This window comes from Halichoerus grypus, chromosome 5 (assembly GCF_964656455.1).
Source record: "Halichoerus grypus chromosome 5, mHalGry1.hap1.1, whole genome shotgun sequence".
In the NCBI taxonomy this organism is placed as follows: domain Eukaryota; kingdom Metazoa; phylum Chordata; class Mammalia; order Carnivora; family Phocidae; genus Halichoerus; species Halichoerus grypus.
The window spans coordinates 96,028,323-96,100,411 of record NC_135716.1 but is presented as its reverse complement, the minus strand read 5'-3'; the positions used below and the strand labels follow the sequence as shown (position 1 = coordinate 96,100,411).

Here is a 72,089-nt window from a genome sequence, read left to right as displayed (position 1 = left end):
GAATATTTTTTTTAAAGAAGACACAATGAGCAGTTGTAATAGTACATGTTTAAGTAATTTTATTCAAGAAGAAAAGATGAAAAGTATATTTTCTGGGCTCTTGAGTATATGAGAATATATTTTCGTTGATATCATACATCATTCAAAACTTAAGATATGCAGGGGCGCCTGGGTGGCACAGTTGGTTAAGCACCTGACTCTTGGTTTCTGCTCAGGTCAGGATCTCAGGGTCATGAGATCAAGCTCTGTGTTGGGCTCCATGCTCAGTGTGAAGTATGCTTGAGATTCTCTCTCCCTCTCCCTCTGCCCCTCCCGCTCGTGCTCTCTCTCCCTCTTTCAAATAAATAAATCTTTTTAAAAAACTTAGATATGTAGAAAATTCTTGATTTACATTTTTTTTCTCCTCAGAACTCTAAAGCTCTCTTGCTTTTTCCCCTTAGTATTTCTGAAACAAAATTAGAAATTATGAAAGTTTTGGTCTACCTTCAATAATTTTTTTGTCTGAAGAGGTTAAAGTATTTATTATTTGTCTTTATAACCTCAACTTTTTGTGAAAATGTGGTAGATATGGTTCTTGTGGTAGGCATTATCAGCAATCTACCCAGTATTCACTCTCTTTCTCCTTTACCAACAGAAGGTAAATTTTGTTTGAACAGTAATGTTCCCAACCTTCATTGCAGTTAAAGGTGGCCACATAACACAATTTGGCCAGTGATCCAATAAGAAAAGTTTTGTTTTCTTCATATTGTTTTCTTCCTTATTGCTTCTTTCTTCCCATTCTTGAAACTGGAATGAGACATTGGAGATAAAGCAGCCTCCCCTAACTTAAACTTAGGTGCAGCAGAAACTCTATTGTATGTCAACATATACTAATAGAATTAAATAAGTAAAAAAAGCAGAATATTGTTAATGATAAGGGTTATGGAAAAAATAATATCAGAATTTGGAATTGCAGGAGGCTGGTTGGTGCAAAATTAAACAGGGTGTTGGGGAATGCTTAACTGATGAGGTAATATTTGAGTAAAGACAAAAATAGTGAGGGAGCAGGCCATGCAGTTAGCTAGAGGAGGAACAACCAATGGTAGTTGGAAAAAACCATGCAAGGACTTGAGCCAGGAATGTGCCTGCTATATTTAAGGAACAGCAAGAAGCTAGTCTGGCTAAAGTTCAGTAGGGGTGGGGGCACTAGCAGGAGATGAGGTTACAGAGAAAACAGGGAGACAATTAGTTTAGGGTTATTAGGCTGTTGTGTAGAATTTGGCATCTATTTTGAGTGAGATAGAAAGCCACTAGAGGATTTTGACAAGGGAGGAAATGTTCTGATTTACATTTTTAAATGATTTTCTTTTGTTTTTAAACTTTTTGTTTTGATCTAATTTTAGACTTACAGAAAAAAGGCAAAAATAGTAAAAAAAATTTTCCCTTATATCCTTTATCCTATTTCTAAATTTAACACCCTACAACAAGAACAAGAAATTAACATTGGTGCATTATTATTAGCTAAACTACAGGCCTTATTCAAATTTTACATATTTTTTTCCACTTATGTCATCTTTCTGTTCCAGAATCTTATCCTGGGTCCCCTATTGCATGTAGTTGTTTTGGGTTTTTTTCCCTCCTTAGTCTCTTCCAGTGTGCAACAGTTCTTCACTTTTTTCCTTGTCTTTTGATCTTGACACTTTGGAAGAATACTAATCAGTAATTTTGTAGAATGCCCTACAAATTGAGTTTATCTGATAATTTCTCATGCTTGGAAAGTGTATTAGTCTGCTAAGGCTACCATAGCAAAATAGCACAGACTAGGTGGCTTAAGCAACAAAAATATCATTTCTCACAGTTCTAGAAGTCCAAGATCAAGGTTCCAGTCAGTTCAGTTTCTGGTGAGATTCCTTTTCCTGGCTTGCAGATGGCAGCATTCTCACGGTCCTCACATAACCTTTCCTCAGTTTCAGCATGCTGGCTTAGTGCATTTGTGCTAGGGTGAGGGGGTGTGGAGAGAGAGGAGGGGTGCACCCTGATGTGTGCTCTTATAAGGACACTAATCCTATTGGATTAAGGCCCTATCGTTATTATCTCATGTAACCTTAATTACTTCCTTAAAGCCCCTATCTCCAAATACAGCCACAATGGGGATTAGGGCTCCATATGTATGAATTTTAGGGGGAAAAAACAGTCATAACAGAAAGGCTTTATATTTTTGGAGAGACTACCACACACACACACACAACTTTATGCATCATATAATGGATTTGTGATATTGGTATGTCTTATTACTGGTGATATTTACCTTGATCATTTGTATGGGTTGGTGTCTGCTAGGTTTCCCCACTAAATACTATCTCTACATTTACAGTTAATAAACATCTTTGGGGAGATACTTTGAGACTGCAAATCCTATTTCTTCTCAAACTTTTGCCCACTTATTCTAGCATCCATTGGTGAATCTTGTCTACAACAGTTATTGGGGCAATTGCAATGATGATTCTGTATTTCCCCTTTCTGTCTACATCTAGTAGTTGGAATTCAATTGTAAGGAAGAACTGTTCCTTCTCCCTCATTGATGTATTTGATTTTTATATATATGATATAGACTCACTGGGTATATTTTGTTCTAGGGGTTAAAGTCAAATACCGGTTGATGAGAGAAAGATGGCGGAGGAGTAGTGGACCCTATTCAAACCAGTCCCCAGAATTGAGCTGGATATCTACCAGACCACTCTGAGCACCCACGAAAACAGCCTGAGATGTAAGAAAATAGATCTGGATCTCTACAAACAGAATATTGCGAGTGGTTGGTTTTGAGGTACAAAGCGGGGAGCCATGATTCCACAGGCAGATATCAGAGGATAAATGGCAGCGGGAGGGAGCGTGGCCGTGGGGATCCTACATTGCCAGTGAGCAACAGCCTCGCTCTCTGGGGACGGGACAGAGACTCACAGACCGGTAGTGGCAGGGAAAGGACTTTAGGGCAGCCCCCCAGACGGAAACCTGGAGCGGCAAGGTCGCGTGTGCAAACTGGGAACAGCTGGTGGTTTTAGAAGCACAAAGGGCAGACACATGCCCTGACCTGGAGGCAGGACTGGGGGCACTGCAGAAGGGCTTACAACCCAGGACACTGCAGCTTACAGCAGCATAGACAGAAATGGAGATAGTGTGGCCTGGAGAGCTCACTGAAGAACAGACTGCGATCTCTCTGCTCTGAGACAGAGGGTTGGAAACGCTCTCTTCTGCTCTGATTCTTGGAAGAGACGCAGAAAACTGCCAGGGAAAGCCGCCGGAGAACAAAAGCACCAAAAAACTGGTTCTCACTGAGCCCATCCCCCTCCACAGGGGGCAGGGCAACTCGGCCCAAACAGGGTTGCCTGAGTAACAGTGTGGCAGGCCCCTCCCCCAGAAGACAGACTGGGAGAGCAAGAGGCCTGCAACCCTAAGGTCCCTAGAAAACAGGTGCATCTTGCTTGGGTTCTGGTCAATAATTTGGACTCTATACATACCCTCAACTACCCATCAACAGAATGCCTAGAAGGAGGAACCCCCAAAATAGAAAAGACTCAGAGATTATGACTTATGCTGCAGATTTACAAATGGATGCAGATATAACTAAGATGTCAGAGGTGGAATTCAGGCTAGCAATAGTGAAGACAATAGCTAGAATGGAGAAATCAATTAATGGCAACATAGAGTCTCTAACGGCAGAAATGAAAGCTGAATTGGCAGAATTTAAAAATGCTATCAATGAGATCCAGTCTAATCTAGGCAATCTAACAGCTAGGGTAAGCAAGGCAGAAGAATGAATTTGTGACCGAAAGACCAATCAATAGACAAAAAGGGAAAAGAGGAGGCCAGCGAAAAACAACTCAGAATTCATGAAAATAGAATCAGAGAAATAAGTGACACTATGAAACATTCCAATGTCAGAATTATTGGAATCCCTGAGGGGGTGGAGAGAGAGAGAGGACTAGAAGATATATTTGAGCAAATTGTAGCTGAGAACTTCCTTAATCTGGGGAATGAAACAAACATTCGTGTCCTAGAGGCAGAGAGGACCCCTCCCAAGATCAAGGAAAACAGGCCAACACCCCGGCATGTAATAGTAAAACTCCTAAATCTTAGAAGAAAGGAAACCATTTTAAGGGCAGTTAGGGGGAAGAGATTCCTTACGTACAGAGGGAGGAACATCAGAATAATGTCAGACCTATCCACAGAGACCTGGCAAGCCAGAAAGGCCTGGCAAGACATATTCAGGATACTAAATGAAAAGAACATGCAACCAAGAATACTTTATCCGGCAAGGCTGTCATTTAGAATGGATGGAGAGATGCAGAGCTTCCAAGACCGGCAGAAACTGAAAGAATATGTGACCACTAAGCCTGCCCTGCAAGAAATATTAAGGGGAGTCCTATAAGAGGAGAAAGATCCCAAGAGTGATAAACAACAGAAATTTACAGGGACAATCTATAAAAACAACATCTTCACAGGCAAAATGATGACAATTAATTCATATCTTTCAATAATCACTCTCAACGTGAATGGCCTAAACGCTCCCATAAAACAGCACAGGGTTGCAGATTGGATAAAAAGACAGGACCCATCCAGATGCTGTCTACAAGAGACTCATTTTGAACCTAAAGATACATCCAGACTGAAAGTGAAGGGATGGAGATCCATCTTCCATGCCAACGGACCTCAAAAGAAAGCTTGGGTAGCAATTCTTTTATCAGACAAGACTGATAAACTAAAGTCTGTAGTTAGGGACACAGAAGGACACTATATCATTCTTTTTTTTTTTTTTTTTTTGACACTATATCATTCTTAAAGGGTCTATCCAACAAGAAGTTCTAACAACTGTAAATATCTATGCCCCCAACATGGGAGCATCCATCTACATAAGCCAACTGTTAACCAAAATAAAGAGTCACATTGATAACAATACGTTAATTGTTGGAGACCTCAATACTCCACTCTCAGCAATGGACAGATCATCTAAGCAGAAAATCAACAAAGAAACAAGAGCTTTGAATGACACACTGGACAAGATGGACCTCATAGATATATACAGAACATTCCACCCTAAAACAACAGAATACTCATTCTTCTCGAGCGCACATGGAACTTTCTCCAGAATAGACCACATACTGGGTCACAAATCAGGTCTCAACCGATACCAAAAGATTGAGATTATTCCCTGCATATTCTCAGACCATAATGCTTTAAAACTGGAACTCAATCACAAGAAAAAATTGGCAGAAATTCAAACACTTGGAAGCTAAAAACCACCCTGCTCAAGAATGTTTGGGTCAACCAGGAAATCAAAGAAGAACTTAATTCATGGAAATCAGTGAGAATGAAAACACATCGGTCCAAAACCTATGGGCTACTGCAAAGGCAGTCCTAAGGGGGAAATACATAGCCATCCAAGCCTCACTCAAAAAAATAGAAAAATCCCGAATTCACCAACTAACTCTACACCTTAAAGAACTAGAGAAAAAGCAACAAACGATGCCTAAGCCATGCATTAGAAGAGAAATAATTAAGATCAGAGCAGAGATCAATGAATTAGAAACCAGAAACACAGGAGATCAGATCAACGAAACTAGAAGTTGGTTCTTTGAGAGAATTAATAAGATCTATAAACCACTGGCCAGACTTATCCAAAAGAAAAGAGAAAGGACCCAAATTAATACAATTATGAATGAAAGGGGAGAGATCACGACCAACACCAAGGAAATAGAAACAATTATTAGAAATTATTATCAACAACTATATGCCAATAAACTGAGCAATCTGAATGAAATGGAGGCCTTCCTGGAAACCTATAAGCTGCCAAGACTGAAACAGGAAGAAATTGACAACCTGAATAGGCCAACAACCAGTAACGAGATTGAAGCAGTGATCAAAAACCTCCCAAAAAACAAGAGTCCAGGGCCTGATGGATTCCCTGGGGAATTCTACCAAACATTCAAAGAAGAAATAATACCTATTCTACTGAAGCTGTTTCAAAAAATAGAAACAGAAGGAAAACTTCCAAACTCATTCTATGAGGCCAGCATTACCTTAATCCCCAAACCAGGCAAAGACCCCATCAAAAAGGAGAATTTCAGACCGATATCCCTGATGAATATGGATTCCAAAATCCTCAACAAAATCCTAGCTAATAGGATCCAACAATACATTAAAAGGATCATCCACCACAACCAAGTGGGATTTATCCCCAGGATGCAAGGGTGGTTCAACATTCGCAAATCAATCAATGTGAGAGAACACATTAATAAAAGGGAAAAGAACCAATGGTCCTGTCAATTGATGCAGAAAAAGCATTTGACAAAATACAGCAGCCTTTCCTGATTAAAACTCTTCAGAGTATAGGGATAGAGGGAACATTCCTCAAGTTCATAAAATCCATCTATGAAAACCCACAGGGAATATCATCCTCAATGGGGAAAAATTGAGAGCCTTTCCCTTAAGATCAGGATCACGTCAAGGATGCCCACTCTTGCCACTATTGTTCAACATAGTACTAGAAGTCCTAGCAACAGCAATCAGACAACAAAAAGAAATATAAGGTATTCAAATTGGCAAAGAAAAAGTCAAACTCTCTCTCTTCACAGATGACATGATACTTTATGTGGAAAACCCAAAAGATTCCACCCCCAAATTACTAGAACTCATACAGCAATTCAGTAATGTGGCAGGATACAAAATCAATGCACAGAAATCAGTTGCTTTCTTATACACTAACAACGCAACTGTAGAAAGAGAAATTAGAGAAACGGTTCCTTTTACAATAGCATCAAAAACCGTAAGATACCTCAGAATAAAGCTAACCAAAGAGGTAAAGGATCTATACTCTAGGAACTACAGAACACTCATGAAAGAAATTGAAGAAGACACAAAAAGATGGAAAAACAGTCCATGCTCATGGATCGGAAGAATAAACATTGTTAAAATGTCTATGCTACCCAGAGCAGTCTATACCTTCAATGCCATCCCGATCAAAATTCCAATGACATTTTTCAAAGTGCTGGAACAAACAATCCTAAAATTTGTATGGAATCACAAAAGTCCCCGAATCGCCAAGGAAATGTTGAAAAAGAAAAACAAAGCTAGGGGCATCCCATTGCCCGATTTCAAGCTATATTACAAAGCTATGATCACCAAGACAGCATGGTACTGGCACAAAAACAGACATATAGACCAATGGAACAGAATAGAGAACCCAGATATGGACCCTCAACTCTATGGTCAAATAATCTTTGACAAAGCAGGAAAAAACATGCAATGGAAAAAAGACAGTCTCTTCAATAAATGGTGCTGGGAAAATTGGACAGCCACATGCAGAAGAATGAAACTTGACCATTCTCTAACACCATTCACAAAGATAAACTCAAAATGGATGAAAGACCTCAATGTGACACAAGAATCCATCAAAATCCTGGAGGAGAACATAGGCAGTAACCTCTTTGACATCGGCCACAACAACTTCTTTCAAGACACATCTCCAAAAGCTAGTGAAACAAAAGCAAAAATGAATTTTGGGATTTCATCAAGATAAAAAGCTTCTGCACAGCAAAGGAAACAGTCAACAAAACAAAGAGGCAACCCACAGAATGGGAGAAGATATTTGCAAATGACACTACAGATAAAGGGGCTGGTATCCAAGATCTATAAAGAACTTCTCAAACTCAACACCCAAAAAACAAATAATCAAGTCAAAAAATGGGCAGAAGATATGAAGACACTTCTCTGAAGAAGACATACAAATGGCTAACAGACACATGAAAAAATGTTCATCATCATTAGCCATCAGGGAAATCCAAATCAAAACCACATTGAGATACCACCTTACACCAGTTAGAATGGCAAAAATGGACAGGGAAAGAAACAACAAGTTGGAGAGGTTGTGGAGAAAGGGGAACCCTCTTACACTGTTGGTGGGAATGCAAGTTGGTACAGCCACTTTGGAAAACAGTGTGGAGGTGCCTCAAAAAGTTAAAAATAGAGCTACCCTCTGACCCAGCAATTGCACTCCTGGGTATTTACCCCAAAGACACAGATGTAGTGAAGAGAAGGGCCATATGCACCCCAATGTTCATAGCAGCAACGTCTGCAATAGCCAAACTGTGGAAAGAGCTGAGATGCCCTTCAACAGATGAATGGATAAAGAAGATGTGGTCCATATATACAATGGAATATTACTCAGCCATCAGAAAGGATGAATACCCAACTTTTACACCAACATGAGTGGGACGGAGGAGATTATGCTAAGTGAAATTAGTCAAGCAGAGAAAGTCAATTATCATATGGTTTCACTTATTTGTGGAACATAAGGAATAGCATGGAGGACATTAGGAGAAGGAATGGAAAAATGAAGCGGTGGGGGGGAATCAGAGGGAGAGATGAACCATGAGAGACTATGGACTCTGAGAAACAAACAGGGTTTTAGACGGGGGGGGAGGGGATGGTTAGCCCGGTGATGGGTATTAAGGAGGGCATGCACTGCATGGAGCACTGGGTGTTATACAAAAACAATGGAACGTGGATCACCACATCAAAAACTAATGATGTATTGTATGATGACTAACATAACATAATAAAATTTAGAAAAAAAAGTCAAATACCATCATTATTCATTGTTCAAGTTATTCCAGTTTTGGCCTTTAGAAGATCCTTCAAATTGGCTCATTTTCAAGTACTCCCCCATCTTTTGGGGGGCATTTCCTTACCTTCTGACATCACAAGATGTTCCAAGCTCATCTTGTATTTTTCTTGCCTGTCCTGGAATCCACTTCTACAAGGAGCCCTGGTTCTTTATTTGAAGAATGGGGTTTAGAAACCAAGATTTGGTGTTAGGTGTGCTCATTGTTCTGGAGTGTCACTGCTTCTAGGCCATCTCAGCAAACAAAGTTAGGAAGCATATGAGTGTATATATGTATGTATAACCCACACATACACCCATGTGTGTATTATCTGCCTGAATATATATTTAAAAACCTTAGTTTATACTAATGCCTCTTATTCTAATCCAATACCACAGGGTTTATTTTAGCCTTCCTCCTTTCCTTATATCTTCCAACAGTGAGAAACCAGTCTCTCATTATCTACAATATATATGTACTTATTTGTTCAATTCTAGTACACAACTAAAGGTAGTGTCAGGATTGCTAACTCATACCCCTGTGGGAAACACTTTTACCAAGTAGATTACAGCACTTAAGCCTTTGGCTTTTCAGTGCCTGGTGAAGATACCGCTTCCTAAGTCACTTAGGTTAGCTTTCTTTCCCATTCCCTTAAGTGTGCTCATGCTATTCTTTTGTAATATATGCTTTCATTTGTTAGTATTTGCATTCCCTTTTGGGTTCCCCTATTTCTTTTTCCGTTTTAATCATTTGTTTATCCGGGAGTATGTAAAGGGTATTCAAAAACACTTCTATGATTCTGAGTCAGAGCTATGGACAAAGAAATATCATCAGAGACAGGTTATTGTACTTCATCCCTGTTAACCCACTCCCCTTCTCCTCTTTCTCTTCCCTTTAGACAGTCAATAGTTTTTGGTTTACCTTTCCTATGTTTCTTTTGTACAAATGAATAAATGTCTATGTATTTTCTTCTATTTCTTTTCTTATATGAGGGGTAGGATGCTATATATATTCTTTGGTACTTTGTTTTCATTTTACAGCATGTCTTAGAAATCACTCCATATCAGTTAAGTTCTTCATTCTTTTCTTACAGCTACTTAGTAGTCCATGGTGTGGACATACTATGGTTTTTTCAACCCTTTCCTATGAATGGGCATTTGGGCTGCCTCCTATACTTTGTGATTAAAAATGCTGTAATTAAAAACTTTTGCATATGTATTTTCATATTGTTGGAGGCGTATCTTCAAGGTGGATTCTTAGAATTGCTGGCTGCATTGGTTGAAAGCTTAATACATATGAAATTTTGTTTGACATTGCCAAATTTCTCTTCAGAGTTGTACAATTTGTATTCCCATCAGCAATGTATAAGCATGTCTATTTCCTCACAGCATTGCCAACAGAATGTGTTGCCATATTCTCAGATCTTTTCCAGTCTCACCAATGAGAAATGGTTTGAGTGGTTTTAATTTGCATTTGTCCAATTTGAGTGAATGTGAACATTTTTAATGTTTCAGGTTGTTTTAAAATCTTTTATGGTGAATTGTCTGTTCATGTATTTTTCCCATTTTTCTATTGGGTTTTTGGCTCCTTCCCCCTCCTTACTGTAATATACTTTCAGCAAAATCACTCAGCTATCATTCTAAGTACAGGTTGTAGGAGGATACTTATGGAAGCAGGGAGACAGTTGGTTATTTCAATAATCCAGATGAATTAAAGCAAGGTAGTCACAGCAGAGATGGTGAGACATGGTCACACTGCAGGTATCATGGGAATGTAAACCAGAAAATTTTCCTTATGAGCAAAAGAGAGATCAAGGTGGACTCTCAAGTGTTTCCACTTGAATGAACAGAAGCCTAGATTTGTCATTAACTTACAGAAAATCTTGGTTGAGGCAAATTTGGGGTGTGGATGATAATCAGAAGCTGGGTCTGAATCATGTTAATTTTGAGATGCTAATCAAATTTCTAAGTGGTAATGTCAAGATGATTGGATATACAGTGTTGAAGTTCAAAGGAAAGTTCCTGAAGATAGTATGCAGAAGCACTGATGCTTAAGAACTAGACAAGGTCAACATGAGTATAGATGTAAAATAAAAGACATACAAGCACTGAGCCATATAAGAAATCATGGAGAAGGTGAGGAATCATCCAAAGAGACAGAAGGAGCAGCCTTAAATAAGGAAGTAGGAAAACAAGAATATGGTGCTTTGGATGCAGAGTGAAATACACATTTCACTGACAGACTGATAAGAACTGTCAAATGCTACTGACAGGTCAAGTAAGATAGAGACTAAGAACTGACATTAGATTTAGCAAATATGATAGCAAACATGATGACAGGTCAAGTAAGATAGAGACTAAGAACTGACATTAGATTTAGCAAATTTTTAACGTTGGAAACAAACAGTTTCAGTGGAGTGGTAAAGAGAAAACACTAATTTGAGTGAATTTCAGAATGAGAAAGTAAGAGTTTGAGACCATCAGCATAGACAAACTGGGGATTTTGCTGTAAAGGATTCAAGCCACATTTCAGCATAATAGTATATAATATCAGAAGAAATGTAGGTGCTTAATCATTTCATTATCAATAAAACCTTAATATAAAGCAGAAAAATCAAAGGAGAATGTAGACTAAAACAAACAGGTAAGAAAATGAAATGAAATGGAAGGTGAATGCAATATATCAGGGTGATTTTAGTTGAATTTATTTTATTTAATGAACACTGTGTGTCAGACACTATTCAAGAATTTATAAATACAATTCATTTAATATTCACTTCTTCCAATCCTCAAAATTCATGATTGTCCTTTTCCCAACCTTTAAATGTACTCAGACATGAGCCCACAATTTTACCCTCTGTTTATACCATCTTAAGTGATATTATTTGATGTGTTAAGTGATGTTACTCAGACCTATGACTTCAAATTATCTATTTACCAACAGCCTTTAATTATGTATCTCCAACCTAAAGGAGCTAGAAAAAGAACAACAAACGAAGCCTAAAGGCAGAAGGAAATAATAGAGCAGAAATAAATGATATAGAAAAAACAAAAAAACCACAAAAACAAAAACAACACATCAGTGAAACCAGGAGATGGTTCTTTAAAAAAAAAAAAAAAATTGATAAACCTCTAGCTAGACTTATCAAAAAGAAGACAGAAAGGACCCAAATAAATAAAACCACAAGTGAGAGAAGAGACATAACAACCAACACGACAGAAATACAAAAAAATTATAAGAGCATATTATGAAAAACTATATGCCAATAAATTGGACAACCTGGAAGAAATGGATAAATTCCTAGAAACATATAAACTACCAAAACTGAAATGGGAAGAAACAGAAAACTTTAACAGACCTATAACCAGCAAAGAAATTGAATCAATAATCAAAAATCTCCCAACAAATACAAGTCCAGGGCCAGATGGCTTCAAAGGAGATCCCTACCAAACATTTAAAGAAGAGTTAATACCTATTCTTCTCAAACTATTACAAAAAATAAAAAAAGGAAAAAGTCCAAATTCATTTTATGAGGCCAGCATTACCCTGGAACCAAAACCAGATAAATAAATGACAAAAAAAAAAAAAAAAAAAAAGAGTATAGGCCAATATCCTTGATGAACATGGATGTAAAAATTCTCAATAAAATACTAGCAAACAGAATCCAACAGTACATTCAAAGAATCATTCTCTGTGAAAAAGTGGGATTTATTCCTGGTTTGCAAGGGTGGTTCAATATTCACAAATCAATGTGATACACCACATTAATAAAAGAAAGGATAAAAGCCCTCAATAAAGTAGGTTTAGAGAGAACATACCTCAACATAATAAAGGCCATTTACAAAAAACTCACAGCTAATATCCTCCTCAATGGGGAAAACCTGAGCTTCTCCTCTATGGTCAGGAACAAGACAGGGATGTCCACTCTCACCACAGTTATTTAACATAGTACTGGAAGTCTTAGCCACAGCAATCAGACAACAAAATGAAATAAAAGGCATCCAAATTGTCAAGGAAGAAGTCAAACCTTCACTATTTGCAGATAACTTCATACTCTATATAGAAAACCCCAGACTCCACCAGAAAACTGCTAGAACTGATAGACAAATTCTGTAAAGTCACAGAATACAAAATCAACATACAGAAATGTGCTACATTTCTATACACCAATAATGAAGGAATAGAAAGAGAAATTAAGGAATCAACCCCATTTACAACTGCACTGAAAACCATAAGATACCTGCAAATAAACCTAATGAAAGAGGTAATTATGTATCTCCAAGCCCCAACATCAATATTTTATAGTGTGATGAGAATATGAAGCTTCAATTTTTAATACTGTAGCTTGCTGTATTTTTAAATTTTCTACAATGCACATGTACTGCTTCTTTAATAAAATGTTTTAAAATTTTTCAAAGGAGGCAATGATTCATGAACTTGTATTTCCCTTGATAGATAAATTAAGACAACTGCTAGATCTAGCAACATGGAAGTCACTGGTGTCCTTGACAAGATCCATTTTGGTGGAGGAGGGTAAGAAACACCTATGTATAGTTTGGCAGTTCCACAAAATGTTAAACAGAGTTAGGATATGACCCAACAATTACACTCCTAAGAATACACTAATATGTCCACATAAAAACTTATACCCAAACATTCATAGCAACATAATATTCTAGAAGCCAAGTGTAAACAACCCAAATGTCCATAACAGATGAATGGGAAACAAAGTGTGGTATATTCATACAATGGAATATTATTCAGCAATTTAAAAAAAGAAGTACTAATACATGCTACAGAACCGATAAGCCTTGAAAACATTAAACTAAGCGAAAGAAGCCAATCACATAAGAAAACATACTGAATAATTCCTACCATGCTTATGAATTTTTTTTTAAAGATTTTATTTATTTGACAGAGAGAGACATAGCAAGAGAGGGAACACAAGCAGGGGGAGTGGGAGAGGGAGAACCAGGCTTCCAACCAAGCAGGGAGCCCGATGCAGGGCTCGATCCCAGGACCCTGGGATCATGACCTGAGCTGAAGGCAGACGCTTAATGACTGAGCCACCCACGCGCCCCGCTTTGAATTTCCACAAGTCCCTAGAGACATAAACTATATTAATGGTTGCCTAGGGCTGGGGGGTGGAGGGTCTGGGGAGTGACTGCTAATGGGTATGAGATTCTTTGGGAAGTGATGAAAATGTCCTAAAATTAGGTCATGTTAATGGTTGCACAATTCTGTGAATAAAAACCACTGAATTGTACACTTTTAAAGGGTGAATTTATGGTAAGTGAATTATCTCAATAAAACTGTTATTACAAGAAAAAAAAATAAAAGGCACGAGAATTTAGTTGATCAGTTTGCATTTGCTCTATACTCCCTCTCAATGTGTATAGGTTTTATGTGACCTTACTTCCAGAGATTTGTCTTTTTTTCTTTTTTTGGTAAACTTTTCCTTCTTCCCATTAATCCCTACCCCCACACAACTTCCGAACTTTCTGAATCAAACATAATTAGACAGAAAAATGTTTGCCTCCACTAAGAAAAGGTATACTTTACAATTTTAAAACGTATTAAATGTGGCCATTGTTCAGATTTATTTTTCACACAGTTACATATGTACATATTCCAAAAAAGAAGGAGTATGAGAAGAAAAAGAAGAGGAGGAGGAGGATCAAGAAGAAAAAGTATTTACCTAGGAATAATAACTTAGCACTTTAAGCAACCAATACATTATATAGCCTGGATTCTAAAACCCATTTGGGATTATATAAAATTACTTTGTAAAAGCCACAAGTGTCCCTCACTCTGAGAAATGTTTGAATTTTTAAATAATACTGCTATAATACATTTTTTTCATGAAATAACAAAAATTTACAACAATGGTATCATGGATACAGACTGAGTACATATATAAGCCCATTGGCAAGGCTGTTTAGAGCTGATTTCCTCCCTTGCATTGTATAATTTCAGTAGTATACAATAATTATCTACTGTTGGAATAACACCTGAGCAGTTCAGCTAAAGATGCAAACAATAAAAAAAAAAACCTTGCACAAATACTCAAACTTTGGGAATTCTAATTAAAATAATAGAAAAATAGAAAATTTTTCCTTCCAAAAAAAGGTATCTAGACAAAGATTTAGATACCCCATGTAGATTATTCACAAGAGTCATGTGTGAAATCAACCTTTTTTGTAGTCCTTAAATAAAATTTAATCATTAACTGATGGAAAAACAAGTTTCATATTCAGACACTTTCAGAATGCATCTATAATTAACTTAATGCAAAAGTTTATGAAAAAAAACAGCTATTTCACTGCAGTCTTTAAGTATAGCAACATTTTATTATTTTTGGTGCATCTTCTTACGCATTTCTTCAAGAGCTGCTTCTTTCTCTCTCAGCACCTGCTTAAGTCTTCTTATTTTTTCATCTCGAATGGTTTCTTCTAACTCTGGTGGTGTCATGGGGAAAATATCTTCAGTATAATTTTTATTAAAAGAATGACTTTGTTCAAAAGCTGCATTTGAACTCAATGTGCCTTTTTCCTGGTTCTCAGGGGTATAGCGTTCAACCTCAGTTCTCTTTTCTTCTCTGGTTTTGTTGCGGCTTGTGAGAATGTTATGGCGTGATACATCCGAAGTTGGTAAAATAGTGTTGACGAGTTGGGAATTGTTGACATTAGTTCCTCCATTTATAGCTGTGTTATATACACTCTCAGTTTTTCTCTTCTTTGTGTGATCCATCTTCTTAACGGTTTTTGCTTTTCTTTTCTTATCAAAACCCTGTTGTTATGTTGAGTAAGATTCCAAAAGAAAAACAAATTATTGCCACGTAGACAGTGTGCTCTCAAATTTAACAGGATACTGCAGGTAACATACTTATTAAATTCAACTCAACAAAATATACTGAGAACTACAGCAAAAAATTGTTTAGCACTGTACAGTACTAAAATGAATAGCAATGTCCTAATGATATTCACAGAGAAGAAATTGCTTAATTCACATTTTCTTGCTTAAGTATTAGATGTATTGATCTATCACCAAAATATAACAGCCATTTGTAAAGAACTTGAGAAAAAGAATTGACTTAATTTTGTGCTTCCTTTCCCACAGTAAACACATATGGAAGATTTTCACTGGGAAAGGTTCACTGGTGTCTGATCTAAAGTTCAGGATATTAAGCAGTATAATGATATATTTCTAAGTAGAATAACAATATGCAAAGTTGTAGGGATGTTTTTCATCATTATCGACCAAGTAGAGTTCTTAAAATGTTTGTATTAAGGGTAATACTGTAATGAACATCTACATGCTTATATTTTCCCTACATCTGGATTATTTATTTTATTAATTTTTTTATTAAGTTCAACTAGCCAACATATAGTACATCATTAGTTTTTGATGTAGTGTTCAGTTATTCATTAGTTGTGTTTAACACCCAGTGCTCATCAGATCATGTTGGATTATTTTAGATAGGGTCTTCAAAGTAGGATAAGTAGTTTAAAAAGTTATGGGCATTGTCTCATAATTTTTTGATGAAAAAAATAAACAGGTGAATAGAAACACTTAATACAACAACTTTAACTGGGGATGTATTTTTACCTTTGTATATATGGTTCTCTTTAACACTGATTTGGTATAATATATGCAAATTTGATAACTATCATTCATATTAATGTACAGATTAAAAAAAACAAATCAAGAAAATGCATTCATGAACCTTTGGAGTAACTACAAAGGACACCAAAAATCTATTACCTGTTTTTTCTTTTCTTCCTTCACTATCAACTCAGTCTCTTTGTAAGTATCACTCTTCACCAAACTGCTAAAGGAATCAAAACCTTCTCCAGAGCCCAAATGATCAGGAATCCGAGTAAGGCACACTCTCAAATCTTTAGTGAGACCAAATATTTTTTTAAATTCTGCATCATTCTTCAGATATGATGCCTTATTGCTTCCTCCTTGGGAATGGTTCTTGTCATTTCTTTCTTGAGTAACTTTTTCTAATGTTGATGCCATCTCATTCTGGATCTGGAATTAGGAAAACAAAACACACAAACAATACTGCTAATTACTTAGGCTATTTTATCAGACTAGCAACTAAGTGTTCATCTCATCTTACTTAAAACATCATGCTCTAAAGTCCTAAATGGTTGGTTTGCATTACCCCTGCCTTACCACCCACACTTGAAAAAATGAATTTAACTGAGTACAAACTTAAAACTGTTCCTTTAAAATTTCTCATTTATTTTGCTTTCTTGCACTGGAAAGGTTAACAGATAGTTGATTCTCAAACTGAAATAAGAATACAGACTAATGACAAGTTAAAAATAATCTATAAAACATTAGTTGGAAATTGTAGTCTTCTGGAAAAGTCTTATGCCTTTAATCAATCTTATACTTCAGGATTTACCACCTTACATATCTAGAATTCAATGAATTCCATTCTGAAGGGGAGAAACACTGACATTATTAAGTAGATCTCTACATAAGGAAAGAGTGGGCACAAATACTTAGCACAGACACACATATCTTAAGTAGAACAGAAAAGTAACTATGTGGATATGCTGAATAATTGAAGAGTCAGAAAGGGTTTAAAAAAAAAGGGGGAAACTTGTCTACTAAAAAAAAAGATGTTGATAAATCCTATTTCCACAAATGACTGAAAGGTACTGATCAGCCCCATTCTACCCCTTCTACCATCTACCTAAAAAAATTGCCAGTATCTCCCTACCATCACAAAACAAACAAAAAACCCAGCTCTCCTAGATGCATAATATTGATCTTTCCATATACTAACATTAATCTAGTAAATATATGTATGTACATATGTATATATATGTGTATACATGTATATATATACACACACAGAATTTTACCAAACTGTGAATTCACATTATCTTTCACCAACTCTTCTAAACCTTGTTGCTGAGTTTTTTGTTTGATTTTGTTTTAAAGATTTGGCATGCCAAATGATTTAAGAGAAAGACTCTATTATCTTCCTCAAACATTTCCTTCAGATGAAAGCTTTGACTTAATTAAGCATTCATGTGTGTATGGTATTTGTGTGATGGAGTGGAGGATGGGAAAGGAGCGGGGAAGAGGTATCATAGGTAACTAACTTTGAGAATTAAGAAAGAAAAATTTTCTATATAGATAGATAAAAAGAACACCCTGACATGGGAAAATTACCTTTGGTTCTTGGTCTCTGAAAACACACTGTTGTGAAGTAAAAGTTGTTGCATCAACAGAGGAACTTATTTTCTCTATGCTCTGGATGATATTTCCTTTTCTGGGGGCATTTTGTACTGCACTAAATCCATCTGGAAAGTCTGGCTTTGTGAATAAAGTCTTACTCTGTTTTAAGTAGTTAATGGATTGATTCATATTATGTGGGTTTGGGGTAGAAAGAGATGGTTTCTCCACTTTTTTATTCTTCTCTGCCCTTAGATTGATCATGGAAGCAGGCTGAGTATTTGAAAGTGATTTTGTCTCCATCTGGTAAGATTTACTTTTAGCCAAAACAATATTTACAACCTCTCTGGATATTTCTGTGACTGGACTCGAACTCACTATTTGTGATGTATCTTTTCTTGGTGGAATATCAGGAGAAACAGAATTCTGTTGGTCAATTTGTGATGGCAAAACATCTGTCCCCTTTTTAGCCAATAGATAGACTTTCCCATTAAACATAACCAAGGCATTATCTTTAATAGGCATACTTTTGGATTGTGTCCCACTAGGACTGACAGTACTCAATGATGGCATATTTATAGTATTATCTCCCAAACTTTTCCTATCTACAAAAGTTTTTAAAATCTTTGAAGCCACATTATTTGAAGACTTAACAGGAACAAGAGATGGAGTGCAAGGCTGTAGATTTTCTTGAAAAATCCATTTCACAGGAGCAGCTTGAGAATGCTGACCACCTTTTAATTGTGTCTCTTTAGCAACATTCATTGGAATTTGTGTGGTATTTAGTATCACTGGCTTTGCTATTTCTGTAACAGGTTTTGGGTAAATGTTTTGAAAGTTCTTGGTAACTACATTTTTCACTGTATTTACAGGAGATACGTAAATAACGGTTGGTATTTGGGAGGCCTCAACTGTTCCTGAGGTACTTGTGGTTGCAGTTGCAAGTATCTTTTGCTGAACTGAAGGAGGCAATGAAGACGCTGGTACAGATTTCACTTCAGCATGGGCAGGAATCTGTAAATGATGCCCAGAAGGCAAAACTGGAGACTTCACAGTCATTGGAAGACTCTGAGTATTTACTAAAATATAAGGTGAATCATTTTGTGTTGAGGAGGGAGAAACAGCAAATGTTTGCATGGTGAGTCCATCAATTTTCACACCATGACTCTGAACTTTAGAAACTGATGAGGTAAAATGTTCAGTTCCCACAGAAGTAACTCTAACTTTTTCTGCTGTATCTACTGTTCTTGTAAGAAAATAGTTTGAAGAACTGGCTGGCTGAAAAATGGGCAATTGAACTGATGCACTTGTGGAAGAGCTGGAAATCTGAGTCTGAAAAGTAACTTGAACTGGGCTTCCTGTATTCCCTTTCAAAGCATCAGACATGACTGAAGATTGAACTAGCGGTATAAGATTTCCAGAAGAATTAGGAATTGGAAGTAATTGCAGAAGATTTTTTCCATCCGAGCCAATCGTCTGAACTACTTGGTACATGCAGCCTGAAACACTTAAAAGAACATTGAGTAAATCAATACAACATACTAGACGGTATATACATTTTATTTAAAAACAAGTATTTGCAAATATTATTTTAAAAAGATAAAAATTTATAAAATATGGTAAAAGTATATAATTTGTCACTTCGAGTTTTCAAAGTGAAATATTGCAAAACAAAGATTTTGAAGTAGAAGAGATAATCAAAGATACGATCAGCTTTGATTTAGAATTTCTCATATGATTAGGCAATGGGTAAATTAGACTTTTCTAAGGTTTTACCCTGTATAAAGTTATGCCTATTAGAATATTTTCCTCTTAAACTATTAGCATCCTCCCTTTTTTTTTACTTGAATTCTTTCCTGTTGTCCTCCTTCTTCACTCTGATTTGCCCAGGATTCTCATTTCATCTCCATTTATGCTTATTCTATTTCCCTCACTCTTTTCTACCCTCTTTCCAATCTGCTGTGCTCTTCCCACTGACAATGACTCGCAAGTCCTACTGTCAGCCATCCTTCTTTTACTTAAGGCATCTCTTATGGTGATAGCTTAGTGTGCCACATTTTCAGAGATTAAATGGAGTTACTCATGTAGGAACCATTTTCTTCCTTGACTTATTGTTTCAGCATATCTGAAGTTTGGTGCTAAACAGCCCTTGGTATGGGAATTATTCACATTAGTTCCAACTGCCTGTCAATCCATATACATAACAGCAACGTCATTTCAGCTAAATGGTTTCCAATGAATGTGGAACACATGGGACATTTTTTTTAACCTAGCCAATTTTGATCCTGATACTTATGAGCTATATCTTAGTACAGATTGTCTGATTTTTAAAAATCCAAAATATACCAATCTCTGTTATGTAAGCAATTATTTGTAGATTTCTTCAATGCAGATACCTCAAGTTACTTATGCCTAAAACCACCTTTCAGTTCCTGGAAAATACCAAGTTCTCATAGGACTCAGAGTAATTTACACATGCTCTCTCTCTACCTAGATACTCCTCTCCTCTCCCATCCATATAACTCAGGTCTCAGTGTAAGTAACTAACCAAGAGATACATTCTCTGACCACTTTAACTATCTTTGCCCATCTTTCATAATTAGTGTATAATATTACACCTGTTCATTTCCTTCATGGTACACATCACAAATTGTCAATATATATTAATCTATTTGTTCACTTGCTTATAGACTGTCTCTCATGCTAAATTCTAGCAACATAAATGCAGAGTTCATGTCCTACCAACAGTATGACCTTATATGACTAAGATCAAATGAAAACAAAAATTCAAGACAAATAATAATAATAATGATTAGAATTCTCAATGATGCAAAAGTGTATTTTACTGCCCACAGGTGTTTTTAAACCTACATATTAATAAAAATCAAAGCCAAAAAGTCTATGCATTCTAGGAAGCCCTGGAACTCAGTTTTACTTTTCTGCAACCCAAAATAATATAATTATATCCTTTTAAATATTTAAAACCATTTTCTGGCCACTTGATAGTGCTTCAAAATGTTAAATTTACTTTTAGCAAATTAAAAGTTAATCTCTAAAGAGATGCATGAACATAAACATATGAATTCTTGCTTTCAGGACTTAAAAGCAGAAAGCCTACCTTAATTACCTCCCTAGCCCCCAAAAAACATAGAAAAGACCTGAACTTATTCAACTTTAATTTATTCAACAAAAATTTACTTGAGTGTCTGTTATGGTTCAGGCACCAGGCTCAATTATGGGAAAAGGATCAGTAAACTACAGCGGTTGGCCAAATTCTGCTCCCTCCCTGTTTTTGTGTAGCCCACAAGCTAAGAATGTTTTTCCTATTTTAAATGGTTTTTAAAAGTCACAATAGTATTTTGTTATCTGTGAAAATTATGAGATTCAAATATCAGCATCCATAAATAAAGTTTTATTAGTACATAGTTACACTCATCTTTAACGTACTATATATGGCTGCTCTCATGCTACAATGGCAGAGTTAAGTAGTTACACCAGAAATGATCATACGACCCACAAAGCCTGAAATATTTACTATCTGGCCCTTTACAGAAAATATTTGCTTGTCTCCAAGCTAGTTCAACCCACAATCCCCAAAAGAACTTAAACTGTTGGTTATATGGACATGTAAACAGGCAATTAACATTAAGTGAGATAAATGATACACTATATTTGGATGAGAACAAAAATGCTTGCTCCTTTTCTTAAAACATTCTCTTCCCAAGGCTTCCTAGGTAGGACATTCTCCTACTTCCGTAATGAATCCTTGGTCTTCCTTGTCAACTCGTCCTACCTGAATCAACCTTCAAATGCTGGAATTCACCAAAGCTTAGACTGAATTCTCTTTCTACTCTTAAGCTTTTCCCAATTATTTCTTTTATGTTCATAACTTCAATTAAATTACCATTTATACAGCAACAATTAAAAGATTTGCATCTTAACTCTTTTGAGATTCAGGCTTATATATATATCCAACTTCCCTCATGACATTTCCATTCAGAATCTCAAATGCATTTAAAACTCAACATGGCCTTTCCATGTTTTTTTTTCTTTCTGTATGATAAATGACATATCATCCATCTTAGATGCCTAAATCAGAACAAGCAATTTCCTGCTTTCTAATCATCTACATTTAATCTATCACAAAATCCTGTTGGTATTAACTCCTAAATTTCCCGATTTTATCTTTTCAATTCTTTCCAAACCATCTCTCTCCATTTTAATTCAAGGAAACAGTATCTCTGGCTTGGACTATTATAGTAGCTTCATAACTGGTCTCTTCTTCAGCCACATCCTCTCCCTTTAAAAGCTTTCATTACATTAAAACTGACCCTTCCCTGCTTAAAATATTTCAGCAGCTTCCCATTTTCTTTGAGCAGTAGAAAGAAATCCAAGAGATTTTGATGCAATGGAAGCCAAAGGAAGAGAGTTTCAAGAAAATGGGCAAGTCTATTTAAAAGTTTCTGACAGGCCAAGTAGGATGTAGATTAAAATGTAAACCTGCATGAGGGTCACTGATGGCTTTAAAAAAACAGTTAGGTGGAGAAAAAAAGTGGCAGAGGAATTGACATGAAGAAAGGATATTAAGATAGAAGGTATGGCCAACTCTTATGAACTGGCAAGTAGATGGAGGCTAAATGGGGTCAAGATCTGTCTTCTCTTTTTTAAGGTTAGATAAACCAGAGCATATATTAATGCTCATATGAGTTATCAAGAGGAAGAGGATAAAGAGGGCTAATTAAGTGTAAGATTTGATAAGAAGATATAGGGAATGGGAACCAGCAGACAGGTAAAGGAATTGAACCTTAAAGAGAGGCGGGGAAATATCTTCTTCCATTGGCACTGGAAGAACAGGTTAGGCACATTTGCAGTTTATAGTTTTGATGCCAGAAGTTTGAGGTAATTCTGATCTAATGGCTTTAATTTTCCTGTGAAAAGGACATAACGTCATCTAAGAATAGGAGCAAAAATGGAGATTTGAGGAGAATCAAAAAGATGTGAAATAGTCTGAGAGAGAATAAGCTGACTTCAGAAAATATAAGAGTCATCAGACAACGCTGATGGCCCAACAATATAGGTAGTGATTATGAATTTATAGTGAGACCAATCTGTGCTTTTGTGAGATTTCCCTTGTTTCACTGGGTATAAGCAAAGTAAAAGTAAATCCCTGAGTTTATCCAGGGAGTGGCTTCAGAAGAATGGTGCAAAAAAATCAAAGAGGAACAAAAGAGTTTAGGATATTGGTAAAAATTATTAACTAAACAGGAGGAGAAGATAATGAGAACACAAAAGGCAAAAGTATAAGCAGAAAATAAAGTGATTATTGGACTGGAGGGCCAGATAAAGTTAAAAAACAGTCAAAGTGGGGTATTTAAACAAGTAAGCTAGAAATACTACAACTGGTGTTTAGAAAAGAGAATGCCTGAATCAAGAATTTCATAAATGCAGCAATCGCATCTGACAACAAGAACTACAGAAGTGGATGGATAGTGACAGAATGGAGATTAAGATCACCGGAGAAAAAGAACTTTGTACTGATGAAAGACTAGATGACAAAGAGATTATCCATATAGATGCTAAAGTCACATAGGATTAGAGAGATGATTATGACTTATGTTCCAAATTCAGTGACAGGAAGTTGGTAGATGATGTTCATGAACCATAATTAAGACCACCTACCAACTTCCGGTCACTGGTATGCCAAAAAGTTGTCTAGAAATTCACTCTCTTTTGCAGTCTATTTTCTTTCCCATTATTCTACTACATCTCATTCTCAAAGATTACCAAATATGTTCTCACAGTTAAATCTGTCTTTATCCTCATTGTCTAGGTGCTCCCTACTGAAACTGATATTGCTAGCTAATTGCACATTTTGAACCTCTACCTAACATAATTTCCATTGTGCACAATTCGCTTGTTTTTCTTAATGTTTCCTTTCTCATTCATTTTCTGCATTTTAAGTATCCAACTATGACTATTCCCCAAAGCACAACTCTTGACCCTGTTTCTCCTTCAAGACATTCTTCCTTAGATTGTACCAACGACTTCAACTATTGCATCAATTGCTTCAACTATTTCCTTTGCAATTAATGATTCCCACTGTTATATCCTTTATTCCTATTCCCTAATGTTGACCTCAGTTCCATATTTGTGTTGTCTTACCAAACATTTTCACTTTTAATACCATGACATTTTTTAAACCATGACTTTAAAGTTAAAATTACTCTCTACTGAAAACTAGTACTCTAATCCTACCATCCAGTAATCCAGTCATGTCAGCACTACTATTTCCCAAGTCACTTAGGTTTTAAATCACCTAGTCATCTCTGACTTACCTTTATCACCCTTCTTATTTATCTCTGATTCACCCAAAGCACCCTGTATAGATGCTTACAAAGGGTAAACATTCAATAAATGCATAGTGAATGAATCACTGAGTCTGTAAAGTTTTTTTCCTTTTTACAGCTCTTACTCATTCTTCTCTTTCACCACAGCCACTTCTACTACCTAGATCAGACCTGCATCACCTCATTATCTCACCCCTATATTTTGCTTGACTTTTAAACTAGTTTTTCTGACTTCAGCAACTATTATGATGTATCTCTGGCAGATTAAAGCATTGTTTTCATCCTGTTACCTCCTTTCTCAAAGTTCCAATGATTCATCATTGCCAATTCAGCTTGACTTGAAAATCACCTAAAATCTAGACCCGACCAATCTCTACAACAGTACCATCTTCTCAACTTAAAAATCTCTGATCTTCCCAGAGAGGTCTCTTTACTATTCTTGATTATCCCAAGTACATTATTTACTCCAAGTATTCTTCAGGTTATTTTTTTTCTTCTCCAACAATTTAAAACATAGCTATAAATTGAGGATCAACTCCATCTTCTCCATGAATATTTGCAAGTCCCTAAAACTCACATTAATTTCTTCCAACTTAAAATCCCCAAGTACTCCCCCTGGTGCCACTAATGCTAGGAGTTATATAATGCCTTCTATATAATGTCTTCTAAAAAATAAGTAAAATTTTGTTTTTCTTACAGAGACTATATCATTTACTTTGTAATTGTTCTCCCAATACCAAGTATAGTAGGCCCTCAAAAAACTTATATAAAAAAGGGAGCTTTTTCAAATCTCCACTTTAACTGAACTATCTCAATACCTTTTCTCTAGTCTCCTTTTGTTCATTTACATAGTTTTGTCAATGAATCTGTCAATAACATCTGGCTCACGGATTAGAAACTTCAACAGAGCAGAACTTTTATAATGCTTTTATAATTATTTGCATATGGGAATGTACATTTTTAACTGGTATGTTTTTTAAACAAAGGACACAGGCTTCTGATACTGCATTCCCATACTTCATTATATGGCCTCTATGTTTCTGCTGTACAGAAAACATTTATATTGCACAACATTTTTATTGCACAAACTATTTTCAAGCCTAATCATTTTTCCTCTCTTTCTTTCCCCTCCAAAAAACAAAGGAAAATACAGCTTCTTCTATGCCAGTATATCAATAGAGATTCACATAATCTACCAGAGACCATAAATTCCTTAAGGGTAGGTTATCCAATTCATGTGTATATCCTCTACACCTAATAGAGCAACTGGCACATTGTAAACAATGTTAGCTGAATTAACTCCTCCAAGTCATCATTAAAAAAAACAAAACAAAACAAAAAGACACCACTATGATTTCCTAGTAGCAAATGTAATGAGTCCTAAAAATTAAACTGGAATGTAGAATGCTAAGGAGAGAAATAATAAATCAGGATGAAATTCACACTTCTTCAATTAATATACTTTTTTTTTTCAGCTCTAGAAGAGATCTTCCATTTAAGAGAGTAACTATAACTAAAATCTTATAAAGATTCTGTTTCTTAAAAATCAAATTCTGCTACCTAATGTTAGAACTAAAATTAGCATCGGATTCTGCATCCCATGCTCTGGTTTGGTTACTTAAAAATTTAGAAAAATCATCAAAGTGCTAGTTACTTTAAACCAGTTGGTGTTTGAACTGAGAATTATACTGCAAACACAGTAACAGTCTAAGACTTTAAAAAAAAGCAAAAAGAAGAATACATTAGAAAGTTTACAGGCTTCTAATCTTGGCTCTTCCAATTGTTAGTTAATTAATTTTGGTAAATTTACTTAACTTCTTTGAATCTGTTTCTTCATTTGCAAAATGGGGACAGTAAGGCTTGCTATGAGAAGTAAATGAAATAACTGGTTGGAATTATGATAAATTCCCAATATATGCTAGTTATCATATTCCATTAAAATATACAATTGGTGTCCAAGAACAAGTAAGTGAATCCGGTAGTTTTTTGACAATATAAGAACTTGGATAAAAAGGTATGAAAATTTTCATAAAAAGTATATTAAACATACTTACATAACTTCTGACATTTTTAATTATTCTAATATTGACATAAAACATTCACATATAAGAAATGGAATGATAAAAATTTCACATGCTAATGAACATTTTGCAGATATTGTTGCAAAATATATTTTTTCAACTGCTAGACCTTTTTTCCATGATTTAACATTATGTACATACACAATATACATAATGTAATAACATACAATAATATATACTATGTAACATTATATACATAATAGATACATTATTGTAAATAGTTGTCATTAACTCTAATTCTGATAAACAGCTCAGCAATGTAGGTATTGCCATTATGATTTTATAGCTGGAGATTCAGGAATATTAAATAACTTATTCAGAATTACATGCTCTCTTCGACAATCCAATCCTCTTTCTTGAATTTACTTTAGCATAAACCAAACATAACAGGGTCCAAAAAATTCAACTGCATGAAGTGATCAATGAGAAAGAGATTTCAGTTAGCCTATAAGGTATACGTGTCAATGTCTCTTACACACCCAAACAGGAAAGATAATATAACACACTGTACAAAACTAAATGCACAATAAACTGATAATGAAACATCACGTTTCTAACCAAACCAAGCCCACTGCTGAGGACACTCATTTTAGCTCCCCATTTAAGAACAAAGGATTAAGTGCAGACAGAAGCCAGTTGCCAGTCACATCCTAATTCTCATTATTGTGAGACGTATCATCACAGGCTTTTATTATAATAACTCTAAACTGATGACTTAAGTATCTAATTTCAGCTCTGACCCTGCGTGAGTGTCAAATTCAAATACCTCTCTGATTGTTTTTTGTTTTTTGGGGTTTTTTTGGTGGGTTCTCCTCATCTCAATTTACCAATATCTATCCAGATAACTGGCATTATAATTGATCCCCTTTTCTTCATGCCAATTCACTGACAAAATCTGCCTATTTTCCCTTCTGTGTTTCTTTGAATCCAACCCTTACTCTACATCAGCTAGTTCAGGCCCTCAAAATCTCTGAAAGGACAACTTACAGAATCTTTATATGCCTGATCCCTCACCCCCAAATCCGCACTGCCATCAGTTATCTAAAATGCACACAGGAACATGACAACCTTTTCTTAAAATCCTCTGAATGACCTTCACTAGATGAAGTCTAATCTCTCTAGCAGAGCAAACCAAACCCTTAAGAGTTATGTATCTATCCTGCTTGTAGTACAGAATCAAACAAAAATACTGACTCCTGGTAATAAGTCATACCAGTGCTTTATTTACCAGTTCCCTTTTTGGGCACAGCCTGCATTCATCTTTAATTGGATAGCTGACACTTACATTCCAAAACTCAGGTGCTCCAGAAACCTTTCCTACAATTTCCTTTCTCTGTGCTCTCACAGCATCCTGTGCATAACACTATTTAAAAGTGTATTACATCACCTCCCCCCTAGACTATAAGGTTTTTCATGGGCATGGTTCATATCCTCTTCTTTAGTCAGTGTCTCCATTTAGCACAGTCTATCATGTAGGCACTCAGTGAATGTTTTTTAACCAAATGTTTGAACTATACAGATAATACTCGTAAAATAGGATAGGAACCTAGATTGCTGTAACTCCAAAGCTTACCTTCTTTCTACTATACCATTCTAACTCCGGCTTTGCTCTTTGCAAAAAAAGCCCCAATCTAAATAAACTGAATGCCTACTATCACAAATATCTTCCAGATTTTTCCTTTGCACTCTAAGATTAAGTTTTATTCTTAAAATTTATGCCTTGATGAATTAGAGATACATTAAACAGTAAACATTCTGTAAAGCAATAACGAAAAACTTTGTAAAAAGAAAGCAGCAGTAACTCAAGAAAAATCCAAGCATCTATAGAAAATAAAATCATATACTCATTTTAAGTTTATGAAATGATTTAGTATCATCAAAATTATCAGAAAAATAAGGAAACCAAGCTTCCAATAAATTAAAGAGCTGACATTAATCAAATGATTTTTAAGTTATACTTGTACGTCATGCAGATTGTTACTTACAAAACAGAATATAATCAAATATGTAAGCAATAAGCAAAATAAGAGTCCAATAGCTTCAGAAAAGCATCTGGTAAATGTTCCAAATATGTGACGTCAAACCTCAGTGATTTGAAGAAATAAATGCATTTGAAGATGATGAAAACAATGCATAAACCAATGAGTTAATGAACTTCCAATGACGTATGAATGTAAACAAAATATATTTCAATTTGTAATATTTTTAAAAATGCCAAATACAGACAGCCAAAGGCTTAGAAACTGGATAAAAGAATTAAAGTACACAATAAATAAAAACGTTAAGTTCTTATTCTACCTTATTTCTAATGTTGAAAAACAATGCAATCCTAAAGCAAACTGTGTTAAGTTAGGGTAAGTCAGATGGCATCGAATATCCAGATACCAAAACAAGAGAAAAGAAATGAACAACCATTAGAAAGTAATTCTACTTTTTCGTTATCTATACAGAGCACCATCTCTGCCTCTCCCCACCCAGCTTTCACCAAAAGTAAACCAACAAACGTTATACGTACACACAAGCTGGCTCTTTTTACGATTTGAAACGCAATGGTTCTTTCTTCGCAGTTCTTCAATATTGTTTTGGCTCACCGCATTTAGCGATCATTTCTTCCTAAAATATTGTGCGCGCTTTTTCAGTCGTTATTATAATTCCGTTTTGCATCTACTTGTAATTAAAAGAAACCTACTTCCTGGGCTAAAATTTGTACAGAAATAAACTCTTACTCTCATAGTAATAATAGCTAACATATAAGTACTGCTTTTCTTCTTTCCTATACTAAGTATTTTACATATACTCATTCTTTTAGGCCTTAAAATATTTCTAGGCACTCTTACTTACTGGAAAGGAGACTGGAGAGAAGGCACTTGGCCTCACGAACAGTAAATGTCAAAGCTAAGATTAAATGTAGGCAGCCTGATGTTCTTCAAACATAAATCTTCTTCCATGAATTTTACATCTCAATTTCCATGCTTTCTTCACACTTTCCTTCCGCAGAGACCCATTAAGTTTTTTCTCACCACTTATTATACATCCACTAACCATGGAGTCTACAACTTAAAATATTCGATCTTCTCTAACAGTTTTGTTCCCATTTTATTTCATCTTGACTAACATAACCTTTAAGAAAAAAAAACTGACTTAGTGATAAACTATTTTGTAAATGTGCAACTAAGTCTTTTTAAGAAACACCACGATCTCCCTATGTCACAGTTCCTCTACAGAGACATCCAGTTAGAGACGGCATTCTCATTACACCTGCTTCAAACACGCTGTTCCAAAGGATCGATTTCACAAGAGAATTACTCTACTTTTCTTTCTTTGCATATAAAACTATTATTTGAAATTTTAAAAAATCCATTCCCTCACTCTATCAAATTTTCAGTTTCTAAATTCATATACTCATCAACTACACAAATTTTTCTTTTCCTTTCCACTAACTCTCTTAAATGATAGCTTTTTTCACTGAAGGTCCAGCGCCACCTGGGCTGCACTTGCTATTCCGTGCTGGGCTCTGCGTGTTTTTCTGCGAGTGCGCGAGAATCTTCCAGAAGGTTTTAGTCACACAGGAGCGTCGGCCATGTTGATTTTCCTCTCCCGTGGAGATCTACTCTGTCGCCTACGAAACTTGAGACGCTGGAGTCCTGCGGAGCCAGGGCCGAGGCTGCCTGCGTCAGGCTCTGAAGAGGGTTTACGTTTCCAAGAGAGGCGCGCTCTGAGGGCTCTGAGTGGCCCAAGTGACGAGCCCTGCAGTCGCTCCCACTGCGGGGGAGCGTCCGGAAACGACGGCCGACTCGGCACCCTGCTAAGAGGCGGGCGAGGGGCAGGTGTGTCGAGGGAGATTCGAAACCGGTACTTACCACTGCGAGGCGTTGCCTGACTTTTCCTCTGCGGGTTTCAGGAAGACCCTCTGTAGATTATTGGACATTTTAGAGGGGTGGGAGGGGCCAGCACATCCAGGAAAGTGGGCAATGGGGGGCCGAGGTCCTCCAAAGGGCGAGAACCTGAGCGAGAGAATGTTGGGCTGGAGGTGTCCCGGAGCAACTCAGGTTCGATGCTGAAAGGAGGGCGACAGCAGGGTCTAGAGAGGGCGTATCCCCAGCCTTTGGAAAGAGGCGACGCAGCCACCAGAAACCGGAAGAATCAAAGCGCCTGACGACGCCAATCCGGCCCTAGCCTCAGAGAGGAGCGGCCCGAGTCTCCGCCCCCGCGGGCTACGACATCGCTCCAGAGCCATCCGGAGTCAACACGGAAGGCGTGGCCTTACTGGCACCGCCCCTAGCAGTGCCGGGTCCGTGGAGAAGACGGTGCCAGAAGGGCTCGGCCGACCCCGCCCACCGAAGCCGCCAGCCGGGCAAAGCTCAGTCAGCCGCTTCCGGGATCGTCACGTCCGGTTGCCAAGGTGACTGGCTCGCTGAAGCACCGCCCTTATGATAGGATCCAATCGCAAGTGAGGTTTGCTATCTCTTCTTCCGGATCAAGTAACGAATCACAAAAGAATATTCTCAAGATACCTACGCAAAATAAAATGTTTCCGGGGTCATTCGTAAATTTTCTGTTTCTGTGTTCGCCGCTAGTGTAAGTTTTTCTTTCCCGCCAGTGCTTTAAAAGATGTCGGAGGGCTCTTTTGGACTCGTTGTGCACTGGTGGTGTGTGAACCTTTAAAACGCCTGCGTGTAGCCAGCGCTGTATTTCTTGCTGCTTTCTGGGGTTTCTCGTTTTTTTCCTCTTTCTTGAAGCTTTGCTTATAGTCTTAACCTTTCCTCCACCCCAGGCTTATCTCATTCCTCGGTCAAAATTATTATTTATGGTCATATGGTTAATTCGTTAATTCTCCAAAAGTTTCATTCTCCATATAGATATTTTTTTTTTATCTTCATTTGGATCTCCAGAGAAATTCTTTTCAGAAGTCTTAATTTCCTGTTGTTGAATCTCTTATTTGAGAAACGGGTTAAGTCTCTGGCTTAAAGAGTAGACATTTTCGTTCAGCTGGAGCTAGAAGGAAGTTGTGGGAGTGGTTTAGAAGATCGTTTTATCAGGTATAGGCAATAAAAATGTAAGCTGGCTCATACTGACTTCAAATTTAGAGGGCTGGCATAAGGTGGCCAATTCATAAGTTTATGTTCGTCTTTTTAAAATGCTGGTTACTTATTCCTCTAACTCTTTAATGAGCCAGTACCTGATTAAAGAGCTTAATGTCCTGATACATTAACAGAAAGGTTAGTTTCAGCGATACAGAATTCTGTATGTGTAACTGGCATTTATCTTTCAGTGAGATATCTCCCATACTAAAGAAGGGGCAGGGTGGTGAGCCTTTTATACTGTCTTGGTTTTGGTCATCCTCTGATCTGTGAAAGCAAATTACTTGAATAATTTGACCTTTCTTGGCTTCTTCCATGTTTTTATCATTTATTTCTTACCTTTCGCATTCTCAGTTCTCATGTCCATCACCTCTTCCTATAAATGAAACTCATTGTCACAGATTGATTTCCCTGTGAAGCAGACTTTTTCAATGTATTTTGGTGTGAAGGAAGTTTATTAGGGATCAGTATTTGGGGAATGGAGGGAAAGGAAGTAAAATTGGGAAGAGGGAGAAGTTAAGTTGTGATGCCCAGTCTCAACAAAGGCCTTAGCCAATTCCACATAGACCTCTAAGATGCGATGTACTTTCAAAGTTTTCCCCAGTAGGAATGCAGGCTTTGCCAAGGAAAGGTGTATGACCCTAGGCAAGGAGGATCTCTTTAGCCAAGGCAATTACTCAAGGAGGTTAATAGCTGAGACATGTCTGCTGGCAGCACTCCCAGCAACTCGTGGAGTAAGACCTTTATTCCTCAAGGGAGGTCCCGGAGATACGTCACAGCATCCACAGTACTCATTAAATCCCTCATTCAACTGTTGAAATTAATGCTGTTTATCTCACATTCATTCAGATCTGTATTCAGCACTATTAATTATTCCTTCACTCTTGATGCATTTGGGAATATGCTTTCTTGGTTTTCCTCCTACTTTTTAGTCTACTCCTGTCTTTTTTGGAGGTGTATCCCTCCCTTCTCAGCCATTAAATAAAAGAGTTTCTTAAATCTTCATCATTGATCCTCTTATTTTCTCAAACTGTCATGTCTCCTCAAATGATTTATGGCATGCCCATAGCTTTAATTACCACTTCTGCTCATTGAAATACTAACTAAATGCTCATATAATACTATGTGCCAAGCACCATTCAAATATTTTACAAATATTAACTCATTTACTCTTAACAACTAGTAAAAATTACTACAGATAAAGAAACTGATGCACAGAGAATAACATAGCCAAGAATAGATAAAGGGCTGAGAGTAAGACCAAAAAGAAATTAGAGCATATTAAAATATGTATCTCAATAGCAAAAGATAGTGACAAATTTAAGGAACAACTGACAAAAATGAGTAGATTCGTAAGTCAATACATGTAGAGGATGACTTTACAAACACATCTCTGAGAAATTAATAGTTGAAGCAGGCAAAAAATTGGCATAGATATCAAATTTCTAAACAATAAATCAGATCAAGCCAGTAGATATGTAAATAACTCCATTCATTGGATAGTTCACCATTATTTTTTTTAATTAATTAATTACTTAAGTAATCTCTACACCAAACATGGGGCTCAAACCCATAACCCTGAGATCAAGAGTCACATACTCTTCTGATTGAGCCAGTAAGACACCCTAGTTCACCATTATTTTTAAGCATATGTAGAATATGTATAAAAATAAGCCATGTATTAGGTAATGAAGCCCTAATAGTTCCAAAGAATCAATACTATACAGACTATGTTTTCCAACTGCAAATTGATTAAATTAGCAGTTCAGATAATAAAGAATAGCTTTGAGACATTTAGAAACTAAATAAGCTATTGCTAAATTACCCTTGAATTAAAGATGAAATAATGGAAATTAAGTGACTTAAATACATTAGTCATAAGAATATTAAATGAGTTAAGCATTCAATTTAAGAAGTATTAGAAAAAACAAAACCAAAAGAAACAAGAATAAGTGAAGTATATAACAACAAAAAAATTTCATTAAATTAACAAGACCAGAGCTTGTTCTTTGATAAGACCAATGATAGAGATAAACTGTTATGGGGCATGTGGGTGGCTCAGTCGGTTGAGAATCTGACTTGGTTTCAGCTCAGGTCATAACCTCAGGGTCATGAGATCGAGTCCCACATCAGGCTCTGCTCAGTGCAGAGTCTGCTTGAGATTCTCTCCCTTTCCCTCTGTCCCTACCCCCGAAAATAAACAAACAAACAAACAAAATCTGTAAAAACAAGGGATACACTGTTAGCAAGATTGATCAAGCCAAAAAGAAGATACAAGTAGGCAAAATACAGAATAAAAAGGGAAAACTATAAATACAATAGAGATTTGTCTTTGTATTATGAACAGCAGTTAAAATACAACACTTGCTGAATCCTGCTACAATGACGAACTACCATTAGCTGCTGGTTCCTTTATCTAAATTATAAAAGGAAACATTTTAAGAACTAAGAGAATTTTTGAAAACTGAGGGAGCTGAATGCTGTTTTATTTTATGTATGTATGTATATATGTATGTATGTATTTAATTTTTTAATTTTTATATTAGTCACCATACAGTACCTCATTACTTTTTGATGTAGTGTTCCATGATTCATTGTTTATATAACACCCAGTGCTCCATGCAGTACCTGTCCTCCTGAAGGCTGTTTTAAAGCGACGAATGTATGTTGCAAGGGAAGAAGGTAGCTCCAGTCTGGGGTGGAGAACAATTAGCAGACACAGTGAAAGAACAGGTTAGAAAAAGGAAGTTTCAAATTATTCTGTTGTCTCCCACATTGCCTTGGGGCAATCAATGCCTGTCTACTTTCAGAAGAAATTTAAGGAAATAATCCAGATCTCTGGGTAAATCAGCAAAAGAACACTGCTGAGGTGAATCATTAATAAAATAAATTAATTTTACTGAGACTCAGGCATTCATTTCTCTATATCTCTCTCCCTCAAAATCCTAAGGAATCACAGTCTAGGGACACAGCCTCTTCCAAAATTACACCTTCTTTAAGGCCAGTAAGACCTTGCCTGGAGGAGTTGGTTTGGGGGGGCAGCAAGTGGAAATAATTAACTGATTTGGGGATCCCTGGAGTTCTGTGTCCTAGAGATCAAACCCACCCCCTCCATTTTACTAGAAAATGACATAGATAAGGGTCAGGCCTTTGGCCCTTACCCAAAACACATTACCAGGTAAAGCAGACAAAAACAACAGGAGAATAGGGCATCACAAACCAAAGTAACTAAAAACTGTACAACTGTACAACTCCCTTAGAAGAAAATGGATGGAATGATTGAAACATAATATAACCTGAAGAAGAGCTACAAAACACACCAAAATTTTAAATATGCATTATCAATCAAGTTAAGATTATAAGGTAAATTAAAATAATAGGAAACTGCATCAAGCAAAATCACAAAAAAGAATAAAATGAACATATGAGGTGTAAGATATATAAGTTAAAATAAAAAGTAAACTACATGAGATGTATAGTAGATTGCATACAGCTAAAGGAAAATGTAGGAAACAGATTAATGAAAAAGTTGAAAGGCAGTAGGAAAGGATAAAAAGAAAGCAAATATAAAAAGAAAAGTTATCATCTGTGTAAGATAAAAGTAGAAGCAGGGTGCCTGGCTGGCTCAGTTGGTAGAGCATGTGACTCTTGATCTCAGGGTTATAGGTTTGAGCCCCATGTTGGGTGTAGAGATTACTTAAAAAAATAAAATCTTTTTTAAAAAAAAGATTAAGGTAGAAGTGCCAATATCTAGATAATAGGAGTTGCAAAAGGAGAAAAAACAATTTTTTAAACTCTAAAAACTATTTTTCCAGGATTAAAGAAAGTAGAAAGATGCAGATGAAAAGAGCTATGAAGAAACGAGTACAGGAAGGATGCCTGGGTGGCTCAGTCAGCTAAGCATCTGCCCTCGACTTAGGTCATGATCCCAGGGTCCCACATCAGGCTCCTTGCTCAGCGGGGAACCTGCTTCTCCATCTGCCTGCCACTCCCCCTGCTTGTGCTCTCTCTCTCTGACAAATAAATAAATAAAATCTTTAAAAATAAAAAAAATGAGTAAGGGAGATTTAAAAAATTGCATAAAAATAATGAATATTTTTTAAAGATTTATTTATTTATTTGAGAGAGAGAGAGAGTGGCGAGGGGCAGAGGGAGAGAATCTTCAAGCAGACACTGAGCTGAGCACAAGCCTGAGACAGGCCCAATCCTGCTACCCATGAGATTATGACCTGAGCTGAAACAGAGCTGGACGCTTAACCAACTGAGCCACCCAGGTGCCCCTAAAAATAGTGAATATTAAGAACAATTAAGAATATCAAAAAGAAAGAGAAATTTTTTAAAGTTTCCAGAGGAAGAATATGTTAGTTATATAATGCTGCATAGAAAATTACTACAAATTAAGCAGCTAAAAAACTCCCACACATTTATTATCTCACAATTTTTGTGGATCAGAAGTCCAGGCACAGCTTAGCTGAGTTACTTGCCTTTAGGTCTCTCACAGATCTGCAATCAAGGTGTTGGCCAGGGCTGGGGTCTCGTGTGAAGGCTCAACTAGTCAAAAATCCAAATTCAAGCTCTTGTTGTTGGCAGAATTCAGTTCTTTGTGCTGTTGGACTAAGGGCCTCACTTTCTTGCTGGTTGTTTTGCCAGAGGTTGTTCTCAGTTCCTTGCTATGTGGGCTGTCAAAACAGATTTTATTCAGAAACTACTAACAGTAGGAGAAAGATCTGAAACCCATTCCAATTTGTGCAGAAGTAATTGGTTGTTTTAAGAGAGAGTGGGGGAAGGGTGACTGAGCGCTCAAATAGAGTCAATGAAGTGAAAAATTACAAAAGTTTGGTCAGAGTAAATGCAATTAGGCCAGCTGTATCTGCTAGCTGGCAATGATCAAAGATCAAATTCTATGCTCCCACAGAGACTGGGAGACAGGGGCCCTATGCTTCCTGATGATTATATTTCAAAGCAGTGACTTTCAGGTCCTTGAAAAAGACACATCTGAGTTGTAGGATATACATATACATCTCAAAGAGACAGAGGAAGTATTCAAAATTGTAAGCCCTTTTTAGGAAATTCTGTAAGAGGGAGGTCAGGAACCTTCAGTAGGTGTTGATTAGAACAGACAGTAAATTCTCCTGACAGTACTGAGCTTTCTCAGGCAGGCATTTTGAGGGGCAGTTAGGGTCATCCTAGGGGCACAGCTTTATGTTGCTAAAGTCATACTAGAGTTTGGTTGTCTCCTGGTGCAGAGATTTTGATGCAGTCTTTATGTGCTGAAAGCTCATCAGCACCCAGGACCTCCCAAATTGGCAGCTTGCTTTATCAAAGTCAATAAGGAAGAGTCTAGTAGCAAGACGAAGATCATAATCTTACTTAGCCTAAACAGAGAAGTGATATCCCATCACATTTGTTGAATTCTATTGGTTAGAAGAAAGTCACTAGGCCAGCCTATACTCAAAGGGAGATGATTACACGAGTGTGAATACTAGGAGGGAGGGATCATTGGAGGCCATCATGGAATCTGCCTGCCACATGAGCAAGCATTAAAAAAAATTATATTGGCATTGGATATCCCAGTAGAACATTTGATACAAAAATACAATGGAATTTTGAAATGCTAAAGGACAATTGAAAAGGTGAGGAATGGTGCAGAGGACAATAGGGGTAGGGGAGGAAACTGAATGGGAAGAAATCAGAGAGAGAGACAAACCATATGAGATTCTTGACTCTGGGAAACAAACTGAGGGTTGTGGAAAGGGAAGTGGGTGGGGGGATGGAGTAACTGGGTGATGGGCAGGCATAAGGAGGGCATGTGATGTGATGAGCAGTAAGTGTTATACTGAACTGATGAATCATTGAACATTATATCAAAAACCAATGATGTACTATACCTTGGCTAATTGAATTTAAATAAATTAAAAAAAGAAAAGAAACTATGGCTTTTATGAAAAATTAAATGAACATGTATTCATGATCTCATTTAACTTATTAATTAATAAGGGAACCATTAAGATGTTAAAATAGATCCAAAACAGAATCCCAAGAACAGACAACTATTTAGGCAATGGATAATGTTTAAATGCTAATAGATATAATTTAATAACAGATGTAAAACTGGTCAATATCCACAGGGCAATAAAATTAAATGCAATATTTGAGATCATCTCTTCCACAGAGACTTGGGAAGGAGCATGGAATCAATGCATCTCCACCATTCGTTTGCATCCTTGTGAACAGGAATGATTTGGATCATTACTACTAGCCCTCCACAAGTTAACTTATATCACTAAAGAGTTGAAAATTTGACCAAAGATAATGGAAAGTGCAAACCTTATAGAATCTGATAATCCCAAAACATCTTCTAGATAATATCCAGCATTCCACCGAAAGAACACCAGCCATCTTTTTTTTTTTTTGCATTTTAAAGTCTTTGCAAAATTTTCTGAAATAACCAAGAAATTTGTTTGTAGCAAAAATGTCATTTAATATGACATTCAAAGCTTCATAAGAATTTTTGCACTACTAGGTATTTATCCAAGTGATACAAAAATTCTGATTAGAAGGGGCACATGCACCCCAATGTTTATAGCAGCATTATCAACAATAGCCAAAATATGGAAAGAGCCTAAACGTCCATCAACAGGTGAATGGATAAAGAAAACGTGGTGTATATATATCTACAATGGAATATTACTCAGCCATCAAAAAGAATGAAATCTTGTCATTAAATAATGTGGATGGAGCTAGAGTATATTACGCTAAGGGGAATAAGTCAGTCAGAGAAAGACAAATACCATATGATTTCACTCATATGTGGAATTTAAGAAACAAAACAGACGAACATAGGGGAAAGGAAAAAAAAAGAGAGAGGGAGGCATGCCGTAAGAGACTCAGCTATAGAGAACAAACTGAGAGTTGCTGAGTGGAGTTGGGTAGGGAGATGGGTTAAATGGGTGATGGGTATTAAGGAGGGCACTTGTTGTGATGAGCATTGGGTGTTATATGTAAGTTATAAGTCACTAAATTCTACTTCCGAAACTAATATTACAGTGTATATTAATTAAAAATTAAATAAAAGACTTGAAACATAAATTTTTTTTACTCTAAGACATAAATTTAAGATTTTTTAGTCTTATTTTACTCTTAATTTTTTAATTTAAATTCAATTAGCCAACTTAGAGTACATCATTAGTTTCAGATGTAGTGTTCAATAATTTATCAGTTGCATATAACATCCAGTGCTCGTCATATCACGGTTCTCCTTAAATTTAAAATATCTTTGATTAAATACTAAAATAAGAAGAAAAATGATTCCAGAAAACCTTGAGAAAATAAGGGAAGTACAGTTAGTTCTTCTATAATGCTTATTCTGGACACATGATTTGTTCCTATTCAACTGATACATTATGGAAGAATTTGAACATGACATAAATTTTGTAATTCCTTAGGCACAGTTTCATACCTAAGAAACACTAGGTGAGTGCATAAGATTGTACCCAGCTGAACTGAGAAGTGTAAGACATAAAACATGCTCCCACATACCTCAAGGGCAATGAGTCATACACGTCCACATCTGGTATTACAACTTTCCATCTTACATCAGATAACCTTCCTTCCAGACTTCACAATGGTTCACAAGTTGCAGTCTTTCAGATGGCCATCTTGGCTGCTCAGCGCTGCACATTCTCTTTTCAGTTTTCTCCTCTTTTCCTGTCAGCCTATTTTTACTTTTTTCTCTATGTTCTCCATTATTTCTATCTCCAATTTCTTTTTTTTTCTGGATTCTCAATTCCTTTTTTTAAAATTAAGTTTTTATTGTAATTCCAGTATAGTTAGCATACAGTGTTATATTAGTTTCAGGTGTACAATATAGTGATTTCAACAATTCCATACATTACTCAGTGCTCACCATGATAAATGTATGCTTAATCCCCATCACTGAATTCCCCCCTCCTCCTGCTCCCTACCCTCTGGTAACCATTAGTTTGTTCTCTATAGTTAAGAGTCTGTTTCTTGGTTTCTCTCTCTCTCTTCCTCTTTCCCCTTTGTTCATTTGTTTTGTTTCTTAAATTCCACATATGAGTGAAATCACATGGTATTTGTCTTTCTCTGAGATATTTCACTTAACATTATACTCTCTGGTGCCAGCCATGTTGTTGCAAATGACAAGATTCCATTCTTTTCTATGGCTGAATAATATTCCATTATATATACATATATCACTTCTTTATCCATACATCAAGCATACTTGGACTGCTTCCATAATTTGATCATTGTATATAATGCTGCAATAAACATAGGGGTGCATGTATCCCTTTGAATTAGTGTTTTTGCATTTTGGGTGTAAATACCCAGTAGTGTGATTCCTGGATTATAAGGTAGTTCTATTTTTAACTTTTTGAGAAACCTCCATAGTGTTTTCCACAGTGGTTGCACCAATTTGCATTCCTGGCAGCAATGCACAAGGGTTCCTTTTTCTACAAATCCTCACCAACATTGTTGTTCCGGCATTTTTTTGGTTTACTTCATAATTTTCTTTTTTTTAAATTTGAATTAAATTAGTGAACATATGATACATCATTAGTTTTTGATGTAATGTTCAATGATTCATTAGTTGTATAACACTCAGTGCTCATCACATCACATGCCCTCCTTAATGCCCATCACCCAGTTACCCCATCCCCCCACCCCCCTCCCTTTCCACAACCCTCAGTTTGTTTCCTGGAGTGAAGAGTCTCTCACGGTTTTTCTCCCTCTCTGATTCCTTCCCATTCAGTTTTCCCTCCCTTCCCCTATAATCATCTGCACTATTTCTTATATTCCACATATGAGTGAAACCATATAATAACTGTCTTTCTCTGATTGATTTATTTCACATAATACCCTCCAGTTCCATCCATGTCAGTGTAAATAGTAGGTATTCTTCTTTCTGATGGTTGAGTAATATTCCATTAGTTGTAAGAACCACATCTTCTTTATCCACTCATCTGTTGAAGGACATCTTGGCTCCTTCCATGGTTTGTCTATAGTGGACATTGCTGCTATGAACATTGAGGTGCATGTATCCCTTCTTTTCACTATATCTGTATCTTTGGGGTAAATACCTAGTAGTGAAATTGCTGGGTTGTAGGGTAGCTCTATTTTTAACTTCTTGAGGAACCTCCATACTGTTTTCCAGAGTGGCTGCACCAGCTTGCATTCCCACCAACAGTGTAAGAGGGTTCCCCTTTCTCCACATCCTTGCCAACATTTGTTGTTCCCTGTCTTGTTAATTTTAGCCATTCTAACTGGTGTAAGGTGGTATCTCATTGTGGTTTTGATTTGTATTTCCCTGATGGCAAGTGATGTGGAGCATTTTTTCATGTGTCTGTTAGCCATTTGTATGTCTTCTTTGGAGAAGTGTCTGTTCATGTCGTCTGCCCATTTCTTGGCTGGATTATTTGATTTTTAGGTGTTGAGTTTGACAAGTTCTTTATAGATCTTGGATTTTAGCCCTTCCTCTGATACGTCATTTGCAAATCTCTTCTCCCATTCCGTGGGTTGCCTCTTAGTTTTATTGATTGTATCCTTTGCCGTGCAGAAGCTTTTTATCTTGATGAAGTCCCAAAAGTTCATTTTTGCTTTTGTTTCCCTTGCCTTTGGAGACGTGTCTAACAAGAAGTTTTTACAGCTGAGGTCAAAGGGGTTGCTGCCTGTGTTCTCCTCTAGGATTTCGATGGATTCCTTTCTCACATTGAGATCTTTCATCCATTTTGAGTTTATCTTTGTGTATGGTGTAAGAGAATGGTCCAGTTTCATTCTTCTGCATGTGGCTATCCAATTTTCCCAGCACCAGTTATTGAAGAGACTTTTTTCCATTGGATATTCTTCCCTAATTTGTCAAAGATTAGTTGACCAGAGAGTTGAGGGTCCATTTCTGGGTTCTCTATTCTGTTCCATTGGTCTGTATGTCTGTTTTTGTGCCAGTACCATGCTGTTTTGATGATCACAGCTTTGTCAAATAGCTTGAAGTCAGACATTGTGATGCCCCCAGCTTTGGTTTTCTTTTCAAACCCCTGGTGATTTGGGGTCTTTTCTGGTTCCATACAAATTTTACGATTGTTTGTTCCAGCTCTGTGAAAGATGTCAATGGTACGTTGATAGGGATTGCATTGAAAGTGTAAATTGCTCTGGGCAGCATAGACATTTTCACAATGTTTATTCTTCCAATCCATGAGCATGGAATGTTTTTCTATCTCTTTGTGTCTTCCTCAATTTCTTCCATAAGTGTTCTGTAGTTTCTAGAGTATAGATCCTTTACCTCTTTGGTAGGTTTATTCCTAGTTACCTTATGTTTTTTGGTGCAATTATAAATGGGATTGATTCCTCGATTTCTCTTTCTTCAGTCACATTGTCAGTGTATAGAAATGCAACTGATTTCTGTGCATTGATTTTGTATCCTGCCACATTGCTGAAATGCTGTATGAGTTCTAGCAATTTTGGGGTGGAGTCTTTTGGGTTTTCCACATAAAGTATCATGTCATCTGTGAAGAGACAATTTGATGTCTCCTTTGTCAATTTGAATGCCTTTTATTTCTTTTTGTTGTCTGATTGCTGAGGCTGGGACTTCTAGTACCGTGTTGAACAATAGTGGTGAGAGTGCGCATTCCTGTCATGTTCCTAACCTGAAGGGAAAAGCTCTCAGTTTTTCCCCATTGAGAATGATATTTGCTGTGGGCTATTCATAGATGGCTTTTATGATATGGAGGTATGTTCCCTCTATCCCTATATTCTGAAGGCTTTTAATCAAGAAACGATGCTGTATTTTGTCAAATGCTTTTTCTGCATCAATTAGGATCATATGATCCTTGTCTCTTCTTTGATTAATGTGATCTATCACGTTGATTGATTTGCGAATGTGGAACCACCTTTGCATCCCAGGAATAAATCCCACCTCATCGTGGTGAATAATCCTTTTAATGTACTGTTGGATCTTATTGGCTAGGATCTTGGCGAGAATTTTCGCATCCATGTTCATCAGGGATATTGGTCTGTAATTCTCCTTTTTGATGGGGTCGTTGTCTGGTTTGGGGATCAAGGTAATGCTGACCTCATAAAGCCAGTTTGGAAGTTTTCCTTCCATTTCTATTTTTTGAACCAGCTTCAGTAGAATAGGTATGATTTCTTCTTTAAATGTTTGGTAGAATTCCTCTGGGCAGTCATCTGGCCCTGGACTCTTGTTTTTTGGGAGCTTTTTGATTACTGCTTCAATTTCCTTACTGGTTATTGGTCTGTTCAGACTTTCTATCTCTTCCTGTTTCAGTCTTGATAGTTTATAAGTTTCCAGGAATGCATCCATTTCTTCCAGATTGCCTAATTTGTTGGCATATAGTTACTCATAATATGTTTCTGTGTTTTTGATTTTAGTTATTCTGAGAGGTGTGAGGTAATATCTCATTGTGGTTTTGATTTGCATTTCCCTGATGATCAATGATGTTGAGCATCTTTTCATGTGTCTGTTAGCCATCTGTCTGTCTTCTTTTGAGAATGTCTGTTCATGTCCTCTGCTCATTTTTATTTTATTTTATTTTATGAATTTAAATTCAATAGCCAACATATAGTACATCATTAGTTTTTGGTGTGGTGTTCTATGATTCATTAGTTGCGTATAACACCTAGGGCTCATCACAGCACGTGCCCTCCTTCATGCCCATCATTTTTTAATTGGATTATTTGGTTTTTGGTCTGGACTCTCAATTCTATTCCATTGGTCTCTATGTTTGTCCTTATGTCAGAACTACACAGCTTTGGTTACCTTAGCTTTTACTAAGTTTTGAAATCCAGAAGTGGGAGTCCTCCACCTTTGTTCTTCTTTTTCAAGATTGCTTTAGCAATTCATATTGAAATTTAATATGAATTTGAGGAATGGGTTTTTCTTTTCTTCAAAAAGTTTGTTGGAATTTTGATAGAGATCATATTGATATGTAGACCACTTTGGGTAGTATTAACACCTTGACAATATTTGTCTTCCTATTTAGGAACACAGGATGTCCTCTTTGGGTCCTCTTTAATTTCTTTAAGGAATGTTTTATAGATTTCAGTGTACAAGTCTTTCACCTCCTTGGTTGAATTCATTCCCAGGTATTTTATTCTTTAAATGATATCATAAATGCGATTGCTTTCTTAATTTTCTTTATGGATTGCTGTTCATTGCTGGTAAATAGAAAGAGAATTGAGTTTTGTGTGATCATCTTGTACTCTGCAACTTTGCTGAGTTCATTTGTTAGCTACTGTAGATTCTTTGGGATCATGTCATCTGTGAATAGAGATAGTATTATTTTTACCTTTCCAGTTTGGATGCCTTAGATTGATTTTTCTTGTCTAATTTCTCTGACTAGAATATTCAGTACAATGTTGAATACCATTAGTGGTGAGAAAGGCATCCTTGACCTTAGGGAGAAAGCTTTTTCAGTCTTTCATCATTGAGGATGATATTCACTGTGGGTTTTTCATAAACGTCCTTTATCATGTTGTGGAAGGGCATGCTGGGTTTTTTTCTTAATTTTATTTAAATTCAATTTAGTTGACATATAGTGTATTATTAGTTTTAGATGTAGAGTTCAGTGATTCATCAGTTGCATATAAAACCCAGTGCTCATTAATCAAGTGCCCTCCTTAATGCTTATCACCCAGTTACCCCATCCCCCCACCTACCTCCCCTCCAGCAACCGTCAATATATTCCCTACAATTAAGAGTCTCTTATGGTTTGCCTCCCTCTCTGTTTTTTTTCTTATTTTGTTTTTCTTCCCTTCCCCTATGTTCATCTGTTTTGTTTCTTATATTCCACATATGAATGAAATCATATGGTATTTGCCTTTCTCTGACTTATTTCGTTTTGCATAATACCCTTTAGTTCCATCCACATCATTGCAAATGGCAAGATTTCATTCTATCTTATGGCTGAGTAATATTCCATTGTATATATACAATTTCTTTCCTTTTAAAAAATATCTCTCTTTTGTTCTCTTCCTCACCCATAAAGCATGGTGGGGGCAGGAGATGGACAGGCTGGCAGGAGAACAAGCATGCACTTACTTCCACAATAAATCTCAGTCCTTTTACAAGATAAAGTACCATGTTTATTACACTATTTATATATTTATTAACCATTTAACATGTTAAAAACTGTATTTCCATTTTTATTTGGTCCCTATCTCTTTGTTTAATGTCTCAGAATTTTTTGGTGTTGTGGTCCTAACCTCATTTTCCCATGAGCATAATGGGTTTTTACTGCATAATTTTGCATAGTGTGGTGATTTTAGGAATGTATATGTCATGTTATATCAAAACTGCAAAGATAATAAAAAACCTTTGTAAAGCCACTTCTGGACAAGACAGGGTAACAGGGACTGGATTTGTCCTCCTACTTCAAGCAACAATAACAACAACCAGACAAGAATCCATGAAACAACACTTTTCAAGATACTGGACTCAGACAATGAAGAACAATATCTTAGTCAGCTCAGGCTGTTCATAACAAAATACCATAAAATGGGTGGCATATAAACAACAAAAACCCATTACTCATAGTTCTGGAGGCTGAAAGTCCAAGATCAGGGTGCCAGCATGGTCAGATTCTAGTGAGTGCCATCTTCTGAGTTACAGACTACTGACTTCTCATTGTATCCTTACATGGCAGAGAACAGAGAGAAGAAGCAAGCTCTCTCTTGACTCTTATAAGGGCACTAATCTCATTCATGAGACTCACCTACATGCCTTCTAATCCTGATTATCTCCCAAAGGCCCCACCTCCTAATACCATCACATTGGGGAGGGGTGTTGTTAGGGTTTCAACAGATGATTTTTGGGGGACACAAACATTCAGTCCACAACAGACTGATTCCTAAAAGACAAAAAACAAATGAGTAAGCCTCAGGTTACTGTTTTGAGATTTTTCAGACCACAGCTCAGGAAACTGAAACTAAGGCAGAATAAGGAAAACTAGCTAAGCTAAGAAAATGGAGCTGAGACTCAGGGAAAAAGGCAACTAGAGTTGATAGGATAGACTATCAGAGAGGGGAAATAATTATACAGGAGAATACCGGAGATCTGCTGGCAGTCTCTCTTGAGTATTCAGCAGAGTACTGATAAGCACATACCTGAAAAGAAACAATCCAGAGCTGGATAAAGAACCATCCAAAAGGAATAGGGAAAGTACCTGCACTCACACAAGGCTGGAAATAGTGCCTGTTTGAACATCTGGACTGGAAAACTCATATTTCATGGGTATTGTATAGGGTACTTCTACACTCCAGATCCACCTAATTAATTATAAAAACAAGACCTCAAGTATCAAACTGTTTCCAAGTAAAATGACTGTATCCCAAAGCAAAATTCAAGAAAATATGTAGCAATACAAAAATATCCAGCACTCCACAAGGAAATAGCCACAATGTTAGAATCCAATCCAAAATTACTGGGCATACAAAGAGGCAATACGATATGATCCATAATGAGAATGATCATTCGGGCAAAACTGAACCAGATGTTACAACTAGAAAGAAGGATATTACTACAAATATTATAACTGTATATCATATGTTCAGAAATTTAAGCAGAGACATGGAAGATATAGAGAAAATCCAAATAAAATTTCCCAGAGAAGAAAGTTACAATGCTGAAATAGAAAAATGCACTGGATTGGATTAATGGAGGACTGGATGTTTCAGAAAAAATGAAAGTGAACTTTAAAGCTTAGACCCTAGGTATGGTTCTCTTTGATTTATCTTGTTTAGGAAATACACAGATTATTGAATCTGTGTTTTGATGACTTTAATTGATTCTGGAAAATTCCCTACCAATACTTTTTCAAATATTGATTCTCAGTCTCTCTTTCCTCCTCTCTCCTTCTCTTTTCCTTCTTTATCTTCCCTTCCCTCTCTTTCCCTCACTCCCCCCCACACACCTTTCTATACTTCAATTACACTTGTGTTAGACCTTTGACCAATGTCCCATATATCTCCTATGATCTATTCAATATTTATTATTTTTATTATCTGATCTGAATATTTTCTTTTCTCCTATTTTCCAGTTTACCAAATCTCTGTGCAATAATGTCTAATACCTGAGCCGAAGGCAGATGCTTGACAGACTGAGCCACCCAGGTGCCCATGAATATCCTATTTCTATAAACAGATGCTATGACATATTTTTGTTAAAAGGCTAAATGTATTTACTTTTGTTTCCTTTTTGTTTTCTTTTGTTTTGTTTTTAAGATATTCATGTGAAAGCACAAACATGAGATTGTAACATGGGTAAACATGTTAGGGGAAAAATGATTTTGAGGTACACAGATAATCTCTCTTTAAAAATAAAAATAAGCAAATAAATAAAATCTCTACCAACTAAAAAAAAAAAAAAGGTCTAACAAACTATTTTACCAATCTATGAAACTCTTACTTTTAATTTAGTAATTTCAGTTGTAGAACTTTCATTTTAATTGTTTTTTTATATTTTGTGTCTAATAAAGTTTTCCATTTTAAAATTTATATTCATGTGTCTGTTAATTATACTTTAAAATACTGTTTGTTAGCTCCCAGTCTAACTCATTTCAGGGTCTGTTTTATTGTCTATTTTATTCTTTGTTTTTGTCATTTGCTCCTGTTTTATAAGATGTCTTATAATTTTTTGTTTAATGCTGGGCATTGTATGTTTAAAATGTTTAAGGATTAACCTATTTTCTGGCAAGCAGGTAGAGTACCAAGGGACCATATTAAAGGGTTGGTCTGAGACTATGTTAGGACTAATCTATTTCAGTTTTATTATTACTTCTATGGCATGGTCCATATTTCTAGAGTGTGGCCATTGTGGATTCTCAACTGAAACCCTGAATGTTTATCAAAACCCTTTCACGTAGCAAGCTTTGAACTCCAATCTTTCTTTAATCAGTAAAACATGGATCCTGAAACTTGTGCTCAGTTTGTTAACCTCCCAACTGCTGTTCTTTGATGAATTTATTGTATTTCTGCCTTTGTATGTGCAGTTAGGGATTTGGCCAATGATTTTAGGTGTATTTGTAGCTGGGCTTTTTCACTATGGTTTCTTCCCTTATTGAAATTTTCTTAAATCCCAGCCACATAGCATCTCTGCACTTTGATATCTGCCAATTTATTCTAAAATGACTGCTCTTTGGGGCACCTGGATGGCTCAGTCAGTTAAGCATCTGACTCTTGGTGTAAGCTCAGGTCATGATCTCATGGGTCATTCTATCAAGCCCTGTGTTGGGCTCTGTGCTCAGCAAAGAGTCTATTCGAAGAGTCTCTCCCTCTGCCCCTCTCCCCACTTATTCTCTCTCTTAAATAAAAAATTTTTTAAAAAATAAAATGTCTGTGCTTTATACTTTGACTGTAGTCCCCATGTTGGAAAAGGCCCTCAGAAAATAGGTCAGAATAAATATGATTCTTTGTTATATGCTTTTTTCCTCACAAGGAACATAGTTCCTCAATTCCTGACTCCATTATTTGCTCTCCAATGCCTTTAAATTTTTGTCTTATATAGATTTTTTACCATACACACACACACACACACACACACACACATATATTTATTTATATGAAACAGGCTTAGTAAAATATAACCTACTCTATCCTAGTTAGAACTAGAAGTTTTCTCAGGACAGCTGACTGATTCCTTAATTTCAATATTTATAATTTTCCTTCCTAGGATATCCAGTTCCTTTTCAATTCTGTTTGTCTATGGCTTTTAATACATGTTTCTGTTTTCTAACTTTATTTTACTCTGTAAATACAGTGAACATATTCTCCTATACCTTGATACTTACTGATTACTTCAGTACCTAAAAATCTTTGAGGAACTTATTCTGCTATCCATTGTCTCTGAGTAAGGTTTCTGAATGTGAAATCATGTTTCTTGGAAATTTGTTTGTGTTGATTCTTGAGTCCTTTTAAGTTGCATTTCTTTTTAGAGAATTTGATTTTTAAAATAATTTTTTTCATAAAAGTAAGAATTTTTAATCAAAGTATTATTTACATACAATAAACTATATAAATTTTAAGTATATGGGATAGGAGGGAGCTAAGATGGTAGTGTAGTAGGAGGACTCTAGGCTGTCTCATCCCTTGAACACAACTAAATAACCATCAAATCATTCTAAAACCCCCAGAAATAAACCTAAGACTGACAGAACAAATTCCACAACTAAAGGGAGAGAAGAAGCCACATTGAAAAAGGTAGAAAGTGGGAGACATGGTTTGGGAGAGAAATGGGTTGTGGGTGCTGCAGAAGGGAAGGAGCCATTGCTGCAGAGAAAGGCAAGAAAGAGGAGCACACAGGTGAATACACAGGGGGAACATTTCCCCAAAGCCATTGGCTGGGAAAACAGGAGGGGCTTATTTTTGTGAGTACTTGTGACCACCAGGGCTTAAAGACTAGAGTTTTAAAAGTTGGTAGGCTTCGGGGCGCCTGGGTGGCTCAGTTGGTTAAGCAACTGCCTTCGGCTCAGGTCATGATCCTGGAGTCCCGGGATCGAGTCCCGCATCAGACTCCCCGCTCAGTGGGGAGTCTGCTTCTCCCTCTGACCCTTTCCCTCTCATGCTCTCTGTCTCCCATTCTCTCTCTCAGATAAATAAATAAAAAATCTTAAAAAAAAAAAGTTGGTAGGCTTGGCTGGGGTAGAGCTGGGGGCACTGCCCTGCTCCTTGAGTGAAAGCCACAAAAAACCCAGAGGCAGACAGTGTGGAAACAGCCATCTGAAAAATCCCTAGGACACCCAAGGGGAAAATTATTTGCTCTTCTTGGAGTGCTTCCCAGAGGAGCAGCAAGCATGGAGGCACTGCTCCAGGGACAAAGAAACTGACTGGCCCCACTTTCTTCCCCTACCCCTCAGCATAAGATGAGAGCAACCTGCAATAAGCAGCACAGCAACAAAACTGGCTACCTACCTGCTTAAACTGAATCCCACACCCTTGCACTCTGGTAGTACTGACCTTCTTCTTCATTAAGTTTGTCTAAGTCCCAGCATGGCAGGCCCCTTCCCCAGAAGACCAGCTGAAACCCCTGCTCACACCACTTCTCCCAACCAGACATATCTGCAGGGCTTCAGTTCTAGTGGAAGTAGTATCAGGTCTCATTTAACAAGCAGACCAGAGCACACCTAGGTAAAACTCAACACATTCTGGCAAAGGTCCAGACCCTGCCCACTGCAGGCAAGGAGAGCCCCTGCAGATGACGGCCTGAAGGATAGGGCAGTCAAAACACAACAGCAGAACACACACAGGACATAAGAGACACCCTCTGAAGCATCAGGTCCTAGACTATATGATCTCTTCTTCATGAAGCCATTAGTCTCTGGAGCAGGAAACATAACAGAAATTTCTAATACACAGAAGAAGCAGAGACACATAAAATGCCAGGATGGAGGAATTCATGCCAAATGAAAGAATAAGATAAGGTTATGGCCAGAGATGAGTGAAAGAGATATAAGTAACATGCCTGATTGAGACTTTAAAGCAATAATCATAAGGTTACTCACTGTGCTTGAGAAAAGAATGGAAGACTTCAGGGAGGCACCTACCAAAGATATAAAAGAGTTAAAAGCACTAAGTTAGAAATGAAAAATGCACTAACCAATATTCACAACGATTTGATGTAATGAACACAAGGATGGAAGAAGTAGAGGAATGAATAAGTGATATATAAGATAAAATAATGGAAAATAGTGAAGCTGAGCAAAAGAGAGAAGGACAAATTATGGAACACAAGAATAGACTTAGGGAACTTAGTGACTCCATCAAAGGTAATAAGATTCATATTATAGGAGTCCCAGAAGAAGAAAAGGGAGAAAAGGGGGCAGAAAATTTACTCGAGGAAATAATAGGTGAAAACTTCCCTAATATGGGAAGGGAAACAGACATCCATATCCAGGAGGTACAGTGAACTTGTGTTGTGATGAGCACTGGGTGTTATATGCAACTAATGAATCGTTGAACACTACATCAAAAACTAATGATGTACTCTATGCTGGCTAACTGAAAATAATTAAAAAAAAAATCAACAAAGGCAGGTCAACACCAACACAAATTGTAATTAAATTTGCAAAATATACTGATAAAGAAAAAAAATCTTAAAAGCAATGACAAAAGAAGTCCTTAATTTACAAGGCAAAACCCAAAAGGCAACCTGGAAAGTTCTCAACAGAAGCTTAGTGAACCAGAAACCAGTGGCATGATATTTTCAAAGTATTGAATGGGAAAAATCCACAGCCAAGAATACTCTATCCAACAAGGCTATAATTCAGAATAGAAAGCAAGATAAAGAATTTCCCAGACAGAGAAAAACTAAAGGAGTTTGTGATCATTAAACCAGCCTTGCAAGAAATATGAATATTCTGTTGTTTTAGGATGGAATGTTCTGTATATATCTACAAAGTCCATCTGGTCCAACGTGTCATTCAAAGTTCTTGTTTCTTTGTTGATCGTCTGCTTAGATGATCTGTCCATTGCTGTGAGTGGGGTGTTGAAGTCCCCCACTATTAATGTATTATTATCAATGTGTTTCTTTACTTTAGTTATTAATTGGTTTATATAATTGGCTGCTCCCATGTTGGGGGCATAAATATTTACAATTATTAGATCTTCTTGGTGGATAGCCCCCCCCCTTTTTTTCCTGAACTTAAAGTCACTGAACTTTATTTAATGTAAATTATATCCTAAGTTGATTAACCAGGAAATGAATCAATATTGTAGGGATTTTTTCATCAATAATATACATTTCACCCAAACTAATGTATATCCCCAAACTCTTCCTCAGACCCACAAACTCTAGAATTGAAGATCAGGAATCAGTATATTTAAAAACCTTCCCATGGACTCCCACTGCTATTTCTTTCTTTCTTTCTTTCTTTCTTTCTTTCTTTCTTTCTTTCTTTCTTTCTTTCTTTCTTTCTTTCTTTCTTTCTTTCTTTCTTCCTTCCTTCCTTCCTTCCTTTCTTTCTTTCTTTTTCTTTCTTTCTTTCTTTCTTTCTTTCTTTCTTTCTTTCTTTCTTTCTTTCTTTCTTTCTTCTTCTTTCTTTCTTTCTTTCTTTCTTTCTTTCTTTTTCTTTCTTCTTTCTTTCTTTCTTTCTTTCTTTCTTTCTTTCTTTCTTTCTTTCTTTCTTTCTCTCTTCCTTTCTTTCTTTCAATTTCATTATGTTATAGACCCTTTAAGTATGATATAGTGTTCCTCTTCATCTCTTACTATAGTCTTTGGTTTAAAATTTAATTTGTCTGATATGAGGATTGCTACCCCTCCTTTCTTTTGAGGTCCACTAACATGGTAAATTGTTCTCCATTCCCTCACTTTCAGTCTAGAGGTGTCTTTAGGTTCAATATCAGTTTCTTGTAGACAGTACATGGATGAGTCTTGCTTTTTTAGCCAATCTGATATCCTGTGTCTTTTGATTGGAGCATTTAGCCCATTTACATTCAGAGTAACTATTGAAAGATATGAATTAGTGCCATTTTATTGCCTGTAAAGTCCATGTTTCTTTAGATTGTCTCTGTTTCTTTCTGGTCTATGTTAATCTTGGGCTCTCTGCTCGCTTACAGTATCCCCTTTAACATTTCTTGCAGGGCTGGCTTGGTGGTCACATATTCTTTCGTGACCAGTTTCCATCTCTCCTGGAAGCTCTTTATCTCTCCATCCATTCTGAATGACAGCCTTGCTGGATAAAGTATTCTTGGCTGCATCTTATTCTCATTCAGTACCCTGAATATATCATGCCAGCCCTTTCTGGCCTGCCAGGTTTCTGTGGCTAGGTCTGATGCTAGTCTGATGATCCTCCTTCTGTAGGTCAGGAGCCTCTTGTCTTGAGCTGCTTTCAGGATTTTCTCTTTGTCTCTGAAACTTGCAATCTTCACTATTATATGTTGGAGTGTTGATCAATTTTTATTGATTTTGGAAAGGGTCCTCTCTGCCTCTTGGACATGAATGCTTGCTTCCTTCCCCAGATTAGGGAAGTTGTTAGCCATGATTTGCTCAAGTATATCTTCTGGCCCTCTCTCTCTGTTCACACTCAGGTACCACGATAGTTCTGACATTGGTACATTTCATGGCATCACTGATTTCTCGAAGCCTCTCTTCATGGGCTATTAGTTGTTTTTCTCTTTTCCTCAACTTCTTTCCTTTCTATCATCCTGTCTTCTAGATCACTTACTCTCTTTTCTGCCTTATTGACCCTAGTTGTTAGAGCATCCAATAGACTGCATCTCAGTTATAGAATTTTTAATTTTGCCTAATTGGATCTCATTTCTGCACTAAGAGATTCTCTAGTGTCTTTTATGCTCTTTTCAAACCCAGCTATTAACTTTATAATTGTTATCCTGAATTCCATCTCTGACATCTTACTTATATCCATATCAATTAGATCTATGGCAGAGTATATTACCTCTGGTTCTTTCTTTTGTTGTGAATTCCTCCTTCTAGTCATTTTGCCCAGATATGAATGGATAAGCAAGTGAGCAGAATCAAAAATATCAACCATGACCCAAGCAAAATCCACACTAGACAAATCCAAAGAGGTCAGAAACCAAAACAGAAAAGCAAACAAAAACAAAACAAAACAAAACAAAACAAAACAAAAATGGGGTGGGGAGAGAGAATATAATCTCACAGGGGGGACAAATCAGGTGATCCACTTGTTCCTGAGTGAATTTTTGTCTCTGTGTTAGAAGACATTAAATCCCAAAATTGCAAAGAAAGCAAAACTTATATATATACAAAAATAAAATTAAACAGAGTGAAAGGAGGCCAAAAATGAAGCATATATCTATAAAATGTAGATGCAAAAAATAAAAGTTAAAAAGCAACTTAAAAACAAAGAGTTGATAAAATAAGAAATTAGCTGAAAGGGGAAAAAATAAAAAAATGGAAAATTTTAGACTGAAAGATAAGTGAATCATGAGAAAAAGACCTCGAGTTCTATATACTATTTTCCCCTAGCACTGGAGTTTTCGTCTCTTGGGATCCATAAACTTGTTGTGCACCTGTCCTTCCAGTTGGTCTTCTGAGGGAGTGGCCTGTGTGCTACTTCTCATGTGTCTTTGCCTGGGCAGAGTTATACCACCCCTTGCCAAGGGACTGGACTCAGTGTAAGCTGGTCCTCTGTGTGACTTTTGTTCCCTGAAGGCTTTCCACGCCTCTTTAGAGGATCAAAGTAAAAATGGCCATGCCTGATCTCCAACCCCAGAGCCAAACAATCGCAGTCCCCCCACTTCAGTAAACCTTCTGGCACCAATCGTCTTCACTTTAGTGTGTGCCAAACTCCACAGACTCCTGTGGTGTGTGCCCACAGTGACCCTCCTGGGGGAGTCCAAGGGTCCCACGTTACTGTCCTTTGTAAGGCCTTGGTGCTGAGAGTGGTTGTGGGATCATGTGGGTACCCTCCTGGGGGATGGTGGATGGTCTGCATTACAGTCTGTTACAGGGTGCCCTGGTGGAGAGCAGTCACCCAATTAGGCTGGCTCAAGGTTTATGGCCACACAAGCTGAGAGCCCCCTCCTGGGCTCACTGACCATAACCAGTTTCCCCACTCCACTGCTTGGGCACTCTACTGGCTCAGGCACCCCTGTTAGTTCTGTGACTCCTGGGATCTTTTTTTTAATTTTTTGTTTATTTATTTTTTTTAAAGATTTTATTTATTTATTTGACAGAGGGAGACAGCGAGAGGAGGAACACAAGCAGGGGGAGTGGGAGAGGGAGAAGCAGGCCTCCTGCTGAGCAGGGAGCCCAACGCGGGGCCCGATCCCAGGACCCTGGGATCATGACCTGAGCCGAAGGCAGACGCCTAATGACTGAGTCACCCAGGCGCCCAACTCCTGGTATCTTGAGACTACACTGACCCACCTAGAATTCTGCCCATTTCATCCCCTGAACACCTTTCAGACAGGGATGTCTCTCACTGGAGCAGATTTCTAAGGGTTTGGATTTTGCCATCTGGGGCTATATCACTTTCTGGCTTATGGAGGCTCCCTCACCCCTCTGTTTATCTTCTGATATCCCCTCAGATTCACTTCTCTGCACCTCCTACCTTGCAAAAAGCAGTCACTTTTCTACTTGTAGAGTTCCAGATATTTTTTTCTTACATCTCAGGTTGAATTCATGGGTGTTCAGAATGGTTTGATACTTATCTAGCTAAATTCAAGGGACCAGCTGAAATGAGGTCCCCTACTCTTTCTCCCATCTTGCAACTAACCCTCTCTTTCTTTGTTTCTTCCAGCTTTTAGTGGCTTCAGGAATTCCTCGGCTTGTGGTTGCATAACTTCAGTCTTAGTTTCTGTCTTTACATGACCTTCTCTTGTGTGCCTCCTGGGCAGGGTTCTCACAGCCTCTTTGTTGGGATGTTGAGGCAGTAGGAAAATATGATGTTTTAAAATTTACAATACAATTGACCCTGTGGTGCCTCAATATCATTAACAATACTAATTGATAGCTAATGCTTGCCACCTGGGCTTTGGCGATGTTAAAGGTGAATAGGACACTTAGACTCTGAAGGCAAATTTTCATAAAGGTGACAACTAGAAAGAGTCCTATTAGGCATATTATGAGGGTTTTACACTCAGTTTACCAGCAGGCACCCTACTTTGTGGGTAAAAGCCAGGCACCTCTGGATTAAGGAAATCTGTTGGAAGATTTTGATTATGTTATGAAAGATTTTACCTCTTGGCCATTTCTCAAAGCTTGGTCTATATCTGTCCAGAGCTATTCCTGTGCATGCAGAAGGAAGTATCCTGAATGGCACAAACCCTTCCTTCAATGTCTAGTAAATAGACATGAGCCAGTCTGTTATCCATTACCATTTGGGCTAGAGACTCATGGACTAGTTATATAAAGGACAGTGTTTTGGGCAGCCTTTGCATATGATCTCAAAAGTCCACTGAAAGGTGCTGTTTGGCAATTATGATTTGATTTTGTTTGACAAAGTCTGCTGGTCTGGTGCCAATTATCACAGTTCCTATAGTTATGGTAAGTCCTATTAAGATAGGAATAATATTGCTCATTTTGCCTGATGTCCTTGATGTAAATAGGGAAGACTCAGTGGATAAAGAACTGTGGGAATCCCTTGTGTAACCACTTCACTCTGGATATGGTTGCACTAGGAAAAACATGTGAGGGAGTTGACAAAGAAAAAAATACATAAGTTTTTGCACCTGTGAGTTTGGGCTACAGTAGAACTTTAATGTACCATTATTTAGACCACAACATACCATTAGGATGTTAATAAGTGAAGTCTTCAGCATGGGGAATTGGCCAAGAGCAGTTGATTCCTGGACATAAGCTCTAAGCCTGTGGGGATGACTTGACTATAATGTAAGGCTGCTCCAGGTGAGTACAGTTAAGAATGAAAGCAGGTGGTATATTTAAGCAAAGGGGGTTTTCCTCTGAAGCCACAGTAGAACTTGGTCTAGCATGGTGTTGTCAGGGAAGATTTTGAGGTAGGGCCCCATGGCTAGTGGGATTTAGTGGCAGGCCCAACAGTTTCAAGGGTTAGAGTCATGACCAAAACTTCAGGGGCCCATTCATATGAGTTATAGATCTTGGTCTGTCATCAGGGTAGTTTGGTCGTTGTTGTGATATAAATGAGAGGACACAGGAAGTGGAGGTGTTCATGGGAATGGTATGTGTGAATGTATGCTCCTGAGTGCCAGCGCCAGGTGTGCTGGGACGTATGGATATTCCTACCATGGTCAGTGTTGGGAGGAAACAGAAATCATGGGAAATCTTTAGAGGGGCACATAGAAATGACAAATCTGGGGGGTGAGTGGTTAGGCATGGCAGAGAGGTATATTAGGAAATATTCCCTGCAGGGTGGCATTTAAGTTACAATATTTTGCATCCTCTAGAGGCTTAATGAATCCTAGGGCTACTCTGCAATCATGGGATTTGAACTCAATGTCACAGGCAGGTTTCAGCAAAGCAGGATCCAGGGTTAAACAATTAGCAATCGGAAAATAGGACTCCAAGAGGTCACATTCATAAGGGGCAATTCAATGTCACAGTTCACTGAGACCAGCTGTGGGTAGCAGGAGCATGGGTACTGAGTGTGGAAGTTGTTTAGAGGGGAGGTGTCCAAAACAGAGTCCAAATACAGAGCAGAAGCCATTGTCTGAGGTGATGTCAACTACATGGGTAAGCTCTTGGGCTATAATTTCCATTTTCTATAAAGAGTCAGTGGAATGTGGGTTAAGCAGCCATTAGCTTGTGCAGGTACTCGTGTGTCTAAACTAAAGAGCTAGGGCAGGGGCGCCTGGGTGGCTCAGTCGTTAAGCGTCTGCCTTTGTATTGGGTCATGATCTCAGGCTCCTGGGACCCTGGGACCCCATATCGGGCTCCCTCCTCCGCGGAAAGCCTGCTTCTCCCTCTCCCTCTCCCTCTCCCCCTGCTTGTGTTCCCTCTTTCTGTGTGTCTCTCTCTGTCGAGTGAATAAATAAAATCTTAAAAAAAATAAATAAAGAGCTAGGGCATCCCAATGGGCTTTCAGTGGTTAAAGGATCATATTGAAAAATCTGTCCCTGGGAGGGGGGGAAGATGGCAGAGGGGTAGGGGACCCTATTTCAACTGGTCCCCAGAATTGAGCTGGATATCTACCAGACCACTCTGAGCACCCATAAAACCAGCCTGAAATGTAAGAAGATCTGGATCTCTACAAACAGAATAGTCTCAGGTGGTTGGTTTTGAGGTACGAAGCAGGGAGCCCTGATTCCACGGGCAGATATCAGAGGATAAACGGCAGTGGGAGGGTGCCTGGCTGTGGGGATCCTACACCGCCGGTGAGTGACAGCCTCGCGCGCTGTGGACCGGGCACAGACTCGCAGACTGGTAGTGGCGGGGAAAGGACTTTAGGGCAGCCCCTGGGATGGAAACCCAGAGCGGCGGGGTCGTACAGGTGAACTGCAGCCCCAGGGACAGAAACCCGGAGCCGCGGGGCCACGCACGCATGCACGCCAGAGTGGCTGGCGGTTTCAGAAGCACAAAGGGCAGAGACATGCTCCGACCTGGAGGCAGACCTGGGAGCGCTGCAGAGGGGCGCACAACCCAGGCTGCTGCAGTTTATAGCAGCAAGGACAGAAACGGAGACGGTGTTGCCTGGAGAGCTCACTGAAGAATAGACTGAGAACTCTCTGCTCTGAGACAGAGGGTTGGAAATGGTCTCTCCTGCTCTGACTCGCGGAAGAGACACAGAAAGCCTCCAGGGAAAGCTGCCAGAGAACAGAAGCCCCAAAGACTGATTCCCGCTGGCCCATCCCCCACCACGGGGGGGGGGCAGGGCAACTCCGTCCAAACAGGGTTGCCTCAGTAACAGCGTGACAGGCCCCTCCCGCAGAAGACAGGCTGGGGAAACAAGAAGCCAGCAACCCTAAGGTCCCAAGAAAACAGGTGCATCTTGCTTGGGTTCTGGTCAATAATTTGGACTCTATACATTCCCTCAAACACCCATCAACAGAATGACTAGGAGGAGGAACCCCCAAAATAGAAAAGACTCAGAGATTATGACTTATGCTGCAGATTTACAAATGGATGCAGATATAACCAAGATGTCGGAGATGGAATTCAGGCTAGCAATAGTGAAGACAATGGCTAGAATGGAGAAATCAATTAATGGCAACATAGAGTCTCTAAGGGCAGAAATAAAAGGTAAGTTGCAGAACTTTAAAATGCTATCAATGAGATCCAATCCAATCTAGTTAATCCAACAGCTAGTGTAACTGAGGCAGAAGAGCGAATAAGCGACCTGGAAGACAATATAATAGATAAAAAGGGAAAAGAGGAGGCCAGGGAAAAACAACTCAGAATCCATGAAAATAGAATCAGAGAAATAAGTGACACCATTAAGCATTCCAATGTCAGAATCATTGGAATCCCGGAGGGAGTGGAGAGAGAGAGAGGACTAGAAGATGTATTTGAGCAAATCGTAGCTGAGAACTTCCCTAATCTGGGGAATGAAACAAACATTCGAGTCCTAGAGGCAGAGAGGACCCCTCCTAAGATCAAGGAAAACAGGCCAACACCCCGGCATGTAATAGTAAAACGTGCAAATCTTAGAACCAAGGAAACCATCTTAAGGGCAGTTAGGGGGAAGAGATTCCTTACGTACAGAGGGAGGAACATCAGAATAACGTCAGACCTATCCACAGAGACCTGGCAAGCCAGAAAGGCCTGGCAAGACATATTCAGGGTACTAAATGAGAAGAACATACAGCCAAGAATACTTTATCCGGCAAGGCTGTCATTTAGAATGGATGGAGAGATGCAGAGCTTCCAAGACCGGCAGAAACTGAAAGAATATGTGACCACTAAGCCTGCCCTGCAAGAAATATTAAGGGGGGTCCTATAAAAGGAGAAAGACCCCAAGAGTGATATACAACAGAAATTTACAGGGACAATCTATAAAAACAACATCTTCACAGGCAACATGATGACAATTAATTCATATCTTTCAATAATCACCCTCAACGTGAACTGCCTAAATGCTCCCATAAAACAGCACAGGGTTGCAGATTGGATAAAAAGACAGGACCCATCCAGATGCTGTCTACAAGAGACTCATTTTGAACCTAAAGATACATCCAGACTGAAAGTGAAGGGATGGAGATCCATCTTCCATGCCAGCGGACCTCAAAAGAAAGCTGGAGTAGCAATTCTTATGTCAGACAAATTAGATTTTAAACTAAAGTCTGTAATAAGAGACACAGAAGGACACTATATCATTCTCAAAGGGTCTATCCAACAAGAAGATCTAACAATTGTAAATATGTATGCCCCCAACATGGGAGCATCCATCTACATAAGCCAACTGTTAACCAAAATAAAGAGGAGGCGCCTGGGTGGCTCAGTCGTTAAGCATCTGCCTTCGGCTCAGGTCATGATCCCAGGGTCCTGGGATCGAGCCCCACATCGGGCTCCCTGCTCCGCAGGAAGCCTGCTTCTCCCTCTCCCACTCCCCCTGCTTGTGTTCCCTCTCTCACTATCTCTCACTGTCAAATAAATAAATAAAATCTTTAAAAAAAACAAAAAAACAAAAAAAATAAAAAATAAAGAGTCATATTGATAACAATACGTTAATTGTCAGAGACCTCAATACTCCACTCTCAGCAATGGACAGATCATCTAAGCAGAAAATCAACAAAGAAACAAGAGCTTTGAATGATACATTGGACCAGATGGACCTCATAGATATTTACAGAACATTCCACCCTAAAACAACAGAATACTCATTCTTCTCGAGCGCACATGGAACTTTCTCCAGAATAGACCACATACTGGGTCACAAATCAGGTCTCAACCAATACCAAAAGATTGAGATTATTCCCTGCATATTCTCAGACCCCAATGCTCTAAAACTGGAACTCAATCACAAGAAAAAATTTGGCAGAAATTCAAACACTTGGAAGCTAAAGACCACTCCGCTCAAGAATGTTTGGGTCAACCAGGAAATCAAAGAAGAACTTAAACAATTCATGGAAATCAATGAGAACGAAAACACATCAGTCCAAAACCTAGGGGATACTGCAAAGGTGGTCCTAAGGGGAAAATACATAGCCATCCAAGCCTCACTCAAAAAAAATAGAAAAATCCCGAATTCACCAACTAACTCTACACCTTAAAGAACTAGAGAAAAAGCAACAAACGATGCCTGAGCCATGCATTAGAAGAGAAATAATTAAAATTAGAGCAGAAATCAATGAATTAGAAACCAGAAACACAGATCAGATCAACGAAACTAGAAGTTGGTTCTTTGAAAGAATTAATAAGTTCAATAAACCACTGGCCTGACTTATCCAAAAGAAGAGAGAAAGGACCCAAATTAATAAAATTATGAACGAAAGGGAAGAGATCACGACTAACACCAAGGAAATAGAAACAATTATTAGAAATTAATATCAACAACTATATGCCAATAAACTGAGCAATCTGGATGAAATGGAGGCCTTCCTGGAAACCTATAAGCTGCCAAGACTGAAACAGGAAGAAATTGACAACCTGAATAGGCCAATAACCAATAACGAGATTGAAGCAGTGATCAAAAACCTCCCCAAAAACAACAGTCCAGGGCCTGATGGATTCCCTGGGTAATTCTACCAAACATTCAAAGAAGAAATAGTACCTATTCTACTGAAGCTGTTTCAAAAAATAGAAACAGAAGGAAAACTTCCAAACTCATTCTATGAAGTCAGCATTACCTTAATCCCCAAACCAGGCAAAGACCCCCTCAAAAAGGAGAATTTCAGACCGATATCCCTGATGAATATGGAATCCAAAATCCTCAACAAAATCCTAGCTAATAGGATCCAACAATACATTAAAAGGATCATCCACCACGACCAAGTGGGATTTATCCCCGGGATGCAAGGGTGGTTCAACATTCGCAAATCAATCAATGTGATAGAACACATTAATAAGAGGAGGGAGAAGAACCATATGGTCCTCTCAATTGATGCAGAAAAAGCATTTGACAAAATACAACATCCTTTCCTGATTAAAACTCTCCAGAGTATAGGGATAGAGGGAACATTCCTCAAGTTCATAAAATCCATCTATGAAAAACCCACAGCGAATATCATCCTCAATGGGGAAAAGCTGAGAGCCTTTCCCTTAAGATCAGGAACACGTCAAGGATGCCCATTCTCGCCACTATTGTTCAACATAGTACTAGAAGTCCTAGCAACAGCAATCACAACAAAAAGAAATAAAAGGTATTCAAATTAGCAAAGAAGACGTCAAACTCTCTCTTTTCGCAGACGACATGTTACTTTATGTGGAAAACCCAAAAGACTCCACCCCCAAATTACTAGAACTCATACAATTCAGTAATGTGGCAGGATACAAAATCAATGCACAGAAATCAGTTGCTTTCTTATACACTAACAACACAACTGTAGAAAGAGAAATTAGAGAAACGATTACATTTACAGCAGCACCAAAACCATAAGATACCTCGGAATAAACTTAACCAAAGAAGTAAGAGATCTAGACTCTAGGAACTACAAAACACTCATGAAAGAAATTGAAGAAGACACAAAAAGATGGAGAAATATTCCATGCTCATGGATCAGAAGAATAAACATTGTTAAAATGTCTATGCTACCCAGAGCAATCTATACCTTCAATGCCATCCCCATCAAAATTCCAAAGACATTTTTCAAAGTGCTGGAACAAACAATCCTAAAATCTGTATGGAATCAGAAAAGACCCCGAATCGCCAAGGAAATGTTGAAAAAGAAAAACAAAGCTGGGGGCATCCCGTTGCCCGATTTCAAGCTATATTACAACGCTGTGATCACCAAGACAGCATGGTACTGGCACAAAAACAGACATACAGACCAATGGAACAGAATAGAGAACCCAGATATGGACCCTCAACTCTATGGTCAAAGAATCTTTGACAAAGCAGGAAAAAAACATGCAATGGAAAAAAGACAGTCTCTTCAATAAATGGTGCTGGGAAAATTGGACAGCCACATGCAGAAGAATGAAACTCGACCATTCTCTAACACCATTCACAAAGATAAACTCAAAATGGATGAAAGACCTCAATGTGAGACAAGAATCCATCAAAATCCTAGAGGAGAACATATGCAGTAACCTCTTTGACATCGCCCACAGCAACTTATTTCAAGATACATCTCCAAAAGCTAGTGAAACAAAAGCAAAAATGAACTTTTGGGACTTCATCAAGATAAAAAGCTTCTGCACAGCAAAGGAAACAGTCAACAAAACAAAGAGGCAACCCACAGAATGGGAGAAGATATTTGCAAATGACACTACAGATAAAGGGCTTGTATCCAAGATCTATAAAGAACTTCTCAAACTCAACACCCAAAATACAAATATTCAAGTCAAAAAGTGGGCAGAAGATATGAAAAGACACTTCTCTGAAGAAGACATACAAATGGCTAACAGACACATGAAAAAATGTTCATCATCATTAGCCATCAGGGAAATCCAAATCAAAACCACATTGAGATACCACCTTACACCAGTTAGAATGGCAAAAATGGACAGGGAAAGAAACAACAAAAGTCGGAGAGGTTGTGGAGAAAGGGGAACCCTCTTACACTGTTGGTGGGAATGCAAGTTGGTACAGCCACTTTGGAAAACAGTGTGGAGGTGCCTCAAAAAGTTAAAAATAGAGCTACCCTCTGACCCAGCAATTGCACTCCTGGGTATTTACCCCAAAGACACAGATGTAGTGAAAAGAAGGGCCATACGCACCCCAATGTTCATAGCAGCAACGTCTGCAATAGCCAAACTGTGGAAAGAGCTGAGATGCTCTTCAACAGATGAATGGATAAAGAAGATGTGGTCCATATAACAATGGAATATTACTCAGCCATCCGAAAGGATGAATACCCAACTTTTACATCAACATGGATGGGACTGGAGGAGATTATGCTAAGTGAAATAAGTCAAGCAGAGAAAGTCAATTATCATATGGTTTCACTTATTTGTGGAACATAAGGAATAGCATGGAGGACATTAGGAGAAGGAAGGGAAAAATGGGAGGGGGGAATTGGAGGGATAGATGAACCATGAGAGACTATGGACTCTGAGAAACAAACAGAGTTTTAGAGGGGAGGGGGAAGGGGGGATTGGTTAGCCTGGTGATGGGTATTAAGGAGGGCACATACTGCATGGAGCACTGGGTGTTATATGAAAACAATGGATCGTGGATCACCACATCAAAAACCAATGAGGTATTGTATGGTGACTAACATAACATAATAAAATTAAAAAATAATAAATAATAAATAATAAATAAATAAATAAATAAATAAAAAGAAATCTGTCCTTGATTGGACTTTGAAGCCAAAGGGGTTAGAGGACAATCCAAAAAGTCACATTTATATGAGGAGGAATCTTTGATATGAGTAATGAGGATATAATTGTCCCAGACAGTGAAATAAGCCAGATTGCCTTTGATAACAAGCAGGGGCACTTGCGTGAAATTGGTGTGAGAGGTTTGTAACCCCCTGGGTGGAAAGGTGAGGAGAATGGGCCATTGCAGGAGCAAAGAGATCCATTTAGAGGTTCATTTCCCAGAGAGCAAACTTAGTAACAAATAAAAGTTCCATAAGATGTTTGAATGCCCTGTTCTAATGCCCAGGTTTGGAGAGCATGAGAAGTGAAATGAGTCCCTTGGTCAGAATCAATGATATTTGGAGCACCAAAGGGGATTAATATGGTCTTTGTGAGACCAGTAATGGTGGTCTCATTTGTGGCTTGCCACCTGGGAAGGCCAGCATCAACTCCAGAAAGGAGTCAATCATGATAGAGGCATGCTGAGTGACACCTGCAGGGGGCGGGGGGTGGGCAGGGACCAATATAATCAATGTGCCATCAGGAGAACTGATAGGAACCCCATGGAAGAGATCCCCACTGAAGAATATGCCAATGTTCAGTCTTGGAGCATAAGTCACAGTTTTCAGTTGCTTTTTTGGCCAGAGAGGGTCTCAGAGGAGTGCCCAGTCTATGGTTCCATTCAACAAGAGCATGGGTGCCCCAGTGCCCAGAACTATTATGTGCCCAAACTGCCAGTGGATGTGAAAACAAGGAGGGTCCTGTAAGGCAGTTGAAGTGGCTAGTGAAAAGGGTGTTAATCTCAGATAATTTGTCTGCTGTGTTGTTGAAATGTGTCTCTGGAGTGTTATGTTATATATGTACAGAAACATGTGTGACAAAAATGGGAATGGGCAATGTTGCCAACTCTTTTCAAGTGCAGGATCCTGCAGATTGGCCAGCCTTATATTAATTAAGAAATCATTACTCTGCTTTTGGTCATGAATGAATAAAGATTCATTTTTGCCTAGCAAAAGACATCCCATAGTGCTGAATGCTCCATTTCCAACTCCACAAGCTGGGCAAACCTAAGGACATCATCCTTAGTCATAGAAGTATGTGAGGTCAGTGATAGGCTGTGGCTTTTCAGTGGGCTGCATTGCATACAGTGTGGTGCTACTGTCAGTGAACTACACCGACTTCTTTTCCATGTCAGAAAGTTGGTCCCAAGGGATTCCCCATTTCACAGAGGAAACTGCTGTCCCTTGGTCTGAGGTCAGGGGCTGAGTGGAGGGGAAGCCACATCCTCCTACAACTTGGGAAGGCCCTGTTTATCAGGTTTAACCAAGTACTGGAGGTTCCATTTTCACTTAAGTGAAGAAGCTTCCATGGATGTGCCAAGCTGTTGCTGGGAAGAATCTCTCACGCATGGCAGGATAGAAATCTGGATGGGGGCAGTAAGAGCCTTGGTCTCTATCAGGGCCCAGTAGGCAGCTAATATTTGGTGCTCTACAGGCATGTATCAAGCAGTGGCTGATGAAAATCTCTGGACCCAAAAGTCCATTGGGAGCTATTTTTGACCATGCTCAGTCCATAGTCTCCTGGTGTCCAATGGCTCAAGTCTAAAATCAGTTCAGGGGGAACCAATGGCCTGGCTCATTGTGAAGCCTGCTGAATTAATTCTAATGCCAGTTGTCAGGGCTCTCCCCAATGGAAGTTGGCAGGATTTCAAGCAATGTGGTAAATAAGTTGAAATAAAATTGAAAGGTGTAGAATTTAATGTTGCCAGACATGAAGAGACCTAACAGGCCTAGCAAGGTATCTAGGGTGGGCTGAGCCCAAAACTGATGTTTAACTGTGGTAATGATTTGGTAGCTATCAGAAACCAGATTATGCCCAAGAATTTAACTGAGGACACCAGGCCTTGGATTTTGTGTGGCGCTATTATTGGACCTTTTTTTTTTTTTGAAGATGACATGTAAATGCATATAAATCTTCCTCAAAGGAGGCTCCATATCAGGATATCATCTAGGTAGTGCTAGCAGGAAATCCTAAAGCAAAAGTGTGTCCAGGTCCTGGAGGCACAAATCATGGGAAATGGCTAGATTTAAATAACCAATGGGCAACAGAGTAAATGCATATTGGGTTCCTTCAAGGTAAAGGTGAACTAAGGCTGTGATTGATTGGTAATTGGCACTGAATAAAACATATTGGCCAGAGACTCCATGGTGAAATAGTTGCCAGATGATCTTTGGATATCTTCAATTTATTTGACTATGTTAGGTATTGGAGTCTTAATGAAGGGTACTTGAGCATTGAATTTTTGATAATTAATAGTTAAGCACCACCAGTTGGCATAAGACTGACCAACTAGGACTACTGAAAAGAGGAATATTGGGAATAATTACCCTGCTTTTTTTTTTTTTTTTTAAGCAAATCTGTGTCAAAGAGGGCTTCTTCCTATTAGAAATGTGTTCTGGATCTTTCTTGCCTGAATGTTTAAATAAATGATAAACCCATTGAACCATACCAGTTTTGTAGAGGAGCATGATGGTCCTCCTGGGTAGTTTTCCATTGAGCATCTGCCTTAGTAGCAATGAGTGCAAAGGAGGGGTGAACTCACCTCCAAGCTATGAAAATCCAAGTCAGTAATGGCAGGGCTTTGGAATGCCAAAGGGTGGTAGAAATTTTGGGTTCCTTATATGAGGCTTCTATAACCTCCTCAAAAGTTTTGTTTTCTTTATCATACTTCCCCTGGCACTTGTGATGCCCTTTATCTTCCTTGGCTGACTTTGGCATAAAATGTCATGTCTTACATGTAAGAGTTGAGCTCTAAGGGCTAAAGAATCGCTAAATGAATTATGCATTTTAGGATCATTAGTAATGAAGGTGAGCTGCCTCATCTCTGTGGCCCATGGCAGGAGGTCCAAGCCTATATTAAAACTCTTAATAACCATTTGACTCCCTCCTCCTCATCTCTCTGAACAGAATCTTTGAGAATAGTTTGAATTTCTAATCTCATAAAATTATGATATTTTAGTTTTTAGTTCCTCTTAACCCAATGGGTTATTACCAGAAAGACCTTGAATATTTCCTTGCTGAAGGAATACTTCCTTCCCCTCACAGGCAACACCCTCCCTCTGTACAGTGTTCCAGTCAATCTCAGCTGGGTTGGGGTCTGAATCTAGGGGAGCTATGGTAGCTGGGTCTCCTTTGAGGAGAGCTCCTAGACTTTGGAAACAGAGCAGGAGCATCTTGGCATGCTGATATTCAGCAGCACAACTAGAGCCTAGGCATATTGTGGAGATTTTACATTTCTTAAGCAGTTGACTAACCTCCTCTGGTGCGTTGGAAAGTGCCAGAATGAAGTACTCTTGTTCCCATTTCAGCCATCAAATCCTGAGCCACTGATCTTCACATGTCCTATGGGATGGGGGGATGAAAATCTACAGTAGCAAGGTATATAACACAGAAGGGGTAACCAGCAGCATCAACTCTTAGCAGGCACCATGATGGACTTGTCTTGAAGGTGATGCTCCTTCCCTGTTTAGGACTGGGGAGAGACTTGGGGAACATGAAGAAGGACTGAACATGAAGAAGCCCCATTGTTCTGGTGCTGCCTTCATCTGCCCACAAATCAGATAATAACCTGCATCTGATACCCAGTGCACCATTACTGGGGACCCTTGGCAGTACCCAAAAAAGGTAATGTGAAATTGTGGCACAAAGCAGAACATAGGGATACCAACACCATATCAAGTCTTCCCTGATGGTACAGCCCAACTGGAACAGCTAATTAGTAAGCTAAGAGTAGTCAAGGAATCTCTCTTAAGTCTCTTCTCACCAATGGTGACAAGGCCATCTTGTTCATGATGCCAACTGTTCTGTGTTCTTTTTAGGCGATGGTCAGTTAGGTGTGGCCACAAGAGGGGGCACAGGAGAGGCTCAGAAAAACAAAGTTGATTATACTGACAGAACCTAAAGAGACAGAGTCACTGCATACTGAGAGGTCACACAGCAGGAACACCAAGGGAGTAGACTCAACAAGCAAGTGGGAAATCAAGAGAAAGGACCTGTAGGCAAGAGACTTTGTTAAGGGTCAGGGTGGAGTACAGAAGCAAAAGGTACCAGGGGACTTCCTTGTGCATTTGAACATCACTAGGGCACAGTCAGGGGAGTAAAAGAAGGGGAACTTGTGGTAAGGGCCAACCTTTATCATACTGGTGCATCTGGTCACTTGGGGGAGTGTCATGCTCACAGCTTGTTTGTGGGGATGTTGAGGCAGCAGGAAAATATGAAGTTTTAAAATTTACAATATACTTTCTTGATAGGATCCTTTGATGCAGTTCTTATTTTCAAAGTCTAATTCATCTATTTTTTTCTTTTGTTGCCTATGCTTTTGGTGTCATATCAAATGTCATGAAATTGTTCCCAATATTTATTTCTAAGGGTTTTACAGTTTTAGGTCTTAACTTTACATCTTGGTTCATTTTGAGTTAATTTTGTATATGGTGTAACGTAAGGGTTTGACTTTGCTCTTTTGCATACAGCTATGCAGATTTTCAGGCACCACCTGTTAAAGACAGTCCTTTCCCTATTGAATGATCTTGACAGCCTTGTTGAAAATCAATTGCTCAGTATGTGAATATTTGTTTCTGGGCTCTCTATCCTGTTCCATTGCTGTAGATGTCTGTCCTTATGCCAGTACCATCTTATTTTCTTTTATTTTAAAGTTTTTATTTATTTATTATTTGAGATAGAGAGAGAGAGAGCACTTGCAGGCTGAGGAGCAGACAGAGAGGTCCATTCTGAGTGCAGAGCCTAACATGGGGCTTGATCCCACAACTATGAGATCATGACCTGAGCTGAAACCAAGAGTCAGATGCTCAACTGACTGAGCCACCCAGGAGCCCCTGTACCATGTTATTTTAATTATTATAGCTTTGTAGTAAGTTTCAAAGTTAGGAATTATGAGACCTCCAGCTTTAATATTCCTTTTTGACATTGTTTTGGTTATTTAGGGACCCTTACAATTTCATATGAATTTGAAAATTAGGTTTTCTGTTTCTACAAAAATGGCTCTTGGGAATTTGATAGGGATTTTTTTGTATCTGTAGACTACTTTGGGTAGTATTGACTTAACAATGTTAAGTCTTCCTATTGATGAACATAGGAAATCTTTCTATTTATTCAGGTCTTCTTTAATTTTTTCAGCAATGTTCTGTAATTTTAACATTCAATTTTCACTTTCTTAGACTTATTCCTAAGCATTTCATTCTTTTAGATACTACTGTAAATGGAATAGCTTACTTAATTTTCTTTTGGGATTGTTCATTGCTGGTGTATACAAATACAACTGTTTTTTGTTTCTTGATCTTGTATCCTGTAATTTTGCTGAACTTAGCTGTAGAAGCTTTTTTGTAGATTCTTCAGGATTTCTTATATATATATATGTATATATATATATATATATATACATATATATATATATATAATTATGTCATCTAAAAATAGAGATAGTTTTACCTTTTCCTTTCCAATGTGGGTGCCTTTTATTTTTCTTGTCATATAGCTCTAACTAGAACTTGCAGTATAATGTTGAATGTGGATATAATTGTCTTATTCTTGATGTTAGAGAGAAAGCTTTCAGTCTTTCAATATTGAGTATGATATTATTAGTCATGGGTTTCTCATAAATGTCTTATATCATTTAGAAGAATTTTCCCTCTATTCCTAGTTTACTGAGAGTTTTTGTCATGAAATTATGTTGGATTTTATCAAATATCTTTTCTGCATCAATTGAAATGATCATGTACATTTTTCCTTTTCATTCTATTAATGAGATGTATTATATTGATTGGTTTTCTTATGTTGAAACACATTTGTATTCTTGGACCAAACTCCACTTGCTCATGGTAAATAATCATTTCAATATGCTGTTAGGATCTATTTGCTCATATTTTTGAGGATTTTTACATCTGTATTCATTTTTCATTTGTAAGGGAAATTGATCTATAATTCTCTTTTCTTGTGATATCTTTATCTGACTTTGGTATCAGTGTAATACTGGCTTCATAGAATGAGTTAGGAAGTGTCTTCTCTTTAATCCTTTGCAAGAGTAAGAGGAGGATTGATGTTGATCCTTTATTTTTTTAAAGAGTTTATTTATTTATTTATTTATTTATTTTATTTATTTAAGAGAGAGTAAATGAGAGAGCATGAGTTGGGGGAGGAGCAGAGGGAAAGGGAGAAGCAGACTCCCCAGTGAGCAGAAAGCCTGACACAGGGCTCTATCCTGGGACTCCAGGATCATGACCTGAGCCAAAGGCAGATGCCCAACCTACTGAGTCATCCAGCTACCCCAATGTTGATTCTTTAAATGTGTAGTAGAATTGAATGGTGAAGCCATTAAGTCCAGGATTTTTCTTGTAGAGAAGTTTTCTATTATGGATTCAATCTCCTTACTAGTTATAGGTCTGTTCAGATTTTCTATTTCTTCACAAATCAGTTTAGATAATTTGTATGTTTCAAAAAATTTTTCCATTTCTTGTGGGTATCTAATCTTGTATTCTCATTACTTCTTATCTCTGTAAGGTCAATAGTAAGGTCCCCACTTACATTTCTGATTATGATAATTTATACCTTCTTTATTTTATTATTTTTCAGTCTAGCTAACATTTGTAAATTTTGTTGATGTTTTCAAAGAACCAACTTTTGGTTTAATTGATTTGCTCTATTGGTTTTCTATTCTCTATTTTGATAGTCTTCACTCTAATGTTTATTATTTCTTCCTTCAGCTAGCTTGGATTTAGTTTGCTCTTCTTCTTCTAGTTCTTATTGTGTCAAGTTGGGTTATTGTTTTGAGATCTTTCTTCCTAGTAATGAATGCATTTGTCACTATAAATTTCCCTCTGAGGACTGCTTTTGCTGCATCCCATAAGTTTTTGTATGTTGTGTTTCTGTTTTAATTCACCTTTAAGAATGTTCTAATTTTCCTCATGATTTCTTCTTTGGCCAATTTGTTGTTCAAGATTGTGTTGTTTAACTTTCACATATCTGTGGATGTGATGTGTTGTTTCTCTCTTGCTGTTTTCAATATTATCTCTTTGCTGTAGGCTTTGAAAACTTTATAATGTGTCTCAGTGTGGGTTTCTTTGGGTTTATTGCTCAAGATTGCTTTGGTTTTTCATAGTCTTTAGTGGTTCCAGACAAATTTTAGGATTGAACTTTCTGTTTCTGTACAAAATGCCATTGGAATTTTGACAGAGATTTTATTGAACAAGTAGATTGTGTAGGGTAGTATGGACATTTTAACCATAAAAATACTTCCAATCCAAGAACACAGGATATCTTTCCAATTATTTATGTTTTCTTCAATTTCTTTCATCAATGTTTTATAGTTTTCAGTGTACAGATCTTTCACCTCCTTGACTGAATTTATTCCTAAGTATTTTGTTGTTTTTGATGCTACTGTAAATGGCATTGCTTTTTTAATTTACCTTGCAGTTAGTTCATTGTTAGCGTATAGAAATGAAACTGATTTTTATATGTTAATTTTGTATCCTGTAACTCTACTAGATTTGTTGATTATTTCTGATGGCTTTTTTTTGTGGGATTTTTGGGTTTTCCATATATATAAGATCATGTCATTTGCAAATAGAGAGTTTCACTTCTTCTTCTTCTCAGACTTGGATGCCATTTATGTCCTTTTCTTGCCTAATTGTTCTGGCTAGAACTTCCAGTACTATGTTGAATATAAGTGGTGTCAGTGGGAATCTTTGTCTCGTTCCTGATCTTAGAGGAAAAGTTATTAGCTTTTTACATTTGAGTTTTATGTTCACTGTTGGCTTTTCATATATAGACTTTATTATGCTGAGGTACATTTCTTCTATTCCTAATCTGTTGAAAACATATTTTTATCATGAAAGCAAGTAAAATTGGTAAAATGATTTTTCTGCATCTACTGAAATGATCATATGTTTTTACTTTCATGCTGTCAATGTGGTATATCACTTTGATTGATTTGCTTATATTGAATCATCCTTGCATTCCAGGGATAAAACCCACTTTATTATGATGTAGGATCCTTTTAATGTATGCTTGAATTTGGTTTGCTAGTATTGTGTTAAGGATTTTTATATCAGTGTTCGCCAAAAATATTGGCCTGTAAATTTCTTTTCTTATGTCATTGTCTAGCTTTGGTATTGGGTAATGTTGGCTTTGAGAGTGTTCCCTCTTCTTCAACTTTTTGGAAAAGTTTGAGAAGTGTTGGTATTAATTCTTCTTTAAATCTTTGATAGATTTCACCAGTGAAGGCATCTGGTCCTGGACTTTTTCCTTACTGGGAGTTTTTTTTTTTTTTTTAAATTACTAATTCAATATACTTACTTTTGAAGATGGCTGTAGAGTAGGGGACCTCGTTTCATCTGGTTCCTCGAATGTTGTGGGCCGGTTACCATCCCCTGAGAGGGACAAAATGGGTTTGCCCATGCCTGGGCAATGGCTCTCAGGGAAGCAGCAGCTCCGGAAAGGATAATAGGGTAGCACCCAGCCATGAATGGGGAGCAGTCGAGCAGGGTTCACATGTGAGCCCACAAATGCTTGCAGTCACATTGACACAAATCCCAGTGACACTCGTGGTTCCCATATTCCTCCTGGGGAGGACTGCAGTGGGTGTGAACTTCAGGAATCTGCTGACTTTGGTGCACACAGAAATGGATTCTGTTTGACCCAGAGGGTTTATTGAAGAGGGGAGAATGCAATCTGGTGACGCTGGGCCGGACATCTGGGCATGGCCATTTTGCTCTGACCCTCTGAAGAGGTGCGGAAAGCCACCAGGGAAAAAAAGCCACACAGAGGACCAGCTTACATTAAGCTCATCCCCCTGACAAGGGCTGGGGCAACTCCAGTGGGGCAAAGACACCTGAGAAGCAGCC

The 72,089-nt window shown here is 37.8% G+C and overlaps 1 protein-coding gene across 4 annotated transcripts; it reads right to left on the bottom strand.

Annotated features, from left to right (window-relative positions):
* Positions 1-13,059: 13,059 nt before the first annotated feature.
* LRIF1 (ligand dependent nuclear receptor interacting factor 1) lies at positions 13,060-30,595 on the bottom strand. 4 transcript variants are annotated; one of them, XM_036103715.2, is made up of 4 exons: positions 30,126-30,595; positions 17,835-19,344; positions 16,401-16,673; positions 13,060-15,425 (listed from the first exon to the last, which is right to left on the bottom strand). In XM_036103715.2, the coding sequence occupies exons 1-4, from the start codon at positions 30,191-30,193 to the stop codon at positions 14,988-14,990; spliced, it is 2,289 nt and encodes a 762-aa protein (XP_035959608.1). In that variant the 5' UTR covers positions 30,194-30,595; the 3' UTR covers positions 13,060-14,987. The 4 variants fall into 4 exon arrangements, with proteins under 4 accessions (XP_035959608.1, XP_035959610.1, XP_035959614.1 ...); XM_036103717.2 differs by lacking the exon at positions 30,126-30,595 and adding an exon at positions 28,781-30,101; XM_036103721.2 differs by lacking the exons at positions 17,835-19,344; positions 30,126-30,595 and adding an exon at positions 28,781-30,091.
* Between the last annotated feature and the right edge of the window lie 41,494 nt (positions 30,596-72,089).

What these genes read in the sequence shown, in the direction of transcription:
- LRIF1 (XM_036103715.2), bottom strand. Translation starts at nt 30,193, where the DNA reads ATGTCCAATAATCTACAGAGGGTCTTCCTGAAACCCGCAGAGGAAAAG. An exon ending in TCAGGCAACGCCTCGCAGTG is followed by an intron (nt 19,345 to 30,125) that starts GTAAGTACCGGT and finishes TGTTCTTTTAAG; the next exon opens with TGTTTCAGGCTGCATGTACC. An exon ending in TCAGAGACCAAGAACCAAAG is followed by an intron (nt 16,674 to 17,834) that starts GTAATTTTCCCA and finishes TCCTAATTCCAG; the next exon opens with ATCCAGAATGAGATGGCATC.